Below are 72,089 nucleotides of genomic sequence, written 5' to 3' on the forward strand. Positions count from 1 at the left end.
TCTTCTTTCTTTACTTCTACTTATGACAGAGACAAAGGTTAAAGATGCAATTGGAACCTAAATGTAGGATTGGAGGATTGCATCAGTCTCCCTGGCATTTCAGCAGTTAAGGTGCTTCTACTGTGACCAGTTCCAGTGCTGCATCTACATATACAGGACACCTGCTACAGGTGTCCTGTATTTCTAAAAATGATGGAATTAAAAACATCACACCAGTACTAAAGGCATTTTAACATGAAATGACTGTCTTTGCTCTGCTCCTTGATGTATGACCAAGGAGCAGGAGGGGATTAGCAACTTCAGCTTTTGACTGCAGTGAAGTAAAAGTGAGAAACTGTGAAACAGATTGTGGCATGAAGCTAATGGAAAGTATGTTGAAAGGGTGAAAGCATAGATGAGGACTGGACTGCCAAAGTTCTACAGATGTGTTTGAAATATCAAAGTCATGAAGCATGGCACAAAAATAGGGTCCTAGAGAGCTGCTCTTCTGTATCAATGTGATGGCTTTTTGTCTCCAGCACATAAAGTCAGTGACAGCTCTAGACAGTTTTGATCAAAGCTCAGTGATGATGGGTGGCAATACAAATGGTTATTCTGTAATGACAGTGGGAAATAGAGGTGAAGACACAGACTCAGATCTAGTGACTTGAGAGCAGGGCCAAAGTGATGGGAAGACAGCCAGAGGCCCATGAATAAACATCCTTGACGTGCAAGGGAACAATAACAAGACAGTTACTGGTGATTATCTCTCGGTGTGTATTGAGGGTTCAGAGCTGCAAATCAGTTGTCATATACATGACTGTGAATGCAAATCCTAATAAATTATGCTGTGTGCTATCCCAAAATATGAATAGTGAAACTAAGCTCTTTTTTCAGTTTGATTGCACAAAGAAATGTTTACTGATTGATACACTAATTGCATCATGCCTAAGAAAAGAGGCCTCTACTGTTTTTAAAGAACATCCAACTCTTTATGTGCCAAGGATTCCAACCTATCATGCATAACTAGTGGGAAGGTAGAGTGTTTCAGACATATATCAGAGGATGTAATAGACTACTTCTTAACTAAACCACAACCACTGTCTCATTTATTGACACCCTACTCCTTGTATAAGAGGCAGCAGCAAGGTTTAACATCTGCAGCCAATAAGAATATTTGGGTTTGTAGTAGGCTTGTGTGGCCAGGTTTTGGTAACAAGGGGGATACAGGAATGGCTTCTGAGAGAAGCTGCCAGAAACTTCCCCATGTCTGGCAAAGCCACTGCCAGCCAGCTCCAAGACCCACCACTGACCATGGCCAAGCCAATTGGGAATCATAGTAATGCCTCTGTGATAACATATTTAAGAAGGAAAAAAAAATATTGTACAGCGGTAATTGTGCTCAGAGAAGAGAGGATTTACAACATGTGAGAGGAACAGCTCTGCAGAAACCAAGGTCGGTGGAGAGGGAGCAGGAGGAGGTGCTCCAGGCACCTAAGCTGAGATTCCCCTGCAGCCTGTGGTGCAGACCACAGTGAAGCAGCTGTGCCCCTGGTCAGTGGGGATAAAGAGATCCACCTGCAGTGGAGGAGATCCATGCTGGGCCAGTGGAAAGAAGGCTGTGGCCCTATGGGAAGCATGTGCTGAAGCAGGCTCCTGGCACAGACCTGCAGGCCTGTGGAGACAGGAGCCCAGACTGGACCAGGTTTCCTTGCAGCACTTGTAACCCCATGGGGGACCCCCTCTGGAGTAGCCTGTTTTTGAAGAACTGCACCCCATGGAAGGGGAGCCCCTCTGGAACAGTTTGTGAAGAACTGTAACCCATAGCAAGGATTCTGGAGGAGTTCATGGAGTGCTATCTCCTTTGGGAAGGACCTCATACTGGAGCAAGGGAAGGACTCCTCTCCCTGAGGAACAGTGTGTGATGAACTGACCATAACTCCCATCCCCATCTCCCTCTGCCTCCTACAAGGTACAGGAAGGAGGAAGGAGTGGGAGGGGTGGTATTTTAAAGATTTTATTTTACTTTTCATTATCTTGCTCTGATTTTGATTGGTTATAATTTCAATTGATTTCCACAGTCAAGTCTGTAATGCCCATGACAGTAATTGGTGAGGGATCTCTCCCTACCTTTATCTCAATTCATGAACCTTTTGTTATATTTTCTCTCCCCTGTCCCATTTTGGAGGAGAGTGACAGCGTAGAGTATCTCTGGCATCCAGCCAGGGTCAAACCACCACAGTCTTTTCCAGTGTAGGACTGGGGTGAGAAGGAAGAAGGGAAACTTCTTGGGAGTATAGACAGAGGCAGGGAACAGAATTACAGTAAAGTTCAATTATCTCAGGGAAGTTTAGAGTACAAGCTGTTTGAAAAATGGCAAGGATCCATCTGAAATACTTTGAAACAGAGGCCACAGGTACAAGAAATACTTTTGCATTGAGAGGGAAGAAAAGCAAGGCTTTTCTCTAAACCCAAGTTGAGCCTAATCACACAAGCTATCAGAGGAAGTGCAAATGGGAAATCAAAGGACAACACAACACTGTAGACCTTTAGGTTATATGGTGCAGAAGTTAAGGATCTATTCTCTCAAGGATGAAGCAAAAGTATCTATCCTCACATCTAGACACCCCCATAAAAAGCCCCAAAATTTCCTTGAATTAAGGTAAAATCCCAGAGAAGCAGCTAGTGAAAAACAAGAGCAGAGTGAGATGTAAAAATAGTAAATGGCAAAGGAATCCCATATCCTGAGGGTAAGACAGGTAGTGATGTTTTAACCCAGATATCTTTCTGGCAGGTAAATATGAATCCACTTCTAAGACATATTTGATGAAGTGTTAAATCTGCTAATTTTCCATGTCTACATCTGCACTTTTTAGTAAAGGAACCTTAGTGTATCCCTCTGACCAGAAGGGTGAAGGTAAGGCAGCAGGAAATTTAGCCTTTCAATACCTGGAGTTCAGAAAAATGCCAGCTGGTCTGTGGCTATAGTTGTTTTTCAGCACTCAGTTTCTTTGGCCCCATCAGGGGTGTATGAGGACACATTCAAATGACACTGTGATTTTTAGTGGACAATGGGAAGACCAACTACATGTGGTCAGGTTATTTTTTCTGATTTTAAAATTTGGTTAGGATGAAAGATTAATATCAATCCCTAAGTAGTGTGTGCAGATTATAAGGGAGTTTTGTCATTTGGGTTTCTAGGAAAATGGCATAGAAAGTACATGATGGAATAATGTCCAGAGGCAATGGAGACTTTATTTCAAGTGGAGAAAGATGAGAGGCATTCTTTTTTTTTTTCTTTTTTTCTTTTTTTCTTTTTTTCTTTTTTTCTTTTTTTCTTTTTTTCTTTTTTTCTTTTTTTCTTTTTTTCTTTTTTTCTTTTTTTCTTTTTTTCTTTTTTTCTTTTTTTCTTTTTTTCTTTTTTTCTTTTTTTCTTTTTTTCTTTTTTTCTTTTTTTCTTTTTTTCTTTTTTTCTTTTTTTCTTTTTTTTTTCTTTTTTTCTTTTTTTCTTTCTTTTTTCTTTTTTCTTTTTTTTTTTTGCTTGTCTAGCTATATTGGGTGGTTTGTATATAGGTTCTTGGAAGGGGTATCACCACTTCCAGAATAAAGAAAGAAAACATCATCACTGCTGATGGTGCCAGATTTTCAAAGCTATATATACTCTGGACAGATGTCTCCAGCAAGGTGAAGGGACTGCATTGTATTGATATAATGCTAAGTATACTTTTAAGTATAATATTAGCTTTAAGCACAAAGCTATCAGCATGGGAGAAAGCATTATTCAGCCATTGAAAGGGTGTCCTTGCCAGCTGGTTGGGAAATTACAAGCCTGACTCAGTATCTACTAAGCAGTTACTTGTCTTTGATGGATTCTTATGTACCCCATCATCCTGGGTAAAGGGTTGTAATTATAAATTAGTGCTGTTGTCCTTCACTTCACAGCTTTTTTTCCTTTTCATTGCAAGATGGCCTTGGGAAGGAATACAGATTTTTTTTACAGATTTGGTGAGGGTGGCATGAAGTATCACCTGATTTCCACAGAGGTGGCCCCAGAGATACAAGCCCAGGTGTTCTCAGAGCCTCCTTTAATGGGCAATCTACAGTGCTGATGTTTTGGAGGTGAAAGAGGGCAACAATCTCTCTGTCCACTCTGTTTACTCTAAAGCAGATGCCCAAATATTGTCACAGAGAATTTGCATGAGCCTGTGTGGGCCTGATTTTCAAACAAACTCATTCACCCACAGTTGTGATTAAAATAACAGGAAAGAGCAACTGAAAATTTGGCCTCAGTGTATATTATATTTACAAAGAGAAAAATAATCTCTGCCTTGAGCACAAGAACAACCAAGCATTTGTCATAGCCGATATTAGTGTCTGTGAGAAAGGTAAAAGTGTAAATGGAAAGAGAATGTCTAGTGCCTTGAGAAATGAAAATGGAACAAATTGGACATTAAGCAAACGTCACATTTTCCCTGAAACTTGGTGGATGGTGAGAAGAGGTCATAAAATTATGAGTAACATCAAAGGGCAATAACATGCTGCTACAAAGCAACACATCTAATATACCTTTAAAAATAATCTGCTGCCTTATCTCCTAGACTCTGTGCATGTTTGGGGCCTATTTATAGGTTAGAGTTTGCAGTGGATGCCCATGGTTCAATATTACCAGCCTTAATGTTAACAAAACTATATGGCACATCTCTGGAGTGCCCTGTCTCTGTAATGCTCCTGGGAGCAATAGGTACAGGTGTTGGTCACTGCAGAGTTAAAGCTGCTTTGGCATCTACCCATGATTTTTTGCTAATGAACCATCTGGCTCAGTACAAGAAGTTGCTCAGCCACAAATCAGCAGTTTTCTTGCAGATGTTTGCTATTCACTGCTTCTTAATTCCCTTACTCCCAGTTCTTCCTCCTGCCTTGCACTGCTCTCACTTTGCCATTTATCTCAATTCTTTCTTCAGAGGTAGCTTTGATTGCAAATATACTGGTGTCTGGGACTCGCATTATAATTATGTCTTTCTACATTCAAACCACTAAGTTTCAGGATTTTGAAAGTAAAGATTTTCCCTCTTAAAGGAAGGAATGACATTTTCTGCAGACTGTGCTGGGTTACATTTCTGTCCTGGATGTACCAAGTTGAAAAAGATTAATATCACAACCTACTTTCCTCCTCTTTGAATTTCACTTCAAGAGCTAAATATTTAAGGTCACGAACATGATGATTTTCATTGCAACAATCATGTCACCATTTTGCTGTAGAAGGAATAGAAAGTGTAGTATGTTCCACTACACTTTCTTAAATTGTGTATCAACCCATTCACAAATATGTACAAAGGAATCAAATATGCTCAGGAAATTGTACTTTCCTCTTGGTAACAGGTAAATTATGGGGACTGAAATCTGGACCTTGATGTTGGTGTAGAAGAGAAATTCTGCAAGGGAGAGATAAGTCTTGTGATCTCTACAGCATTTTTATGAACATCCTACTTCAATTCTGCCCTTTATTTTCTCTCGGTGATTCCATTCATCTGCATTTTCTTTTACTTACCTCTTCCTTAGCTCTGGGGGTGACATTCCATTTCCTGTGTAATTTATATGAAAATTAACCTTTCACATTGGTGCAAATCCATGTGGGTGGAAATAATATCATCTGTGAATTACCCAGTAACCAGAGGCTTTTGAACAGACCCTGGAAGGCATTCAGTAAAAACTAATTTACCATGCTTTCTGTAATAGCAGATCAGTTCCTAAAGCTGTTCTCCTGCAAGATATTGCTGTACTGACTCAGCATGGATTTTAAGATTTTACAAAACCCTGTTTTTCTAGAAAACTTTCATTTGAAACAAAAATAATAAGAATTTAAAAAAACCCAAAACTTTTAGAAAAGTAGGGAAATGTGGAAGAAAACCTAGGGCCTTAATCAGTATCTGGGTGGGAGACAACAATGTTTGCAGAAGGTAGCAGCTTCATGAGGGTTTGCTATTACCTATTTTCTTTCTTCTAGTGAGCAGTGAGTTTAATGGCTAGAGTCTCTCCAGGTGGGCAATCACAAAACTAACATTTTTATTCTCCTGACAGAAAATTGCATGTCTTTTTCCTAGCATAAAATGACATTTCCCCTAGAAAATTCTGATGCTTTTGCATAAGTGGTTATCCTTGTTAGAGTATTTCTCTGAAGAAGCATTTCTCACTGGTTTTAGCAGTCTAGGAAAATTCTTGAGCAAGTTCTTATTTTCACTTATTAATTTTTAGTTAGCATGCTGCTCTGACAGCATAGTATCTCCCTGGGAAGCTTGGGGAACAGGTGGAGATCATAGTTCTTTTGTCTTCAATGCTACCATGTTAACATGAGGATAAGAGAGATGATTTACAGATACTTTTGATCTGGTTTTGACTTTGAAAAATTTTCCAACAATTCATTAGGAATAATAAACCCTTTCTTTGCTCACAGTAATGGCTGAAGGTGCTGGAGGGGTCTGGCCCTCATTTCTACAGGTAGAACTACCTGTTCTGACTGGTATAAAAAGAAATGAACTGAACAATCAAGGTCATTGTGTTCTGTCTTTTCATGCCACAACAAGAAGAACTTTGAATCTCTTTTCATTAGACTTTGTGCTGTCCAGTAAGCAAAGTCCATCCATGTTCTCTAAAATGCTCTACCTATTGTTAACAACTTTCCTCCCTTAAAATGCGTGTATCAGCAGCATTTACCCAGTGCATTTTAAGACTTCAATTTGTTATATTGGACATTTCAGAGATGCCTGTTTCTGGATATTTCTTTACAAAGAGTTGTTAAAAGAAGGTTTTTCCCCCTCTTAAAGTGCTACAGCCTTGTTATTAACAACCATGTGCTGGCCACTGCTCCTCATCATTCTCATGGAGAGTAATTCATCCTCCTAGCAGAGGCTGACAGATGGCCATAATCTCTGTAACGAGAGGGAAGCTTTGAAAAACGACTGTGTTAGAACCTGAAAACTGCAGTGAAAGAAAGCATGAGTATTGGTTTATGCTACTGAAAATGATGAAAGCCATAAGTATAGCTAGAATCTTAAATTCTACTCTGTTCTCAGAGAGGTTCTTAGAATTTTTTGTTTTAAATTCCTGGTGATAAACCATAGCATAACTGAATGTGGATGTCAGAAAGGAACAGAACCAAGATCCTAAATCTGATATTATTTATTTTTCACATTTATATTTGTATCAGACTCTCAGTATTGCTTAAGTTGATACTTTAAAAGTGCTTGTAGTCTTATGCATGAGTTTTGTATTTATCAGACTTATACTCAAAGGACCTTGAACTCAATTAAAGAACATTACTCACATAAATTATTTCAGACAACCTCTTTTGCTACTTACTGTCTTTGAATCTTTAAATGTTATCCTTATGTCAAGACAATATGTTGTGAAGTCTGAATTCATTAATGAGGAAGAACCTAGCAACCATCTGTGAAATACTTGAAGGCAGGTATTTATTGTGGTTTAGGAAAGGTGTTCCCACTGAAACACTCCAAACCATGTGGTGCTTGCTCACTCCCCCTGCCCCCTTCCTCTCCCCATATGGAGAGCTGGAGAGCTGAATTGGAGGTACAAAAGGTAAAATCATGAGTTGAGAGAAGAAAAATTTACTGGAAACAACAATGAAATATGAAATTAACATAACAGAAACAATATTAATAAAAGGGTGTACAAGAAAGGCAAACAATTCACACGTGAAGGGCTCACCATAGGGAAACTGGCAATATACAAACTACCACCACACTACCCTGACATGGAAGGGACCTCTTCTCCTGCCTCCAGAAAATGAGGTGAGGTGGTACAGAATAACCTCTGTGTTTACAAACATTAACACATCCTGGCTGGAATCAGGGCAAATTTCACTGTCCTCTAGAAAATCTGAACTGTGTGATGCTTTGGGGTACACAAGTGTTCGAATGTCAAACAATCCCATCAGGTTGCAGCTGATAGGTGACCCCATTTGCTTTCACAAATTGAATTGCTCTTGGATTTCCCTGGGGTTTAGCAGGGAAAGCATCTCTGATAAGGGTTCCTGGGAAGAATAAAGCTTACATACTGGTATCAGCTCTTCTGCTAGAAGAGAGAAGGATAAAGGGGAATTTCCTGTATAGGTCCTGAACTTGGAGTTAGGCAGTGAAGACATGAGTGCTATTCTGTATGGCCCTGATTAAAGGGATGGATGGTACTACACAGAGCTTTATTTTCTGTACCCGGACTGAAATCCAACTCAGGCTTCCCTGACATCTTTCTTTCTATAAATTAGTCTTTCTTTGGGGACTAAACCCCATTTTTCTCTAGTTTCTCTAGGCATAGCACACCTACTCTGTCAGATGGGGGGGGGGGGGGCGGCCTGGGTGGCCTCTATTAAAAATACACAGGGCAGTGTCCCTTTGTAGATGGTGACAGGAAAGTTTAGAGAAGGGTTTCACAGGATTTGTGTGAAACCCTGAATTTTAACTGGAAACAGAGCTTTGAGCCAGTCAGGCTGTGCAGTGCTAGGAGTATTGTCATCAGGAATGCTGCTAGTGATTCAGTCAAATACTTGTGGCTGCTGTGAAACCAGAGGACACACTTGCATTGTCTAACTTTGGTTTCTGGGATATTAATTTTAGGAATACAGTCATCCCTTTTTAATCACAACAAGAGAAATGCACTTGCAAAGCCTGATTCTACACCGGTCTCTAATCATTGCCTGTGGCAGAAACTTAATGTTACCAAAATCCTAATTAAATTTCAAGTGAGCCTGGGATGAACCTGGACTGCACTTGAAAGCATGATAAGGAGTAAAGCTGACTTTCCAGACACTTCCAAACTAGCAAATACAAATACAAACCTAATATCTTCTAGTTTCCCAGAAAGCAAAACTTGCTACAATGAGAGCATCAGCTACTGGGAGCACTTCCACAGTTCTCCTGCAGCGCTTGATTTAGATCAATACACCATTACTGATTACCTGTGACAGCCATACAGGAGCTCTTAAATACCTTCTCTTGTCACAGATTTGAGTTTTCTCATAACTTACATTCCTCAGGAGTTACAAGATTTTTACTATAAGGTGATTTCAGTAGAAAGGGAGATTTACTACTTACTGGCTCAGGACTGTGGACACTAAGATGGATTAATTTGCTGGCACTCCAATGAAAGGAAGATAAAATTCACATTTGTGTTGGTTTTCATATAATTTCAACCCAATAAACAACATCTGAGAAAAAGGAGTAAGAGAGGGATTAAATCTCAGCTTGTTTCAGTTGACAAAGAGAAGGCAGGATCACAGATAAAAACTGTTATTCTCATACTCTACTGTCTAGTATGAAGTGGAGTTAAAGATTTTTAGATCTTTAGGAAATCACAAAGCGGTTTCTTCATATACGTTGAGCAAAGTATGTGTTTAACTGTTATGCTTAACATTGTTTTCACACATTTTGATTTTTTCTTTGACTACTCTAACTCATTTACTTCCCGCTATTGCAATCATTCTCCTACAAACTGAGGAAGCAAAAATTGCTGGTGACTGGAAGGCTGAACATGAGCAACACAGGTATGCTGTCTGTACAGATAGGCTAGTGAAGAAGGAGGTGTATTTGCTATTGCTGACATTTTGTCAAAGGCTAAAGGCAGCTGCAAATGTTATTTATAAGAATACAGAATTCTTCAAAGCTGTTCCTTTAAAATCTTCAGTTGCATTCCTGAGTATTTGAGACAGAGATAAGAGTTCTTCATCTTTGGTTTGAGTTTCTTCTCCCTGTTAAGGAAGTTCTTGCACAAGGATGTGCTGCAACCAAGATCTGTCATTTAGAAAAAATCTGATGTTTTTAGCTTGCTGAGTTTATCAGTTATCTTGTGTCATGTCAGACAAACTGTTTAAATGTTTTTCCTCTTGTATTGTTTGATCAGGCAGGTGGACTACTGCTTCAGCTGCGGCCGGTGAGGTTTAGGCAGCTCCCTGAGGTGATGGATGTGTCTGTTCAGGTTGCTCTAGGGCTGTCCATGCCCTAGTTCTGCTATTGAAAACAGACTCACCACTTCTACTCATTCAGATCTGCCTTCTTTCTGACTTTAGTAAGTCTTTACCTGCTCTCAGGACCTGGACATACTTCAGCTAAGATTATACCAAGGAGAAATGAAAAAATTCCAACTGAAAGACTCTACCTCACCCATTTATTTTGTGGTTGGTTTCTAGGACAGGTTTGCATGTGCTCACAGTGAATTGCACATCAAACTGAAAAAGTTTCCCTTTTATGCTACTGAAAGATACCCAGCTTGTCTGAAAAGCCACACAACTGCTCAGCCAAAAGGTTTGGGGCTTGCACATTTTTACACTTAACCCACACAGAGGAAACTAACTGGATAGCAATAGCTGGCATTTATCAAGGTTCTCAAAGTATGGTTCAGCCAATGCATGTAATGAATAAATAGAATCCTAGAGAGAAAAAATCAGATGTGGAGTAGATGAGAGAGGCATGGCTGGCCTCACACAGATGAATACCCATACTTACACATAATCCAATTTAAATTTTGAATTAATTTTCCCTAGATTATGAAGGGCATGAAATTTATTTTGGTTCTGCTGAATTCACATATTTTTGATTACTCCTTCTTTACATGATGCTCATCTTTTAATCCTATAAATCTTTATTTTATCCTTCCTAGTTTAGTAACTGGATTCTTAGAAGAGGTGGAAAATTGTTTCCTGCATTACTGGAATTTTTTTATTGCATAATTTCTTCTGACACTCTTTGAGGTTTTAGGAAAATAGGTATGCTTGAAAGAATCTGGATACCTCTGTCCTATAGATATGACTGCTTTTTAAAGAAACATTCTGCATTTTAAGATTGTCCCCACTAGCAATATTTGATTTTTAAAGACTGCAGAAAGTGGGATTGATGAAAGACCTGCTTAGAATGTGCTGGGAAGTCAGAGAGTCAAAACTATCAAACACTGGAAATTCTGAGAGATGTAAGAATTAGAGGCTTTTATTGTTAGAATAAGTGGCACTTATAGCAATCTGACCTTTTTTGTGGCAAATATTCTGGAAAACAATATACTGATGAGAAGTCTTCTGTGCTTCTGAGCACAGTGAACAATTACAATGATAGGGAGAACAGAGCTGCTGATTCTGTGAATAACTGGTTTGGAGTTTCATTTCAAGGCACAAGTGACAGTGCAGCCTGTTCTGAATCCCAGAAGATTTGCAGATGTTCAACTTCCTTATACCCCTTTGTCCTACTGAAGTCACCGCTGCACAGGGGAGAGTTAATCTTTTGGGTAATTTTACACGTTTTGTTACATCAGCCCAACAGCTCAGGCTTATGCAACCTTTCAGACTGGGGACAGGAATTCTTCTAATCCCATATTTAATGCCATCTGTCAACCCACTGGTGCATGCTTAAGATCAACTTTAGACATTCAAATAACCTCAAAACACACATTTCTTTTCACAGGTTTAAACAGATTAACGAGAGATTAGACAAAGTATATTCTCTGTTTTCCTCTTGGAAGTGTATTCCCACCACTTGTCCATGTTTCAATTGACTGCTTGTAATGACTGGTCCTGCTTTAAGGCTGAAGGTTTGCTGGAGAGCTTTTGGGGTTCTTTATTCTATGGTCTTTCTGTCTTTCTTGGCAGGCAACCCCATATTTTCTTTTACCAGCCTAAACTTTAACAAGGACATTTCCCTTCTTTTTACATTATATTCTCCCAATATCTTTTGGACTTTCTTCTTTAAGTGTACTTACATCTCTCTGATCCAAGCTGGTTGATTCTTAAAAAAATTATCTCATATTTCATGTTTACATCCATGGATATTTCTTCCAGTCCAACTGTCTTTACAATTCTGGTTTCTAAAACCATGTCAATAAAATCACTGACCTAGAATGCTTTCAGGGAATCCACACCAAAAGTCACCTTTAGTGAAGGACTAAGCACAAGGTTTAGTAAGATGCTATAGACCTGCTAATATTTTTTTGATTATTAACCAATAATATTAGTTCCTTTGAATGAACCAGACGTGACTGGTTATTAGTTATTCATAGTTATTTCAAATTATTTTTTTTTATTCTTATTGGGTGACAGTCTGATAATACCCCTAAAATAAATTAGTTTGCATACAGCTGATGAGTTTGGTTTCCAGATCTCCTTATTTAAATATACCTACATCACTAGACCTAGGAAAAGAGAAGTCAGAAAGGAAACAATTCCTCCCAGTGAAGTCTGTGGGACAGTGGGCAACAACCATTCCTTTTGGGTGACTCTACTTCTTTATCAAACAAGTAAGATATATAGGCAAGAAGAACACAGAAAATAGCAGTTGCAAGCTATGTGTGAAACCTATTGAGAAGCCATGTAGATCCATTTGAAAAGATTTAGGTCAGTTCAGGCCTTTACAATAAACATTTAAAGACCAAGACTAATGGCTGGAAGTGGTGTACCTCATACATTTTCATTAGCCTAAGTGCAAATATGGAAATATACACCAGAGTAGGTCTGACCCTCAGTGTTACCCAGAGCATACTCCTTATTCATAGAATGCCCTCCAAAGGACAAATGTAATGTGTAATCTTATTTGATAATGTATGTTCACATCTCAGAAGATGCTGGGGAATTATTAGCCTTTGACAGACTTCCTTTTGGCTTTACCAATTAACAGAAATGAAACTCTGCAAGATTAAATTTCTCCTTTGGACCATGTAAAGCTTTAAGGCTTTTTCTATAACCCTATAAAGTAACAAAAAAAGACAAGCACTGAATTTTCAAGTAATTGTGCAGTGATTTAGCCAACTCCTATTGAAGTTTGGACTTTGAAAATTACTTATGCAAAAATTATATTCTTGGCCTTCAGAACTCCTTTGAGATGTGTGTCCTCTTGGCATGTGACCATAGGGATTTGTTGAAGATGGAGCTGGGCAGCAGGGGTTTTTGGCAATGTTTAAACTATTGGGCACATATGTTTTAAATTAGATGGAACATATCCTCAACATGAAGGAAATAGGATTCCTTCAGTGTTGGGGAAGTGAAATTGCTGTATAAAGCAGTGCTGAGGCCCTTCAGAGTCATGGCAGGGGTCTGTGCCTTAATAACCAAACTTATTGATGCAGGAAAATGAAATGAAAGTCAGTAAATTGCTGATGAAATGGAGTTCAGTGGGTTGTTTAGTCCATTCCATGCTGAATTGGTCTCTACCATGCATTATTCTCTGCCTTGCCCAACTCAGGTGTAAATAATGGAACTGACACTTTTCTTGTTACATTTACAAAAGTAATGGCTTCCTCTTTCTTTTCACTTGACAGGCTAAAACATATGTAAGTGGATAAAAATGATGGTAGACCAGAATTGGTCTGAATTGCACATAGAGTTCATTAAAGCAGCAGCCTCTGGTGGAAGTTTACTCATGTGTGAAGGTACATGCAGGTTGGTCTGGATCCCTGCTGGAGGCTGAGCAGAAGTAGCTGCTCTGGGAGGAATTTGATGAAGCTGCAACCTGTCACAGTTACAGCACTGGATGTAGCAGGCATAGAAAATACTTGTCCTTACTCGTGGACTTGTTTCCATCACACAGGAGGGGGAAGATTGAGCTGAGAAGAAGATCTATGTTGGAAAAGGTTATCTAAAATCAACTGAGTCTAGGAAATCCTTATGGAAATATCATCCGACCAAAGTAATTTGTATACAGATATGCCCACTGTAAAAGTTTGTAGGTTGATTAAAGGACATCAGAGGTGAAATTTTCGATTCCATAAAAATATCTTGAGTAAGTAATCAAAATTCCTGTTGCTGTTGAATACCAACAGTTCTTTCAAAAATCTGTTTCTGTGGCTGGGCAAAGCTGTGGAACCTGGAGCTTGGCCCTGTTGCAGCACCACTGGGGCAGGGACTGATGTTTTGCCAGCTGCCAGTCACACTGGGTTGAATGGGGCATATGGGCTGTGCCTGCCCTAACCACCACAGCCCTGATCCAGCCTGAATCTGCCTCCATCTCAGCAGGAAGTGCAACAGCAGGGAGGTTGTAGAAGCCTGTGTTGAAACAGTGCAGCCCTATGGTTTCAATCTGGCCTGGTGAATTACTACATAATAGGGCCCAAACACACCTGATAGCTGCCTAATATTAGAAATAAAGCCCTGGGTGTTTTTAATTGTTTTGGTGAGCGCTGGCAATGTTTAGGATGTTCTTTTGTCCTAAGGAAGTCTAGCCACTCACTAATACATGGGGAGGCATTGGAAGCATGAGGTGACTCGTACTGTCTCAGATTAGCTATTAATTGCAAGGCAATCAGAAGGTATAATCTGACTATTACCTCTGACTATTTATTATTTCTATGAGTGGCTATCAAAGCCTAAGAAGCAGAGGTGACAGGTTTTTAAGCATGAAGTAGCAAGCTACCTAGAGAAAGGCACATTTCACTCTCCCAGGGAAGGTTTGGAGTATTTTTGTTTCAGTCCAGCTGGCAAAGCCTTTTACTGATACTCTAACATCTGGAGGACTGTCTAAAGTCTTAAATGCTCTGGGACAGGGCCAGAGGATAAAGAACCTTTTACAAGGAAAGGCTCTTGGGGTTTGCACAGTCTGGTCACCAATAAAGGCTGGACTTCATCCACAGAATGATGAAAGCTCAACAAAATCCAGCAGTTATCCCCTAGCTTTTGGAATGTACCCTAGGAGCAGAATCCCCCTTGCCAGACCCATTCCCAGCGCTGTGTTTTGCCAGCCTTTCCCCTGCCCTGAGAAAGGCTGTTTGAGTCAGTGTGTCAGAAGCCTGGTTAGTCATATAAAGCCATTCTTTCTTTTCTGTTTTCCTCTTTTCTGTCTGGGATTCCCAGTACTGGGACCTTGTCCTACCGGAGACAGAAGGGACAGAGTGTGTGAGCAAGCAGGCCTGCCTGTGGGACATGCCAAGGCGTGCTCATGCTGAAGACAAGCAATCTTAAGAGCTTTGGAAAATGCATCAGCTGCTGCCTCATCTCAGAAAGCCAGGGAGACCATGGTTACTTAGACATCAAAGCAAAGAAGACCAGGAAATTTGGGTTACCATTTTTCTAATTAATGTTTCTATCACTTTTTTTTTTTTTTATGTTCAGAGTAAATCTATTTAAGATTCCCCACTGGTTTTAAAGAGGGAAAGAAAAAGGTTTTTAATTAGAACTGTACAATTCATGTACCTAATGAATCAATAGTAATTGAATGTAATGGAAACTTCTTCAAAGCACACTTATGGAGTATAGCAAAACCTCCTTTAATAGATTTAGTTCCATGCCAGTGACCTTTTAAAAGGATTCTTCATCATATACTGGCTCTAGTGTATAGGTTTTTCCCATGTATCCTCTGGAGTTCATCCAGGTATTATATGCTTGGATATACAGTGGTTTATATTGTAGTCATGGGTATTAGGTACAGTCACAGACATACTTGTTAATTAATAGACTTCCTAAAATTGTTATCCTCTGTATGTGGTTTTCTGAAAGGCTACATGGATTGTATTATCCCTACAGACTATAAAAATAGCCAATATATTTTCATTTCAATTGTTTAACCACTACTTTAGTCTAAAAGTTAAGGCTACAAAATATCTTCAATCAATAGACTGGAAAAAGAAATATATGAGATGAGAAGCCTTTCTGAATTAGTGGTGTCTTAGCATTACATTAATCACATTTCCTTAGTGAAAAAGAGAGATTCATAATGAAACACACTTCTCCAGATGAAGAAATCATTGTATAAAACAAAGTTTCTGGAGAAGATCTTTCTCTAAGGAAATCCCCACAACTACTCCTTCAAAGAACAGCCTTCAGATATGGATGCAGACTTGAACCTTCAGAACTTTCTTACACATTTTTGAAGGACATAACCCTAGCAGGCTTAGGATAAAATAGTTGAATTGATATTGCCTTACTGATGAGGGTGACTTCTGAATCTCACACAAAGGTGCCCTTACAGTGTCTAGCCCATTTTGGTACGGTTGCAGATATAATCTGTGCTGGCTTAGCTCTCTGTATCCTGCTGTGACTTCATCTGCACTGGCAGCTTGCAGAGATGTACCTGCGGGGTTCACAGGGCAAAGCGCTTGAACAGATCTCGGCCGGTCCTGCTCAGCCCCCCTCCTACTGGAGCACAGGAAGGAGAGGACTGGGCAGGAAGAGCTCAGCAGGCAATGAGATATTGCTTTGATTTCCCCTGTAATTCACTTCCTTCAAGAATTTCACTGATGCCCAAAGGGTTTCTGCCTTGTGCAAGCCAAGGGATTGTTCAGTCTTGTTTTGTGTGGGGTCTTTTTATTACAGAGGAAGGTACAAGCCTTTCAACTGAAAAGCAAAGACACTTGACTGGGACAGAGGGAAGGAATCTCAAATACACACACACACTAAAAAAACCACAGTGCTTTAGACCTGCACACCTTAATGTTTGTCATCCACACTGCACTGGATCAGCTTTTATCACACAGGCTAAAAAGTCCTTATCCTGAGAAAAGCCAAGCATGAGGATATTTGCCTCAAAAGGCTGCTTTGCAAGACCTAAATCAGAGTTTTGGAACTTAAACTTTAATTTTCAAAAAGCTCTCCAGGTTTCATTTTTATGAAGAATATGCAACCTGAGGGAATGCCAACACTATAAAGCCAGAAGGCATCAATAAATGCATATATATGAAATATATTTAAATTATACAATATATATGTTTTATGTAATAGAATGTATTAAGTATATTTAATCTCGTGATTTTCAGATTAATACCCATCTTCTCAAAGGTCTCTGTTCTGATTCTGGAACATTCATGTCTCTCAGTCTTTCCTTAAGAGAGGAAAAAAAAAGCTACAATTCAGGTTTTTCGACCAAATAATTGAAAATCTGAAATTTAAATGTGAGATTTTTTTTTTTTAGTTAAGCTATTACCATAAAAAGTCTGATGTATTGGCTGACTAAGATGTCTGTTATGTCCTGCCAGAATTTAGATCTGAGCTGCAATGTCTCTTTTTATGTTTTCTTTTCTGTTTTCAAGAATTCTTACCAGAACCTATCATCTGGTGTTATGCATTAAAATTCTTAAAATTCAGCAGCTTTGTATTAAATTTAGAAACCTTTAATATCTCAGCGTGAAAAAGAGGGAGCTTAGCTGTGCTTATTTGAACTTGAGTTGCTATTACCAGAGAATGATGCTGTCTGGAGCACCTGAATGTCCTTCCTAAGGTTGCTCCTGGTAAGTGGTGAGGAACAACCAGGCAATTCAAAAGCATAATTAACTTTTAGATGCTCTTTTCTGACATGATAACCCAGGGTTATAATGTGTTATTTAGATGATACTATGGTCCCAAATTGCATAATAACTGGAGGATCTGTGCTGGAAGTAGCTCTACTAGAAGGATTTACCAGGATTCCTTTCTAGTTGTGGCAAGTTTTTAATCTACTGGAGGTAGGAGAAATTTAGGGGGAACTCATTGCTTTACTGATGAAAAGCTCCCCCCTTGTTTGAGTTTGCTTTTCCAAGTGGGTTTATCTCTTGAGAAATTGATATAACAGTATTTAAGTGGACATAATAATGCTTACATACCTCAAAATAACATTGTGGGACATAATGGGCTGATTAATTGACTTTTGTGCTATGCAAGATGTTTCTTTCAATTCCTAGATTTCACATGTGTGTCAAAAATGAGATACATGGGTAAATGTATAGCAATACATACAGGGAAAAGCAATTTTGACTTAACATGTAAAATGTTGTGTTTTGGGAGACTATTACCAATCAGAAATGAGACCTTGAGGACCATAATATTGTCAGCTTAGTGCTCAGCAGTAGCATGAAAAGAAAAAAAAATAGAAATATTAGGAAAGGAATAAAGGAGAAAACAGACGACATCATTATGAAAGCAAATATATTCATGATTTTCCCACACCTTGATGGCTGTGGGAACTTCTGGTCCTCCAATCTTCAAAAAGTATGTCTTTAAGGGGAAAAGGTTCAATGCATAGTGACAAGGACAATTCATAGTTATGGAGCAACTTCTGTGTGAGGAAAACCAATGTAAATCTGCCAGTTTTAGTTCAGATCAGGCATGTGTATTGAAATATATCTTCAAATCATCCTCACTTACTGCACTTTGGCTCAAACAGAGGACAGTCTCTGAGCACTTGAACTGAATTCCATTTGGAAACAAAACCAGCCTGGAACGTGCCTAGTGCAATTCTGGAACAAGCCCAGTGCAATCCAACTGCTAATGACTATACAATCTGCAGGACCATTTTTATACTAATTGGAAGAAAAAAGCCTGCTGAAGGTCCTGGAGACTCTACATCAATAATTTTGTTTTGCAAATGCACTCCTGTTATCTACTGTACAATGTGAATAGCTGAGGTGAATGCTTCAACCTGACACATAAATGATTTGGAAGTATAGGAGAGGTCCACACAATTCTGAGTGGCATCGTGAGGAATGCTAGAGATCAACTAAATGGTCATTGTATTTTTCAGATACAGATCCCATAGAATTAGGTCAATTGCATTAATTTGAATCAGTTTTAAAACAAAGGAAAAGATATGGTTCTTTGTTGTGGCATGCAGTGAACCTGTGGAGCTCCTTGTTAAAGGATGTTTCATATAGGTGAAGTTCAGGTGGGTGTGAAAGCAGACTGGACAAATGCTTGGGAGATATGTTGACATTTACTTACTGGGTTACCAGTTACCAGGATTCTGGGTTACCAGAATTGAAAAATTTCTGTGGCTGAAAGTGGGTAGATCCCGTATATTCTCTTTTTTTTCTCTTCCTTACATGTCCCCTCATGACCATGGCTGAAAGCATAACAGTTCAAAGTAAGCCCTTGCTCTGAGGCAGTGTTATGTTCTTTCTTGTATTATATTTTGTTTCTATATACTTAAAAAAAAAATAGATATAAGAAGTGCTGTGAAAATGATCTTTGAATAGATAGTTAGCTCTGAATTTTACCTTTGTGGCTGGTGCTGGTGATTTCCACACTAGAAATGCTTCTCAAAAACCTGTGCATGTTAAATTAAAATGTGCTTTTCTAAGGAAGTTTTGAATTAGTAATTTAGATGATTTTCAGCATTACAGACTACCTGAACTCCAAATGACTGCAGTAATAAAGGGTATTAATTTGAAGCAGCCACAATTTCCTATTGATATTTTATGTTCATTTTTATTTAAGCTTTATTGTTGCAACATTGCATAATTTCACAGCTGTAAAAAAAAGCTGGGTGTGTTAAATGTGCAGTTGGAAAAAAGGAAGAGAGATAGCTGAGGGACATCTGAAGTTTCTTAGTCTTGGTGTTTATGTGATTTTTTGGCATGAAAAACAGGGTTTTTTTTCTTATATATATGAAGGCTTTTGTAAAGTAGTGAAATAGATCTTGCTTTGGGTTGAACATGATGATTTTTAGCAATAAACAGCAACACTATATTTGACATTTATGACATGAGGAATGAAATGTCTGATCGCAATAGTAGGAGGTTTGAAACATTGTCCTTAGAGAAGTGGTATACTCAGGTGATGCTGTGCCAAAACCACAAGAGGATTGTCAAACTCTGAGTCAAATGAAGATCACTTGGTTTAAGAGCAATAAATTAAAGTTTGGTGCTTTGGGAGAAGTCATCTTCCTTGATCCAATAATAGACAGAAATGGCCAGAATGCTTTTTTAGTTTCCCTCAGCGTGTGATGCTTTCAGCTACACCTTTTCCCAACTGCTCCTTCTGGATGAGGTACTGGTCATGGAGTGGCAGCTGTTCCCAGTATTAGACAGCTGTCCTTGCCACACTGCTTTGGAGAAGGCAGGAGACAGCATTTGCTGGCTTACTGACATAACCTTGGGCATGGAGCATGGCTGGATCACAGCCTGGGGTGGCATGGCTGCAGGGAATACTTTTTATTACAGCTGAACGATTAAAGTAGTGAATAACAGTAAATATTTAATGTGAGTCAGACAAACCTTGTGAGTCAACACTTCTCACAGTACTATAAGATGTTGTTTCCTACCAGCTGAGTACCTTGAATTCCTGTAACTGCACTTTGCTGGCAACGACCTCAGGCTATGGGATGGCAAGGTGTGACCACTAGCTCTGTCATGCAGCAGGTCATCTGCATGCCCGGCAGTGCTCTGACTCCCAAGTGCTTGTGTGGTGTGACAGACAGAAAAGTTGCCAAAAAAGAACATACGTCCACTCTGGCTTCTGGCTTAGTACAGCGAAAAGACTTGTCATTTACGAGAAATGTAATCATTATGAGATACGTAATATGCTTTTTAAAGATAGATGATCTGTAGCTTATTTTTAGTGACATAATTTTACATATAGTGGGAAAAGCATTTATACAGATATTGGTTATCAGCACCATGCAGTCGTCAGTTTTAAAACTTGCAGAGGGGAGAAAGATTCATAGAACCTCCTGGGGGAGATTTAGAGACAGCTGAACCTCAAGAGATGGAGATATTTCTACTATTCAAGTTATCTTTTGATTGTGATAAGAATGACTTCAGCAGCAGCATTTTGCTGTAGCTGTAAATACTTGCTTTGCACTAGAAAAAAAGTATGCCAGAATTATTATCAGTGCACATGGTACTGTGCACCAGGTGCTTTCAGTATAAAAAAATGTCCTCGCAATAAGTCAGTAGGAATAAAATTTCAGAGGTTGTTTGGTTTGTTCTCACTCTACCTTAAGCATATACAAGAGGGAGTGCACATGCACTTTCATGTAGGCAGCTAGAAATGAGACAACTGCTAAAACACGAAAAATGTCATGGTACAGCACCTGAGGAAAGACAGGTCAGAGAAATCAAGATTAGGAAACACGTTTCCATTTCCCCCAGGGGTTTTTAGGTGAAAATGGAGAAATCTAACCTTTGACTCCACTTTCATTCAGAGGTTTGATTTTTGTTTGTCTTATCCTTCTAATAAGATTTTTATTTGATTGTGGGATATTTCCATCTCTGAAGGTAGAGGAAAGGGTTAAGGCTCTACCAACATGTCAGCAATTCCTCCTCTCAAAGGCTGTGGTAATGTATGGAAAGGTCTGTAAGCGTGGCATTTTTTTTATTTTAATCCTCTTCCATTAAGTTCTAATGACTGGTTGCTGAACGATGTCATGCATTTCCTGCTCCTTTTATGGGGAGCTGTTTTATAAAGCAGCAGCTTGGAAGCGTGCAGGAAGCAGTCATCTCTGGAATTGATTGCATTTCTGATAGACCACTTTTGTACTGTATCCCTGGAGAAATGCTGCAGGTCATAATGGCTTATGTTCTCCTTGTAGCTGCAGCATAATAATTTACAGAAGTAGAACAAAGGCAGAAACAAGCTCTACCATCTCTAAAACTGTGTCTCACTAGACACAGTTCACTCTATTTATTTATTATTTATTTGAAGAAAGCAGATCATTATTATTACTAGAAGGGAGTAAAGGGCTATGTACAAGACTAAGAAAACCTCTTGGTCTGAAACAGGTGATGTTTATAAATTGGTTGGGCGTATGATCCACAAGAAACATGTCCAATTTGATCAAGTGATGTGGAAAGGGCAGTTGAACAAAAGCAATGTTTGCATATATTGCGATGGCAGTAATGATCATGTCCCTTCTGTCTGTCACACTCATTCATTAAAAATGGGTGTCAGCCATTAAGCTTTGATTTTCAGCACAGATAAGTAATGAACAAGCACATAAAGGAAACAAGGGCTGGCCACACTGCAGAGCAGTCTGATGATCTGATTATGCTGAGAGACTGCCACTTTCTTGGTTGGGTGGTAACTATAAGGGGATGATTCCCATTGTTTCTCTTTCTGCAGCTCTGTCCTCATTGAAATATTAGTAAGAAATGCCAATGTGGGTTTTTCATGCATCTTCTCTGGAAAATTGTTTTCCTTGGTTCCTGATAGAAATCAACAAGACAGTCCCTCAAGTGAATTCTTCCTGGTGGGCCAGATTTAATGAGTGCCTTGGTGTGCAGAAAGCATGTAGAAAAGAAGCTTTTGAGGTTTATAAAACACATGACATTTGCTGTGGTTTCTTTTTTTCCCCCCATTTGTAAGTGTGCTGATCTGAAGAATGTATAGAAGTAGAGATGGTTTTTACTCTTTCTTTCTGCAAATGCCTAAAATTATACCATGGAACTAAAGGCCTCTGCCAAATAGTAACTGGCACTGAATATCAGTCTTTCTACTAGTACCAGGCTGTCATGAGCAATTTTTTGTGACTGGACTGGTGTTAGTCTGAACAGGCTTCCCATGATAGACTTAAACAGTATCTCAGGCCATTTTTTCTTTAGTACTCTGGTAATTTGGATGTTCATTGAACCATGAACAATCTGGGCACCAAATTTGCAGGTGGGGTAAAAAAATGTACTGCTCTTATCATAGAACAGCAAGGATGTTTAAAATATACCTCTGGCTTCTACTATAACTTTAGGAAGGTCACTTACCTTCTCCTTATTTCAACCTGTCTGTTTCTCAGTAATATAATGTCACTGACTGCAGTGGAATTTAGTGAATACATATTTGCAAGGCATTTGGGCATTTCACGTAAAAGGTTTTGCAGTAATTCTTGAGAAGACTGTGAATTCTTGCTGGTGAAATCCACAATAATCACCCTGAGATGAGACTGCTCTTGAAAACTATGAGAGAAACTGGAGGAGGGGGCCTGGGGCTATTAAGGGTGAAACAATGTGGAGGCAGCACCCTTGGTGACAAAGTTTAGGCCTATTTCCTTTTTTTTTTTTATTGTTTGGGTGCTGAGAAACACATACCATTGTGTGTAAACCCATTGGTTTCAAAGCTTTTCATGCTGGAGAATCTAGCATATTAATTTTCCTGGAATTATAGAAATAAGCATATAATAGGGATGGCAGAAGGGAATGTGCAGTAGAGGACTGATGGAAACTTGATATAATTATTATGATTTTCACTAATTATGTCACTGCCTCCTAATATATCACCATCTTTACATTAAGAAGAAAAATTAAAACCCAAAATACGATGATTTAAGCTGTGATTCACCCTTTGTTCTATGTGCTCTCCTAAGCCCTGGACCTGTGCAGCAGTAAAAAGGTACAAAATGATCAAGCAGAGAAGCACTTGAGATTTTTAGTTTTTACCTTTTAGCAAGCTGATTTGAATATTCATATATATATATATATATTGTGGTGGTTTGTTTCCTTCTGTGGCCACTGGGCTAAGAAGATGAGGGCTTGAAAAAAGCAAAGCTTGAAATTCATGTCAGAGGTGAGTGGTAAGAACCCCCTGGTGCTCCTTTTTTTATATTGTTTCAGGCATGTTGAATTTGATAACTTATTCTGCACAGCCAGGTAATCCAACAATAGTCCAGGAGTAAGTGGCAACACAAGGACCAGGCAGAAAAAGAGTGGGAAAATGGTAGAAACCTTGAAAGAATGGCTGAATGTAAAGGCTGAAAGCACAGTGTTAACTGTGGAAGGAATACAAATGATGATGGATTACTGATATACATTCTCTCTGCCTTTTCTCTATACTGAAAAAATAATTTTGTGTGAACTTGATATGATTGTCTGTTAATGTTTGTATTTGAGAAAGGAATGATATTGGATTGAAAGATACATGCATCATTAATTCTGGTCATAAAATGGTCTGAGGTTTTGGCAGCAAAACAATCAGAAAAGGGCTATCTGTTCTTTATTTTGGAACGTTATTTATAGAAATTTTTTTAATGTGGTGAACACATAGTCCTGAAGACACATATCCCTATTTGATACTCTTCCTACTTGGGTCTCTGGGCTATTAGAAAATCAAACTTTATCATAGTCCCTTACATTGGAATTAAGCCTGGTTCTTGCAGGGAAGATGAGTTGTTGCTATTAATATATTTAATTTCCAGAGGTCATTTAGATGTTTTTTTATCGTCTTTATAGTAGGAAATGACAATGTGACATTGTGAGGACTCTGAAATAGAGTAACAAGACTTTTCTTATGTGAAAACCCAAGAAAATCCTGGTCTATAGAACTAGGATTTTGTCCATGAAGCTCAGAGATCTCAGGATCTTTCCTTTCCTTGAGCCTCTAAGCAACCTGGCCTAGAGGAAGATGTCCCTACCCATAGTAGGGGGGTTGGAACTAAATGATCTTTAATGTCCTATCCAACCAAAAGCATTGGTCCTGGATGGGGAAAGGACTTTATTTGTATATTCAGGAGAGGTCACGAGAAGGAACAGCTGAGTTAGGAGTAGATTAATTCATTAATTCATGCTCTCTCATTTCCAAGTCTAGTCTTTGGTGAAATGATGATTATTTGCTTATCTTGCATCTATCAGTAACAGACCTTACCCTGTGGCCTCTCTTTCTTCCTCTAAAGAGCCCTAAATGCAAGTTCCAGTAGCAAAACCTGTCCAGGAATTTGAATGCAATCCTCTTGGCATTTTATACAATCTACTGCCTACCATTGCTGAAAAATCCAGGAGTACATTTCCAATTCTTCCCAAGCTCTGATCTGCTCCTGAATATGCATTTTGCATTAACATTTACTATTCGCAGTGGGATCCCTCTCTGGCATCCAAAATCATAGGTAACCTCCCCGTGGGAAATCAGAGCATTAAGATGGTGTCAGAGAGAGAGAGAGAGAGAGAGAGAGAGAGAGAGAGCGACTAAAGTGACATTATGTTTAATGAAATGCCTCTACTGCAGTCTCATCTCTTTGGATGGGGGACAAATTGTATAGCAACCTACCCTAAGTGCTATAGGGTGCAATCAGCATGGTGGGTGAGGACTCAAAATCCCTGTGAGCAGAGCAGTTCCTAGTTAGAATCACATATTCATTTCTCAGAAAAATTATTGATGCACTGGGCAAAGAAATTTAGGCACTCAGTTATTTTTTAAGCATGGTATCTCCTTTATCAGTGTTTTCTATCTGCTTTTCTATAAAAGTAATTTTGATTTACATGTAAGAAACAGGCAACTCAGTGATACTGAGCTACTTTCAGGATGAGGCATGTTTTCAACAGACTTTAACAATACAAGGGGTTACTACTATTAGATTACTAGTAGTTTCACTTATGTGCTAAACAAAGGAAAAAATTCTCTCAAATACCTGTTTCTGCTTACTTTCCTATTTATGACAGGATGAAGATATGGCTGGTCTAACTTTGTATTGGGAGTCTGAGATGCTCCTTATTTTTACTGCTTTCAGGAGTTCTTTAGGTAAGATTCCTAAATGCATGACCCTCCAGCTGGCTATATTTAAATGTAGTGTCAGAAGATATTTTCTTGTCTTCATTTTCTAAAAGATAAATTCTCATAGGGTCTGTCACTCTGTAAGCATGACTATAGCAAGGACTCTCTTCTGAATGTATTCTGATTTGGGTAATTTCATTCTCTCCACCAAAATTCTGCTGAAATTTTAGGTCCTCTACCCTTCCCAAATAGCATTTCTCTTCCCACTTATCATACAACTTTACCTCAGCAGCATCAACAAATAAAAAACTTTAGTTGTACAGCCTAAGACAACTCTGAATTCTCTGGACATTTCTGCAAATAAATATTGAAAATGAGTTACTTTTAAAATATTTTCCATATAATTTGTGTTTCAAAGCACATTATTCTTTTTTAACTTTTGCCTTTTAGTTCATAACATACTCCTTTTAGTTTAGTATAAATTTTGGATTTATGTTCACGTTGTAAATAATGTATCCATTAAGATGTATGTTTAACATTGCTCAGTTTCCTGTTAGTATTTACCCTGCAGTAATCTTCAGCAATAGAACAATGAAAGGTTCTGTTTATAATTTGGTGCTCACTTATTATTAATCTAAGATTTGACAGACTCCAAGAGTCTATTGTTGCTTTTTGTGGCACAGAAGTGAGCTAGAGGAACTGATAGATTTTTCATGTTTGATGGAAAGAATAATATGCATTTTTCCTAGAGTATTGATGTGTTTCCAAATATGCTACCTGTTAAAGGAGATAATTGTTCTGATCCTTTATGCTACTTTTGATTTAAAAATGTATTATACCAAGATCAATTGAAATTGTATTCCAAATTTAAAAAGGACAGGGAAATGCAATAAAAAGCACACAATAAAATTTTACTGGCATAAACTTACTTAACAAAATTGTTCTAAAATATACAAGAGAGCATTCAATCTATTTTTTCATAATCTCTAACTCTGAAGGCAGTAAGTCACATAAAAATGCAGTACTTTTGGTGCATTTATAAATTCCCATATTTTTCTTGCATCAGAATTAATATTAAGGAGATTATACTTGTTATACACTTACCCACAATCTTTCTTTCAAAAGTAAGTTGAGCTCCTAAATTTGAGTCCAGTTACTCTCAGGGAATTTAAAACAAATGAAAATGCCTACTAACAACTGATAATATTCAGCTGCTACTGGGAGTGGGTACTCCAGATCATGAGTGCTACCAGGTACAATTACTTTATCTACACTGGTTATTTCAGACTTCTGTTATCCTCCTGCTGCTGCATTCTGAATGTGTCTTATTCGTGCAAATAATACCATTTACCAATCATTCCTGAAAATGCTTAGATTCTTTCTGAGTTTAATCAAAGCTCCTTCACATCCCTTTTTTTAAAATGTACTTGTATTTAGATTTATTTGACTTTTAGAGGTAGCAATGTCAGCTCTGAAATACTTTTTTTTATATTTAGTGGCTGTTATCTGGCAATATACATGGAATGAAAGTCTATAATTTGACAGATGGCAAGGAAAATCAAAGAAGTAAATATAGATCAATTCATGGTGTACATTCTTGGAAGTGGTTTTAGCATTTAGTGGGCTTTAAATTGATGTAAAGCAACTACTGAAACAAAGCTAAAGGTTTTTCAAACTTCTTTTTATAGTTAAACATGGTAGCAGTACTCTGGAAGGTGTGTATCCACATGACATTTTGTTAATCAGTTTTATATTGAAACACCCATGGAATTGCTAGTTCTGAATTAAGTATATTGCAAATATCAAAAGATGCCTGAGAAACTGAATAGACAGAGACTCAGTAGAGACCCAGTAGACAACTGAGACTCTTGGAGACAACAGAAGTCTGACGATAATTACTATGCCAATAGGAATCCTGTAATTCAGATTTCTTCCCTGTGCATACCAGTTAAACTAAAACCTGACAAGCACAAAATGATCAAACAATTAATTTCTGTGGGAGAAAAATACACAGGATGGTTTGTATCTACCCTCTGTGACTAAGACAGGAAGAGTTCCCTGTTCATTCTCCCCTACTGGTGGAAACCTGCAAAAGCACAAACTCTTGCTCTTCAAGGACCAGCAAGCTCTGAAAGTTGTACTTTGCTAGCATAAGGTACAACCCAGTGGGAAGAAGTAGGGGAATTAGATCGCAGTTCAAAGAATCTTGCAGAAATCAGTAGAAAGGCCCAAGAATACAGAAGGTAAAACAGTTCTTTAGACCTTTCTTAATCTTTCTCATAGCCCAAAGGCAGGTGGGCAGGTAAACAGGCAGGAACATATAGGAATGTGTCTCCCCAGTCCCCTCATAGCTGTGCAGCTATGTGCATGCACACACAACTTTGATCCTGTTCTAAGTCCAGCCTGGAATTTGAAATGGGATGACCATCTTGCACTGTGGTAAGAGCCTTTCCATGTTGTTGCTGAAAATAGTGGCAGGAGAGAGGGGGAGAATGACACTGAAAAACAGCACAGTGCATCCCAATAATTTCATAATCCTAACAATATTAGCCTGTCTCTGTAACAAAATTTGATTATGGCGGGGTCCAAGTTTTCCCTGTGAATGATTACAGTCTTCTTAACCTGCAAATAAAACAGTGAAGAAAACAGAACATTAAAGATCTAATTGATTTCCCAGATAAGTTTTGAGTAGTGAACATATATGAAGAGCACATTACTCTGCTGTGACGAGGAATTGGTTTTCATGGCCCTTGTTATCACTTTGAACATTAAATTGAGTTCCTAGGTTAGAAGCACTTAAGCAAATGTTGTGTCCAGAGTAGAATGGTTTGGCACACTTCTAGATTCCTCAGGGAATCTCATCTGAGTCCCTTCATCAGCTGGGGAGGCAATAGGTCTACTGCAGAACAAACAAGGTCTTCCCTCTTCTTTTGGTTGTCCTGGATGCTGAATTTTAACTTGAAACTGAAGACATCCTGTCTTTACTGCCACTGTTTGACACTCATGTGGGCATCAGTAGTCAAATTATGATCTAATGTTTGAAAACAAATCCTGCCTTTATAATCAAGTGTGTCAGAAGAAATCCATGACCACTGAAACAGGATTTAATGGGATCCATCTGAGAACACTGGTAGGTAGGAAGATACCACCTGTATATGGTAAATTATGAATGACTTATCTAAGCCATATATGCTCTAACACTATGAGGTCAAATCATTCCAACAGATTCACATCATGTCTTGTAAGGAATTGGACACTTTATCCTCTGTAAATCACAGTGTTAGTAGTAAACAACTAAATAGTTACTGAGTCTTTCTTGTGATTGTCTACTCCTACTGTAGAACATGATGATTTGATAACATATTTTTTTTTCTTCTGGAACAGCAAGAGCGCAGTATGATGTGTGCTCTGATGTGTGTTGAGTTACAACTGTGGTATGTATCAGTTTTGCCTGGCTTGAACACAAGCTGCTTGACTTCCTATTGCATATATAGGTTGAGACTTCACATTAATTAAATCACTAAACTTATTAAATATAGGTTACTCATTTGAAATAAACCATGAGACTGAAAGGCATGTGTAGTATTGAAACAGTTCAGTAAATGCACATCTGTGCTCCTAATTCTTGCAGACTTTATAAATCCACCATCTGACACTTCCAGGAAATGCCTGTGTGTGGAGATCAATACCTTGTTGGTAGGAAATTACCTTTCTGTTAGTCTGGGAGATCGGTGTATTCAGAATACAGGGTGCAGGGCTCACTCTTTGTGTTTCATGTCCAAATTACCATATTTTTCTGGTATAGTCAGTTGTATCTGTTTTGCATTTGTTTTGGCATTAAACAGAACACCCAAAACTAGAAGTAATAATGGTTTGGGTTCCTGCCTGCATTGTTTTCTTCTCTGTCTGCTAAGAAACCAAAGGATAAAAATTGAACTTTGTAGATTTGCAGTGAATCTGGAAGTGCCTTATAGGAAAACAAATAGGAATCTCCTAAAAAATGGCAGTTATAGACATCTTTGATACATTTTAACACAATGAAACTGTGAAATATTGAGAGTATGTTTGTGCAGGGGAGACAACCAGCAGCAAGGGATAACAGCACTGGTGTTATTAATACATTGCTGGATTTAGCCAGGAGATTTAGGCTGCAGGGGTGTGCCCTTGTTTGATATGTAATACAGAGTAAGGCTTTATCCTTTCTGTGCTTCTGTTTGCCCATCTTTAAAACAAACAAAGCTGCTGACTTCCTTGGTCGGGAGAGAGAAAAAATGATTGAGAGAGAGGGAGGGATTTTTATTCCTCAGGGGTCCATACTTATACTCCTCACTCTGATGAATAAAAGGGTATTATAGATCTTTAAAGGGAGGGCAGAAAGTATTTTTTGACTATTTATGTCAAGATGAGAGCCAGCTTGTGAACCAAAAATTGTAGAGTAGGAATGCAAGGTGGGATGCTCTTTGCTTGACAAGTGGTCACAACAGACAGATTATCCAATGGAATATCAAGAAGGGACTTGATCAGAATGTCTAAATCTTCTCCTGGTTTCAAAAATATCCAACAATAAGAAGATGAAGAGGAAGAACCAGTAGCTAAAAGTCAAAACCTCAGAAACTGAAATGAAAAATAGCCTGCACATTCAAATTGAATGTGGATAGCTTTTGGGGAGATATGCTTTTGCTAAACTCAAATTATTGCACTCAGAATGGGTGTAATTGAATGAAAATCTTTGGTCTCTGGTAGAAAGATGCCCTAATGGTTTCTCTGGCTTTAACATGGGAAGCTATGGCAACAAATGACTCTAGCAGTAAGACTCTTTCCCTTCATTAAATGAAGCAGCTGTTATTGAAGGATCTGCCACTGTTGTCGTCCCCTGAAAATCTCTTACACAGAAATTTAGCTCCAGAAGCAAGGCAGGTTGCCAGGTGTTGAGCTGAATCAATGGCCTCTTACTTGCTGCAAGGGAAGTAGGCTGTAATCAGCTGACAGAAAAAAGACTTTCCACATGTCAGTAATCAAGGGCAGAGCTGAGGTTATTTGCACATCTTCTTTAAAAGGTCCAAGTTTTCAGTGTTTTAAAATGCTACTGATATGCTCTGATTTCTCAGCATTTTTAAACAAAACGAAAATGAGGCTGTGCTTTCTCTTCTGGGTATATTTTTTCATTTGTTTGGTTTTTTGTTTTTTTCTTTTTGTTTTTACAAAATTCACAATAATTCTTTAGTTTCAGATTTTTTAGTTAGTGTGCAGATAGCACAAGATATAGACAACATGCAGTGGATAAAAAGACTTTCAGTGCAGAAAGGTTACATACATATCAGTCATGTCACGTTTTCCAAGTTCTGGTTAATGAGATATATTGCATTAGCTACAATAACATTTCCTGCAAACATATAATAAAAAAGTCATACACTTAGATTTCTGTATGTATAATTGCATCTATTTGTAGGTGAAAGACATCCTACAACAAAGCCAAACACATCAAAAATTTGTGCCAAGGTCCCTAGATTCTACCTCACTGCTGGGAATGTGAGCAATTCTGCAGGAGCTTCAAATGCATTTAAATGGAGATTCAGATTCAAAACTGGGCACAGAATCTTCTGTTGCAAATGCTATATTATTTTGTGATGGTTCCACACTTTTTGCTGATCATTTCCTACTTTCAGAGCTTCGGAGTTTAGCAGCTCTTTGAGTTAAATTGTGTTGCCGAGGTCTGTGTTCTATTGTTTCAGAGTGCTTGCTAGTGCAGGAATCATGACTGTTGCAGTTGGCATTCCACTCACATTCTCAGGCTCTTCCTTGCACCACAAAGGCTTTGCTTGAGCCACCTTTGTGCAAAGCTGAGTACCTGGAACATATTTTGCAACCAGGGATAAACTGCAGAGTCACCAAATCACGTAGCATATAAAGGACCCTGCCTGTAGCAGCACAAGTGTCTCAGTCAGGGGTACTTCAGTATCCATGTGGATGTAATGAATGCAAATAAATTAACTGTGCATAATTGTATGCTTACTAACATAGAGGAAAGCAAGTTGAAATTTTATTTTTCATGCTGAATCGTATATATTTGCAATCCAAAGGCACAAGGCTTGGACTCTCTTGTTTCTCCTAGAAAGTAGATAATCAAAAAAAAATTAAAAATCATATCATCATTCACACTATCACGAGTCAGACAGATCTTATTTTCAGAATATTTTGACTCATTGTATTGGGTCTGGCTGGGATGGAATCAGTTTTCCCCACAGCAGCCCTCACAGTGCTGTGCTTTAGTGCTTTATATCTGGAGCTGGAGAGTTGCTGATAACACTCCAGCATGCTGGCTGAGCCCTGCTCCCACTGCACCGGTGCTATCTCTGCAACATTCCCTCTTTCACCAGTAGGCTGAGGGTGGGAAAGACACACCCAGTGTGTGAGGGGACATAGCCAGGCAGGACAGCTGACTCAAACTGACCTAAGGGATATTCCATATATGACATGCTCAGCAATAAAACTTAAGAGAAAGGAAGAGAGGGTGAGCATTCATTGTTTACAAAGTTTGTTCTCTGGAGCAACCACTACAAGCCCTGTTCCTGTGAGGTGGCTGGACATCACCTACTGATGGGAAGAGGAGATAAAATCTTTTGTTTTCTTTTGCTTTGGTGTGTGGTCTTTGCTTTTGCTTTATTGTACAGTCTTTATCTTGGTCCATGACCTTTTTCCAGTATATTTTCTTCCCCTCTCTCCTGCCATCCTGCTGAGGAGCAGGGTAGCAGTGCATCTTGGTGGGCAGCTGGTGTCCAGCCTACCACACTCACTGACAATTTACATTGTGAATAATGGATACCAAAGGAACCTGATGTCACAAATTACAGGGTCATCCACAGCTGGCAAGGAACTTTGTGTGAGTTGTTTGCGGTCACTACAGAAACAGAGAAACCAAACTCCACAGGAAAATGATAAATCAGTGTTCTGTTACAAACAGTGCTTTTCCTGAGTTGAACGCAGGGACTCTGAATCCCCGTGCCTGAGAGCACAATTGGAAGCATTAATTACAAGCATGGGGCAGAAGGTTTCATCTTCATTTGAATTTTACCTCAGGGTAACAGGGCAATATCAAACCCTTGTCCCTGGTTTCTGGGCATCTTTAATTACCTGCCTGGAAGTTTCTAACCACCCTGTCTCCCTCTCGGTCACCATGACAACATCCCTGCTGTCAGCATCCTGAACTTTCCGTCTATGTTGCAGTCACTTTGAAACCCATCCAAGTAGTTTAAATAATATGAAAATAATACAAACACGTAGAAGGATGAATGCAGGAAGGGAATTCATTTTCTCCCATCCTCTGGCAGCTGCTGGGAGGCAGGTGACTGTGGGGAATCCAGGAGTGTCTGTGGGGACTGTTGGTGTATGAAAAACTGAACACTTGGCTTGGTTGTCAGGAAGGAAGAAAAAAACCTTTTCTCTATGACTTGTTAAGTCCATCAGGTTTCTAGTCAAATGCTGCGTGGGGTAGGAATGAAAAAACCAGACAGTGGAAGGGAGGGAGGCAGTAAAGAGGAGCACAGTGGAGTGCATGTCTAGCAGCTGCTAGCTGAGACCTGCCTGGAGCACTGGGCCTGCCAGCTCCCTGCTGCTGCAGGTAGCTCTCTTTTCTGCCTCACACAGTGCTGGCCCTTTGCTGTTGTGCCATTCTGACTGCCTCAGCTGGCCACAACACACACTGGGCTTCTCAGTTCTCAGTGGGTTAATGACATGCCTCAAACCCAGCTTCTTGTGTGCATAATTGCAGTTACACTGCAGAATTTGCACTGTGGTTTTATGGACCCCTTAGGAACAGATGTGGTAAGAGTGAGACTCATCTGTTGCTGATCCTATTAAAAATCCCCTAAAGTAGAAGCTGTTCTCAAGTGTCACCTTGCACTGTCACCCGGAGTGTTTCTCCCATCTCTTTGCCAGCTAGGTATGACGCGTGTCTGTATTCGTAATGGACTTGGCACAGGATGTAATTTGTCTGCAGAGTATGCTAGAAAGTAAACCAACAGATTTATGGGTGTTCAGCTGACCATTAAAGAGCACACTAAATCTTACAGAAGATGACCTTAGGAAGAAGTGGGGAGTAAACAGACTATTGACCCATTGCCAGTCGTGCTTATTACTCTCTACAATAGGGATTCTCCCTGTCTTCCAGCTAGAGATGAAGGCCATCTGGGCTTCATCTTTCAAGCTTTCAAGCTTTCCTGCTTTCAAGCAGGAAAATCGAAAGAAAGTTTGCAGACTGATGCAAAGAAAGATTTAGGTAAATAGAAATCTATATGTAGAGCCCAATATTGACTTTTATTTTCTGGCATGTATTATATATTTTGAGGTGTAGGAAAATTTGTTTTGAAGAAGCTGTAAAGGAGTATTTAAGGAGTAATTTTATGTTAAGGTCTTTGACCTTCCAAAAATAATTTCTTTGATTAAGATAGAAGGAAGTTTAGGGGCAGAAACAAAGATTTTGTTCTGAAGGGACAATGCTGCATGGTTTTGCAAGGCTGAAAGCAGAGAGACAAGAAGTCTTTCATCAGACAGTTGTAGAAAAAGAGCAAATACTCACCCCTCAACAGCTGGAACTATAGTACTGAACTAAGTATTGAACCCTAAAAAAAAAATCATAAGGATCATCTCATGTGCAATGGATACATCATGAAAATATCAAGGTTCCCATCTGATTATGTTTCTAGGAGGTTTCTGTTTAGTGATTCCAGATCTGTCATTTGCAAAAGTTGTTCCCCTATTAATCTCTCTACTTCCTGGCAGCAAATTAGTACACAAATAGGCACAAATATACACAAAACCAAACAATAATCTCTTTTAGGCAAATCTAAGGAAAGCACTCAGAGAAAAATCTGCCACTTAATGTTTATTTTTATAGTTGTATACATTATACCATTATAAACAATTAAACCCATGTAATTAATAATTTCTGCATACTCATGCTTTTTTTAAATATGTAAGGTGGCACTCCCAATACCTGCTTGAGTTTCTTGTACCCAGTAATACACTTACTATTAATTCAGGGTTTTAGTAAGCTGTCTGAAGGTGAACCAAGAGCACCTGTGGAAGGGGCTGCTTTTACAGGATAACTAGAACAAAAGGCTGAGATTCCTCCTACAAATGGCTGGGGACTGAAGCCATGGCTCTGTACACCCCTGGACTTTGTGTCTGCTTACCAAGTTTGGATCCTGAACCAAGTTTTGCAAAGTTCTCTTGCAGGATCTGAAGGAATAACCTGCTTTGAACTCTAAACCTAAGTATAAAAAAAAAAAAAAAATAGCTACCCTTCTATATTTAGGTACTTGAACAAGTGACCTGATTTCTAAAGCACTGAAATTAAACTCTGAATTAAAGTTTTTGCTGACATCTGTGGGAGCTGTTACGTGTAAAAACTTCAGAAAATCAGGTCATTCATTTTGCAATTCTGATTTGGAGAGAAAATCTAATTCTGTGCTCCTAATTTTTGAAATTTGAGTGTGTTTGTAGTCTAAGCTCAGGTCTGACTTTTTTGGAGATTAGAACCAAGTTTAAAAAAAATAGCTTGTGGAAAGCTGAAAGAAACCCCAGCAACACTACCTTTGCTATCTTTTTAAAAGAAAGAGACCTTTAAATGTAATTTAAGTGTTGTGATGATAAGAATTTGGATTAAGTGTTGGCTAAGTTTAAGAAATGCAGGACACCTCACAGTCAGCCCCTTTCTCTGCCTATCCGAGGTAGAGGTCTTAGGATTTGACATTGCCTTTCTTTTGGGGTTTTCTCTTGTGTTTCCATCTCCAATGTTACTTTACACGAGGCAAAAGCAGAGAGGAGATCTTGTAGGCCAGTGAAGCCCTGTGAGAGGTTAACTTACTTCAGGCAACACAGACCCCAACCCAATACCAGTATCCTGATATTGGGATATCAATATCAGCCATGGTGTGCCACTGCCCCATCAGGGACAAACCCCACTGCCATGGCTTGCTGGTCCATTTGTCTCTGTCCTGCCATAGCTCAGGACTGTGGCTTCAGTCCCAAATCTGACTTGTGTCTCCTTCCTGCTGGTTTTACCTATTGCCCCACTTCACCTCAGACTTCCAGCAGAACAGCAGCACTCAGACTTTCTGCACTGCAGCCTCAGGCACTGAGCAGGAGGGCAGCGCATCCATGTCCTGGTCACACCACTGCTAGGTGTCATCTCTGATGGGAATGACCAGTGTGTCCTTGATTGGAAGGGATGGGAAATATAGACAGGTTAGGAAGGAAAAGAGAGAGTCAGGTTCCTATTAAAAAAATCGGTGATTTCTTTGTGTTTAATTTAGTACTTTTTACTAACTTATTTAAAAAAATGTGAAGAACGATTTGGAACAGAAAGAGTTACTGCAGTTTAGCAAGACAGGTCTATTTATGTGCAACTGTCAAAGGCAAATGTAATGGTGGTTTAAAACTAATGTATTTTACTTAACAAGTACCATGCTCAGGGTTCAATTACCAAGGTGCATCCCATGAACTTAGACAACAATTTAGTTCATTTTTCTTCTTAGTGCTCAATATCAGTACATTCTCTGCCTGCTCATCTGTTGCTGATACATGACAGGTTAAGGCAAGAAACTTCCCTAATTAATGATGTGTGTTACAAGAGCTTGTACTATCACAGAGTAGGAATTCAGATGTATCAACTCATCCTCTGTGGATTAACTCAGCCAGGGGACATTAACACACACCCACTGGAGGGCTGTGTGTGCATTCAGACACAGATTACTGATTTCCTGTCTTCATCAGTTAATATGAACTTGACAATATTGATGAAACTTATTAACTTTCTCACCTCTTTTATTGTCTTATTTATTTGGGTTGTAAGTGCTTTGGCCCATGGAAAGTCTCTTGTCTTCAATTAAGGCTATTTGCGCTGGCCTCAGCTGCATCTTTAGATAATGTTTCCACACAATGTTACAAAGCAATGATTACCAGTGACTGATGGGATAACTCCTAGTCCATGTAAGTAGCTGCATAAAATTGTATGTGCTGCCAGACAGAAAGTGGGTAAGGCCTTGCCAAGAGTGCACCTGGACTTCATTTGGGACTTATGATGGTCCTGCTTTAGGGATTTACGGGAATTTAATCAGGAGGTGAGAAATTTCATCCTAGAAATCTCATTTAATCCTTCTGCTTGGTCTCCACTGAGACCTCTCCAGTTACTGCAAGGGTGCATGGTGGTCTCCACTGGGAGAGAAGTTACCACTCTTCAGCTTCTATGAATGCTCAAAACAGCTGAAATGAGAAAATGACATATAAAAGTCTGCTTTGAAGTCTTCCTTGGTTATCAAAAAAGTAACTTCTCTACTGTGAGCACTGTAATTCTTCATAATTTGTGTGTGCTGCCGCATCTAATAAACATTGCAGAAGTGGCATTAGCCTTGTCTGTCGTCCTTATTTTCTTCATATTACACTGCTATCCCCCTTACTGATGGTACACTGGTCAAGTTCCAGTACAAATATATTGAACAGTGAAATCAAGATAATCAAAATGGACAGTATTAGCATCTCCAGTATTTTAAGTATGTGCTTGTTAAAATTGACAAAACCATATTGCAACATACAGTCTGATAACATTTGAAGAACTGAGGCTTGGAGAGCTGACTCTTTCCTTGTCCCTTGGGAGGCGACCAGCAGATGCAAACTCTTGGAGCCCTGGATCCAAATGCATTTATTCATGACAGGCTGTTCTGGTTGCCCATTCTTTCTAAAATGGGGATTATATCATTTGCTTTGCATACTGAAACACAGTGACCTAGTAAAAGGTGCATATAATTTAAGTATTGAATAGAATAGATGCTCTAGCTAGAATATTATGTAAGGTGGAATTACAGGAGATTGACATGTATGGAGTTGACCTCTATAAGCAGGAAAAAATGTAAGAAAAAGTTTTGTTTTATCAATAAACCGAACAGAGTATATTCTTTAGAATATTATACCTGCAAGTACCACAACAGAATTTCTATCCACATGACCAAAATTTCTGGAAATTGCTAGGAAAAAATCTATCTTGACTGTCACATCTCTGTCTACTTTTCGATATATTTTTTCCACTAATTGATAGACACCCTTTGCTGTTTGTTACTACTCTTTCCTGTGAGTATACTGTAGCTAAGTCCTTCTATGAATATGTGAAGGGATGTGGTAGTCTGTTATTTTCCAGTTTATTCTTCTGTAGTATGTTTTAATATTCTTGTTATAAGTTTGTAATGGTTCATTCTATGTACCCCATTTGGCTTCCCTAATGGTTCAGTCCTGAGTTGTTTACCATAGTTTTCCCCGCCAAAATGTATGTCAATCCACATGTCAATCCACCTGTAAACCTCCCTTGTTCCCTTGTCTCACCCCTGTCTGTCAAAGATAGCACACTTCTTTGGTTCTGGAGTGTTCCCTGTCTCTCATCCCTTCCTTGAAGCAGAATTGGATTGTAAGGTTTGCTCCCTCCCCATGTTGGCTTTTATAGGGGAGCCCTTACCCTGCACCCCTCCCCTAATGCCCTGCTATTGGTCAAAGACTGTGTCCTCCCCGTGTTCCCCCCATCCCTATAAAAGTAACCCTTTCAGGTTCAGATTTGTCACTTGCTCTGCCCCACTTTGGGATTAAGTTTGTGGAGATTGAGACAAGTTTCCCTCCCTTATTCCTCTGCCTCGGTTTCCTCGTGCCCTGTGCCTCTGCTGTGCTACCCACGCCGCAGCAATCACCACCACCCACAGCAGTCTCGGCAGAGACTCAGGAGCGGCCACACGCGTGTCGGCCCTGCGGCCACAAGCGAGACAGCGACCGGCCAACCTCCATCCCGTGGCCACCAAGAGCCGGGCACAAAGGGATTTTCTGTATACTTTTCTTACACAAAGAGCAGTCAAAAAGCCCCTCTTCTGGCATCAAGAAACCTAGATTTTCATAAACTCTAATAGTTATGTTTCTCTTAAGTAAACTTCTTCTTCCTTCCACCCATTTTTTAACTATTAAAAGCAATTATGTAAATAGCCCTGGAAAAAGGGCAGTACTGTCATTGTTATGTATTTATCAATTCTTTGAAATTGAATATGTCTTTGTACCTGGCTCAGGAGTAAGACCATGTACTGGTTTTGGAATTTCATTCCAGTGGCAATTGATAACTGAATTTTTTCATAATTATTTTGCCTTGTAAATGACTTTCAGTTTTATGACTGATGGACAAGCATGTTAAAAAATGGTGTATCAAAGGTGTGTTTAATGGATTAGTCTGCTTTCAACAAAGAAAACATTTCTGAGGGGAAATATTCTGAGGTTTCCAAAATAATTTTAGATCACAATTTGAAAACAACAACAAACTCCGTTTATATTTCCAGTACTAGAAGTGCTGTTATTCTTTCTCGTAGGCAATGTGAAATCAATTGTTTGACAGCTACAATGTCATTCCCAAGTTGACTTGTCCCTTACTCCATTTCAGTGGTATCTTTTTTCTCAGTAACAAATTATAGAATTTCAATAAGAGGAAAAATAACTGCATTGAAGAGATGTTTTTCAGTAGTGGAATCAGTCTTAGAAATAAAAATTGGAAGATTTAGTTTAATACTTTTAATAGTCACGAGATTCTGTGGCAACCTCCCTGCATGATCTTTTCAGTTTTCAGTGAGGGATTTAAATGTTTTTTTTAAGGATTGAATTATTTTGGTTTGATATTTGGAAAGTTGTTGAGTTCTGTGGAACATTGAACATGTTCTACTGCTCTGGAATTACTGCTTGGAGTCAACATAATTCCCAGATCTTAGTGGAAGAACAGGAAATCAAAGTTGTTTCAATTTCTGGTTTTAGTATCTGTTTTCAGTCTGAAAGAAGTGTGTATGTCTTATTTCATACCTAAAATTGTTTTTCACCAATACATATAGTGCAGAAATACATACTTATGTAAATACACCAACACATTTGTAAAATATGCTACCTCTAGGTCATCCATGTTCCTAGAGACAGGAGGATGAGAGCTTAAAGATTTTAAAAATTGTTATTCACAGAAAAGGCCCCATCAAATGCCTCAGTCATTCACAAATTAATAATGAATTCAGATACTAGTGTCCACATAAGAAAGAAGATAGGGGAAAAAAAAAACCCAAAACTTTAGATTGTAAAATACTTCGGTTTAAAATAAAGATATACTTTTTAAAGACCAGACAGATTTAAATACAAGTGCAATTAAATGTTTAATTTCTATTCCAGTAAATATTCCAGTCTGCCTAACCTTAAACTTAAAAAAAATATTCTTCAGTAAAGGGAAGGTTTTCTTTCCTAGAAACTCAAATACTTTTTTTGCTTGGACTGTCAGTGAGACAGAATCAGAGTAGTTTTAAAATATTAACTATAGAGCTAGAATGATAGAAATGGAATTTATTAATGTAGATGAATGTGTAGTTACTAATTAATGTAGATGAATGTACAGCTAATGTTTATGATAATTTATTAAAATATTATTTAAAACATTCCATTAGTGGAATAAAAAATATTTTCTTTTTTGCAAAACATATTTGTCAAGAAATGTAAGTGAACTTTATTTTGATCACTGAAGGCTGAAGGATGTTTCTAACCTTTTCTAACCTTTGCATCTTATGCTGTTTGTGCTCCTGGGCTGGAGCAGAGGAGGACCCAGGCTGGACCGTGGCTCTGTCTCCAGGTGCAGCACTCCCACTGCCTCGCTCCTCCTGCAGGCTGCTGGGGCACACAGCTGGGGCTTTTCTGCAGCTGCTCTTTGTTCGGCTTCCTTCCCTTTTAGTGGCTGATTTCATTTTTACTCCTAGAGAAATCTGTCTGCAGGCGGGGCTAGAGCATTTTTGTGGAAAAGATAATCTTTCTTTTATGGTACATTCTTTTTGATCTTTTCTTAGGCACATAGCTCAGTGGACATTAAATCACATTCTTTTGATGTGGCAAGAATGGAGCTGTTTGGTCTCAGTCACATTCCTACCTGACCACTCTTGAATTTCTCTCACCTGGAAACAGAAAAGAATGTTTCCAATGACCTGAGTTAAACTTTCCACACCTGATTATAGACTTGTTAATAATTTGTTATTTCTTGATCACCTTTTTTGGGGCTAATGTTGCTCTTTGATGTTTTAATCTTGCAATGGAAACAACCACACTGAAATCTCATAAACCAGATCCCAGAACAGCTAGTATGACATTTTCTCTTCTTAGATAAGGACAGCACAAATGTGGTGGAAGATTGCATGGTAGCTATGTTGTGTGTTGCTTAATCAAACTAGATCCAAAGACTGAAAAAACATCTTCAAGAACTGGAAAGGACTCCAACTTTTAGGTTTAGAACAGCTCCTGTTTTCATTCTGGGCTAAATAATTCAATAAATGTTGAATAGTTCTGTGACATAGTTCAAGTCAGTTTCAAGTAAAATGTTTTAACTATTTCTTAGAGCTCAGATTTAGAAAAATAGTGGTAACAAAAAATGTTGTGTCTTGGGATAGAAGTATAGGTTGCCAAATTGCCCAATAAAATTTAATTTGGACAATTAATTCTCATTCATTCTTGATCTAAATATCTGTCTTTCCTCCACTTTCAGCAGTGCATTTCCAAAAGATAAATTCTTCTTTTTTTTTTGAAAGCCTTGTTATTTTCTCTTCATTTTCTTGAGTTTCACTGGGACTTCTAAATCACAGAATCAAGAATTAAAACTGGTTGTGAAGCCTCCCTTGTAGGAATGTGAATTTTTCTAGAATGTAACCAGAAATTTATCTCAAAGGTCTATCACTGGGATAAAAGTGAGAATTAAAAACAGAGGAGACATTGAAGTCCACAGAAAAGGGAGTGAGACAATAAGAAACAGGAAAACTGAAAGGATCCTTAAACATGCACCTGGAAATTGCAGAGGAGATAGTTTCTGTGCTGTGATACATTTCAGCTACATCCACAACTATTTTAGCAGTCAAGATGGAGTTGTGTTGTCTGCTCCATTCCCTATTCAGAACTTCTCAAAATACTTATTTTTGTGGGGTTTTTTTTAATAATATTTTCAGCACTTGATTAATATGAAAATGTTTTCTTCTAACTCTGAGTTCTTACCAGGACACTGTTTACTTTTTAAGAGCTGTGCATGTGTTTCTTCCCACTTGGTTTTGACGAGTTAGGAGCATGCACGGGTGAAATGAGGTCAAAGAGGCATGAACTTGGCAAGAAAGCAAAACTATGGGGTTGGGAAAGGAAATGTTTTGTTTCAACAGTTATTTTACTACTTTAAAAATATCATTGAACTTAGCACATGTAAATAATGCAGAGGTTTTGCACACATATATGCAATTATTTAAAAATTTATTGGCATATCAGGGAAAGCCTTCCTACAGCTGGAAATGCTTCAGTGTGCTGAGTAACTGCTGAGTGCTGGGGAGTGTTTCCAGAAATACGGTGTCCCAGAGGTGCTGGGACAACAGAGCAGAGTGAGTGTTCTTTCAGGAAGGTCTGGAATATAGTACACTTAAGGACAGCTGTAGAAGGCTAAATCATCACCTTTTCGTTACACAGGAGGCATCTGAAAAAGAAGAATGCCTTCTTTTTCCATCTGGTGGGGAGTCAGTGAGCCTTTTTTCACCATTTCTATTTTAACCAAGGCAAATGCATTTATCCCTGTTGAATGCAGGACTCTGGCAGTAGAGTAGCAGCTCTGCACTACAAGGAGCTCTGTTCACAGGAGGAAGAAGCCTCCTTACAGAGCTCTGTGCTGTGTGCACCTTTAGCTACTCGAAGGTCAGAAGCCTCATCTAAGCAGATGCAAAAAGAGAGCTGGATGGATCAATAGCCAGAAATAGTCACTTCACTGACTAAAGGAGTAGTTAATATCAATGGCTAAGATGCAATGCCTTTCAGATGGCTAAAATTAAGGGAGGTGAATCCCAGTCAAATCCTACTGTTCATGTACAAATATGCAGAGATACTGGGGTATTCTCCTGTGCAGCTGCGCCACGCCTTTTTTGGTTGTTCTTTGTTTCATTGGTTGTTGGATATCTTGAAGTGTGTGCATTCCAAGCAAAGCTGAGTGGAAGGAAATGGCAGGAAGTAATGTTGTGTAAAGAACCCGGTAGGAAATAATGCTGAGAAGATGTGTGATGCATACTGGGTTATTAATGAATGAGGTAGGAGAATGTTGCTCACCAGATCTCTTTGCTTACTGGTCACGTTTGGTCATTGCTGGAGGCTAAGAAGCAAAGTTTGGGATTCCCTTTAAAACAGTCAGTGCATGAGGTTGTTAACAAGAGCTGGAGAATATAGTGAAAGGAGCAAATTACAGCAAAACTGTGTATGGATATGGAATGTTACAATAGGGTAATGATGAGTATGTGCCCCATGTGGGGATTCAGACGTGTCAAGGGATGTGGCAGATTAAATTTCCAGTGATCTATTCAGAAGGTCAGTGTCTAGAGAGTATGACATTACCAGAATATGACATAGAGAGATGAAAAGGTGAAAGAAGATGAAAGCAAATGCTTTTATGAGATGAAAAATCTCCCTCACAATTAAACAAAATACTTATATTTGTTAATATAAGTTATTTTTTCCACTTATTGATACCTGATTGCTATGTTAAAAGTTAAGTAGTTTTTACAACTTGTAATTTTGATTCTTTTATGAAACACACATATTAATGGAGTAATATGCCCCTTTATAGTGTGAATTCTTAGGAAATTAAGGACATGAATAAAAATCTGAAGATAAGGCAATGATTGATTACTTTCTTTTGATTATCTGGTGATTAATTTATCAATATATAATTTTAAATAAATTTGAATTTTTAAATTATATTTTCATCTTTAAATTATATTTTCAGGCATTTTTAATCATACTACTTATCCTGGGTTCAGTCTCCATCACATACATGCCCTGAATTTGAGAACAAAAAAATCAAACTTGCCAAGTGTTATTGGAAGTGCCTCATGTACTCATGTAGTGAGGAGGATCAGCTGGGAGATTGTAGTCATAGGAGGGAATGATCTGGGCAGGGATGGAGCCTTTTCCTGACCTTCATCATGCTGCTGCAAAATAATTCCACTGGGTTGTCACTTTGCTCCCTCTCATCACCCCAGTGCTGGCTTTTCTTTTTATATCACATTAAAGGTGAAACACTTGACTTCACCTTCAAGGTGCTTCAAAGCTGCACTTTCCCTACAGATAACCTATAATTCACAGAAAGTGTCATCTCTTAGCCCTGATAGGTCACTGATGCCAGCCAGCTTCAGCTTGCACTTGTTAGCATTTCAAAGAAGCAGTTTTGTGTCTTCTCTCACTGCCTCTGAGGAGCTCTGTGCACACCTCAGTGAGCTGCCTCATTATACCCTCCATCACACACCATGGAAAGCTCTCCAAGGACAGAGTGCTTGTGACAGTCTCCAAACAGGAGAGTCCTTCTTAGCTGTGCTGCCCACCCTCAGCCCCATCACTCCCATCTCCTCCCTGCTGGTTGTCTCTTGTGTTGCCAGGCTTTTGTCCTTTTTATCCCCCTGACCCTGCACAGAACTAAACAAATTAAAGCCCTTGTTGAAGAGTCCTGGGCACTCTTGTTATAGTAGCTTGTAAGAATAGAAATGTGACTGAATTTAGTTAAGACTTGGTGATAGAAAGTCTTGATTCATTACAGAATCTGTTAGACATGTGCTTTGTTCAATAAGATGTATTTCTGTCTCAGTTACTTCAAATGGAGAGAGTGTATATTTATTTTTAAATCTGTGTTAAAGTATCTGGATGAATCATGCTGTTAAATAAGCTGTAATTTTGGTGTCATCAGGCCCTACTTATGCAGGTCCTCATTGTCACTCTGGCTGTGAGCTGCTTGCAGACACTTCGTGGGGAATGCCATGGCCCCAGTGGCAATTAACCGCACAACAGGAAAGGTGGAGAAGGCTCTGTTCTAGGGCTGGTGCTTGGCAAGAAGATTACGTCTTCAGTTCAGGGTTAATTACAAATAACCTCTGTTGTTGCGTAGCTGCATCCATGCATGTGGGAGTAGAATTGAAAGGAATTGGAAAGTGATATATGGAGATCAAAGGGAGGCTGGAGGCCTGGAAAATGAAAATTATCTAGCACCTCTTAATATGCTTAGGCAACCTGTCACGTTACAGAACAAGAACATAAACTTGTCTTCTGACAGACTGGTGTGTCCTTTGTGATTTACTTCAGGTACCCAATGCAGAATAGGAGAAAACGTGTTCTGTATAGCAGGGCAAGGCAAAGGAGAGCGTTATTAATTGCTTTGAATGTGTGGGATAATAAACTTTGTGATATATATAAAATACAGCAGCTGAATGTGTTCTGCAGAGATGTAAATAGACAATAATTGTACTCTATAAATTTCTGTCTTATTTATGGAAGGCTGATTTTATTTTGGATTTTGTTGCTGTTCAGGATGCTAACTATGCACTCTGCTCATGTGAGGTTCCTATTTTGGATCCTATAAAGTATGTGCTTTAATAAAGCAGCAAACCAAAATCTAAAGAAATCAAAATGAACAGTATGGGATGAATGCATTCTTCAGAAATGCTTAAATGTAGGCTGGAATGAAATCGTCTGTACCTCCTGGCACCGTTGTAGAAAGTCAGGGTATGATCTGAGCTTGTATGATTAATTAGTCTGAAGCTGCTAGGGACTCTTTGCACATCTATCAGTTTTGCCCTTTAGGCCATGTGACACATAATTCCACCTGGAGAACAGGCCCCTGCTGTTCCCTCCTGCCTTGCTGACTGCTCTGCCCCTCTCCAGGCAATATTCAGCTCCAGAGGAGCAGCTGGTCACCTCCATTGTGCTCACTGCCATGAGACAGAGTGCTGTGACAATGCTGCAGAGCTCCCATCTCTTTCAGGTATTGTTTTTAACCCACAGTTTTTAACAAACGCACAGCCTTTCCAGCCTTGTCAGAAAGCCCTTAAGGATATTAAAAAAAAAAATCTTTCTTTTATAAAATAGTTCATGAAACAAGAACTTTAATTTCTATGTGTTTCTAGAATAACTGCTTTAGAACACTATTTGTTTATCTAAGCTTTTTAAAATACAGTTTAGAAGGAGTTTTGAGGAGCATAGGTTTGTTTGTACCATAATACATGAAACATTTTTTAAGACCACATTGGAGAAATACTGCATTTCTCACTTAAAGTGAGAAATGAACAGGGGTTACCTTTAGATAAAGGAGAAACGAGACTATTTGTGATTCCCCGGTTATTTCAGAGTTATCTTCCTAGATAAAAGGTACCTCAATTTTAAAGTGATATATAGTGATAAAAATGTACAAGAGTGAAAAATAAAAGGACAGATTAAAAGTGATGTCTTAGTTACTGACTGTGACAAATTTTCTAGTATATTTGGGAAATCAAAGGTTTTAAGCTGCCTGAGTGAATTTTTGTCCAATAGAAGAGCTGGTGGGTTCAAATCCTCACCCAGGAAACCAGCATGTTTGCATTTTTGCAATTCACCTGCAGTGATTCTTAGCAGAATTTTCTGTGTCAGAATGGCTGGGAAAGATTGCCTTTGGAGGTCATTCCACATGTGGAAGAGTGGCATTAGTAGAAGCAAATGAAATTGTGAGTTTGTAGCTGTGTACATATAAAGCCAATCCTCACAGACCAACATATGGCCAAGGAAGATCCATCATTAGTTAGTCTGTAGGGTCAGAAGATGTCCAGACTCTGAGGGGACTACCAGGCTCAACTGGCTCTGTCCGGCTTCTCGTCAGCCTTGCCCGTATGCCCAGGAGTCCTGTTTCCGCTTGGGAAACCTTCTTTCTGTGCAAGTCATACCCTGGTATGCATGCTTGTGTGCTCCTGGAGGATAAACATAAATTTCATGCTCTGACCCTAAAATCTGTATTTTACTGAGCTGTTGAAAAGCCAAAGTTTCTTCCTGCAATATGAGGTATGCTGGATAACATTGCAATGGGAAGGCTGTTTCTAAATTTTAGGGGCATTGTCCCCAGCACAGGATAGAGCTGCCTTTTCTTCCTAAGCTAAGTAGTCAAGGGAGAGGGAGAGAAGAAGACAGATGGCTAAAATAGATTTCTTCTCTTTAACGCTTTCTGAAATATTTTTCCTCTTGCCAGTGTTTACAGGACCTCAGGAGAGATGGTGGCTTAACTAAAGATTTCCTTTATGCAGGCTGCTCCCTGTGTGAAGGAAACACACCATATAAGACCTCAGGTTGAATGTTTCAGTCCCATGTTTTGAATACCAGTATAGTAATGGCAGAGCTGTCAGTTCTTTCAAACTGGAGTTTGTGTCTGCAACTAGAATCACACAGAACCACAATATCATTGAGGTTTAAAGGAACCTCTGGAGGTCAACTGATACAACCCATCTTCTCAAGCAGGCTGCCCGGAACCATGTCCAAATGGCTTTTGAATATCTCCAAGGATGGAAACTCCACAACCTTTCTGGGCAATCTGTACCAGTGCTTGGTTACCCTTACTGTAAAAAAGTGTTTCCCAATGTTGAGAGGGAATGTCCCATGTTTCAGTGTGTGCTCATTGCCTCTGGTCCTGGCACTGGGTACCACTGAGAAGAGCCTAGGTCTGTCCTCTTTGCCTTCTCTATTCAGGTATTTATAGGCAATAATGAATTCACTTCTACTTTCCAAAGAGTCCCAGGTCTCTCAACTTCTCCTCACAGAAGAGATGCTCCAGTTACTTAATGAGGTTTGTGTACCTTTGCTGGACTCTCTCCAGTATGTCCATGCCTCTCATGTACTGAGCAATGCAGAAGCAGTAGCTACAATCTCTGCAGCACAAAAAGTGTTCCTAAGGAGACTTTGGCTATAGCACAAGGCAAGATGGAATGGCTGATTCCAAGAAAATGCTCTTTGAAATCTGAAATTATTACAGCATTTCCAGAGTCTTGACCACCTTCAGTATATACAGGAGCTAAAACCCCTTGGTTTTCATACCTTATTGTCTCTTGATGGGTTAAGATATTAAAGTAAATAGTCATGGTTGACATGGTCAAAAGAACTTTGGAGTATTTCCAGAACTTTAGGATCATTTGAAAATATTCACTGTTTGAGATTCAGAATGGATCTTTACTAGACTGTCACGAGAGATTTCAGTCACACCAGCAGCTTCCATGGAGAAAATTTCTTGGTGTGTCAATGCGAGTTCACTTTCACATACGCTAAACTAAACAGCCAAAATTTACTTGTAAGCACACATAGGTAACCATATACTTTCACACAGTAATGTGGTTATGTTTGCAGTGAAAATTTTATGCAGACAATTCCGTGATGACATTTATGATAGCTAAAATTAGATTTTAGTTTTAAATTTAGGATATCTATTTAGGAAAAGCAGGGAAAAAAAGAAGATAAGCAAGAATATTCAGAACAAAATGCACAGAATAGAGAAGTATTCAGCAATACATTTCATTCAGTCATTTTGTGAATAGAAAGTCGAAGGTACAAGAAAGACTACAAGAACACCACAGACTTAAAGGAAAACAAAACCAAATGAAGACAAATAAAGGTGGAAAATATGATTGCATTGTGGCCTCTGGACTTCAATTTCATCTTCTGGTAAGATTTCATATTGATGAAAACACAGATATTTGTCCACTGAAAATGAGCTAATGGCTCATTCAGACTGCATCTGCAGAGCTGCTGGGAGTCACAGCAGCTGGCTACTCTGCTGACCACCAAGCCACATTAAGGCGTTGCAGAGAGCTGCAGCACTGAGTGTTTCTTATTGGCTATCGTTAATATGTCTCACTAAAGTCATGGTGCAATACATTGAATCACACTGTATCTTATATAAATAAATTCAGTAATTTAATTTTGCATGACAATTAATTTTTATGTTAGTTTCCTTTGTGAGCCATCAAAATTTTGTTTTGACAAAGCTAACAGCCTTAGATAGCCAAAGCATCATTGCTCATGAGAAGTGGATGGTGTCTGTCCATCTTTCATCTCTTGTTGTCAAGAGATAAAGCAATATGAAAGGCGATATAGGAGTTAAGAACTTAAAAAAATAGGGATATCTAGCTGATGGAGTTTTTGTGATGAATAGAAACAAAGCAAGTTACCAGTTTGGCTTAACCTTTGTAATCTCAGTTACTAGTACATTGAAGAAAAAATCTTTTGAATGTGTGCAGTAAGCAGTGAGTACAAAGGACTACTTCAAATGCTGGATATGGTGAACTCTGCATATATTTCTAGAAAGCAGAGAGATTTCATGGCAATTATAGAATGTATTCTTTACATATTTTCTGTAATCAGAAAAATACTGAAATATATATATATATTTACCATACATACTGTACATATTAGCATAATGAAACTTTAGAAAAGTCAAATGGAATGGAATTATCTTTTAGTCACAAAAGGTGAAGGTTATGTTGACACGGTCCAACTTTTCTTTCTTTCATGGTTTAATTTCAAAATGCAATTCTGATAAAACCCCTGTTACAGAAAGACCTGAATCAGTGGGATGTGATTGTCTTTTCCTCTTACCATGTGGAGACCTATTCAAATGTGTTATGCTTGGAGGAGTTGCATTCCTTATTGTACTGCAGTACTGGCCTATTGGGCCATTAATGTATATTCACAGAATCCCAGAATTGTTAAGGTTAGAAAAGACCTTTAAGATCATCTTTACACCTCAGATTTTGTCCCTGACACCAATATAATTTAGACTAAACTATAATTTTTGTAACAACTGCCTTTTAAGAGGAATTGATTCATGCTTCCTTTTGCCCTCAAGTTGACTTCCAGTGCAGCCACTCTGAAATGCCATAATGTATCGAAACTGCCCATGTGGCCCATTGATGAGTCTGAACCAAACAGTTTGCTAATGCCACTCAGCTTTGTTGGCTGTTTTTAATGATTATCTCAAATATTGTGTGGTAGTCTCCCCACACTGATCACAATGTTGTCTCCTTTGTGTCTCTGGCAGCAGCTGTGTTTGTCCTCTCTGGGATTCTTCATTCCAGTGCATGCTATTGATGGATAATGATCATCTTTTCTGGAGTAGGCATGTAGAATAAATGAGCTCTACTGTTCACTTTTTCAGCCATAATCTTATTATGTAGATCTACATTAATGAGCTACATTCCCTACTTCATAAGAGAGGCTGCAAAAACTTTTACATAAAAGAATAGGCACTTCAAGTCAGCCTTTGAAATGAGAATTCCTGCTTATGAGACTAGGCATGGCTGAATGAGATTCTGTGCAGTTCTGGGGATATGGGTAGAGAAAGATGTTTTTATTGGTCTAGTGAGGAGATAACCTCTGGAAGTTGTCTGTGTCAATATTTTGTTCTTTGACATCATTTGGACCCATCAGTGAAAAAACTTTGTAACACCTTCTGGATTAAAGATGTCGGAAGAAAAATTCTCACCCTAGTACAGCCCTCAGATTATCATTCTCTATTGATTTTTCAGGTAATCAGCAGTAAAGTTGCAACAAGAATTCCAAGGGTAATCAAGAGAGACTTCATGGACTTGGAATGATGGGCTAAGTGATCAGGAGCACAAGCAGTGGCTCCTTCTGTCTTTCCACTTTTACTCCAAGAAGGGCATTGAGGTTCTGGAGCATGTCCAGAGAAGAGCAGTGGAGCTGGTGAAGAGTCTGAAGTACAAGTCTGATGGGGAGAAGCTGAGAGAGCAGGGATTGTTTAGTCTGGAGAAAAAGAGACCTTTTCACTCTCCTCAGCTGCCTGGAAGGACATTGCAGCCAGGTGGGGGTTACTTCTCCCAGGTAACAAGTGGCAGAACAAGAGGAAATGGCCTCAAATTGTGCCAGGGGAGGTTTAGATTGGATACTAGGGAACATTTCTACACTGAAAGGGTGACTGAATTGATAGAGGCTGCCCCAGGAAGAGGTGGAGTTACCATTCCTGGAGGTTTTTAAATGACATATAGATATAAATATGCATCTGGGGGACCTGGTTTAGTAGTCAACTTGTCAGTGCATTGGGCTCGATGCTCTAAGGGTCTTTTCCAACATAAATAATTCTCAATAATTCTATGAATCATCTTGTAACAGTAATTCTCATCTTCCTTGAAAACCATCATCTGTATGATATGCTAATGATATCCAGAAACACTGTATTTTGAAGCATGTAAAGGCAGGTCATTAAATTTACTGCTGTTCTAAGAAATGTTTTATTCAGAGTACACCCACATAATTCATTATGCTGCTTTTACCTCTTCAGCCAAATCTATCTCTCACTATTCAATTCACCAATGAGATACTTTTCGAGTTAGTGGGGAAAGTGCCTGGAAAGTGCCTGGAAAAAAAGTCAACCCCCCCACCTCTCCAAACATCATAAAAGAGAAGTATGTAAAGATAGTGATAATTATTTATGTTTTGTGCCATATTGGGCTTTCAGCAGCCAAAAAAAAAAAAAAAAAAAAAATCTCCAAGAGAACTTTGCATGAACAACCCTAATAGGACATGTTCCAGAAAGGAAAAATTGTTTGCAAATAGAACAGACATCAATATTCACATGATTCTTAAAAATAATACTGTGTTTCATTCCAAATAATTCCATTCAAGGAATTCAAGGTCATATACTGATGACAAGTAAACAAAAATTATTTTGGTATTAGGCAATGATATAACTACGTTGTTGTTTAAGAATGAAATACAGAAACCAAGTTTAATTTAATTCCCCAAGTTCATTGGGGAGTTCTGAATTGCATTTTTGGAAATTGAACAGAACTATTCTCAGCTTCATGATGACTGTGAGTACACGCTGCAGTTTCATAATTTACTGTTAGAGAAAGTCAGCTGAACATCTCTAAAAAATTCTACAGAAAGGAAACTTTAGTTTTGTTAATAAGAAAATTTAAACTCAGTTTGAGTTTAACTTCTTCTTTAACTTAACTTCTGTTTGAATTTCTAAACTTCTTGAAGACCCTAAAGATTTCTGATAGAAATAACAGTTAATATTTTACAATGGGCAGAAGACAGAGCTGTGAAATGACAGGTCTACAAGAAGGAATTCACTTCACCAAAAACACTTTTTGAAACAAATACCTGAATGCTGAGAAAAACTGAAGAGAACATGTAGTCCATGTCTGAGCAACAAAAAAAAAAACATAAAGGAAAAGAACATGAAATTGAAAAGAAGTTTTTTTTTTTTTTTTACCTCTGTATGTGCATATATATACATATATATATATGTACAGCACCAGGTAAGACTTCATGTGTTTGGATGCGTACATACAGCCAGATACACAGAAGCATGGATTTGCCTCCTCCTTTTGAGAAGAGAACCACCTGAAATATTGAGTCACAAGGCAGTAATACCTGCTTTAAAGAACCTGGAACTGTAGTAAGAAAAACTATGATATGTTGCAATGATGTGTTGTTCCATGGGGCAAAACAGAAGATGCTCTTCAGAAGACATTGGAACTTGAAATACTCTCCTTTTACTCGGCCATTTATTCTGACAAACTTTTAGGGACTTAATAGTCTTGGAGGCTTCTGTCCTTGTTTAATTTTTCATTAAAAATGCCAATTAGATAGGAATGTCTATAGTAAGAACTACCTCTTTGGAACACCAGGCTAAAATATGGACATAAGATGTGTAATTTTTGCACTTAAATGGAATAAAAATTTTTTTACGAAGAGAAATTAACAATGTTGAGAAGAATGTCTTAAACCTTGGAAGTGGAAGCTGATGGACCCTGACCAATCAAATTTTTCTAAATTATTTTAAGTGGCTTGTCTTTGAAATTTACAGAGAATAATGAAAATTGTGGCAGCAAGAACTTCAGATCAGTGATTAGAACCCCACCATAGCTCTACAGGTGAAATATAACCCAGTGACCCATCTCCAGTGATGTCTTTGTATATGGTTCTGCTTTTCAAATAGTGAAGATTGAAAAGTCTAATAACTTAAGAGAGTTGCTCTGTATTTCTAAGTAGTCAGGATGTGAGATAATATTTTTGTTTCATTGTTACTTAAAGTAATTCAAGAAGAACTCTGTAGCAATTTACCTTTTTAGACATTTTAAAGGTTTGAATAATGTGCGTAATGTTTTCTTTGGGAATTTACAAAAGAAACAGTTAATTAGTAGAAGCATATAATTATCTTTTATTCCTAGAGAAATGTCCATGCATTCTGCTGTTTTTAGAACAATAAATTAATATCCAAATAGTCAGTATCTACATAACTCAGTATACTGCCTTGTTAATGCAGTAAAAAAATGTTAAAAAGTTATGACTGGGCAGTAGTGAAGACTCAGATTTGTCTACATTAGAAACAGATGTGAATAAATAAATAATGTACCATCTAGAAAAGCAAACAAGAAATTGAGCAGCATGATTAAAACATTTTATTATGGTCTCCAGACATTTGTTTTAATATTAGTTATTTACTTGCTGTCTCAATTGTTCAAATAGAGCAAATTTCAAACTCTACCTAGTGAGAATAATAACCAAAAGGATGCCTTAGTGCACACAAATTGTGAGACAAACAAGACACAAATGCTAACAAATGAATATATATTTTTATGATCTCAAGTCTATGTGTCCACCCAAATTGGCTTTGATGTTGACCCTTGAAACAACTTGGTTTGCATAGAGTATTAGTGATTTGCCTGTACTTTGTTTCTAAACATCCCAAGACTGCCAATTGGTGACTATCAACTGATCCAAATTCAATTTTCATGCTTTGGATCGGGCAAGTTAGCACTCAGTCCATGGTCTGCTGCAGACTGCTCTAGGACTGGGTGAAAGAACAAGAAATAATATAGGTTCTGATTTTTTTTTTGGTGTTTTTTGTTTTAACGTTTTGCTGTGCCCCACCAGCACAGAGAAAGAATATCTGTGTGGGGAAAGAAACAGACATACCTCACCTTGTTTAATCTGCCTGGAAAAGCTGTAAGATTGGAGAGCTTTGCAGTGGGTTGTCAGAAGGAAATATGAAGGAAATGGGTGGATGATGGGAAAACAGAAACACAAAAGTATCCCTGAACTATCAACACTGTTTCTAGCACAAATCCAAAACACAGCCTTATATTAGCTACTGTGAAGAAATTTAACTCTGTCATCTCAGCCAAAACCAGCAAATGACATTCAAAGGAATTTCAAATACCTACCATGTCTTTTTTATATTGTAAAGTGCAGTGCATTGAAAGCACCCTATTTCAGCTAAACTTCTATTGAAAATGCTTCTCAGGTCCAGGATGGAGCTTTATATCTCAGTAAGATCAACCCTGTCAACCCATCTTCATGTAGAGTCTGGTCACTGTGGTTCACTCATGCCAAACATTAGGACTCAAGTTTCCTTTTAAAGAGTCTACCACATCCTAGAGTGTGATACTGTTCCCAAATTCCTTTGTGGTTTCTCTTACCCACATTCAAACCAAAATAAAAGTTTTAAAAAACCCAACCAACCAACAAACTAAACCTGCAAATGTCAAATTATTTTAGTCATGGGTCAAAAACCAGCAGGCTGAGGTTCTTAAGGCCATGTTTATGCCAGTATTTCAAAATGGCACTGAACTGCTCACACCCATACCTTCAAATACTGCGAAACTGAGTGGCTACCTCCACAACTGTAACTGGAATTGGGCCCAAACCCATACCAGTTCCTGAGTTGTGGATGGGAGAGTGCTATGTGGCCCCTGCTAGGGTTTGGTTTAGCTTTTTTAAATATTAAGAGGATCTTGTTTTCTTGCTTGAGGATGTTGCTTATAACTGCAAAATTCCCAAGAAGTACAGGCTAAAAATGCCTCTGTACAATAAAAGTTGCTTAGCTCCCAAATTTATCAAGCAGACACTCAGAAAAATGGTGCACTTTGGTAAAAAGGTTCCATGCATCTTTTCAAACTGTGGTTCAATATATTTCTTTCACTTTTGAGCTGAGATATGAAATACATCTAAACTGGGAAAATTGTCTGAATATTTTAAATATTTTTCCAATATTTACTGAGAAAGTAATATAATTTCTTTCACTGACCTTTTTGTGTGTACTTTCCATTAAAAACTGAGGATCAAGTGGCAGTGATTATCTAATGTGAATGGTCACAGAAAATATAAACAACATAGTGGAAAAGTGGTTTAATTCATACTACTAGTAGTGCTCATGTATAAACCAATCAGAAAATAGAAAATAAATATTGTCATTTTTTATCACTTAGGAAAAAGCCCCGCCAGTATTCAGACCATAAAAAAGACCTTTGTGTATAGTCCATCCCCTTTCTCACAGAGCAGTTATGGAAAACTGTGCTCAGAAGAGCTAGTAAGGAATTTCTTATTGTGATCTTGTCACATGTTAATGGGAGAAAGTGGTGCATTTTTGTTTGCATATTTTCACAGAATTGCAGAATTGTTATGGTTGGAAGAGACTTCTGCAGATTATTGAGTCCAACCCCAAGGCAGAGTTGCAAAGAGCAGGTGACCCAGGAATGTGTCCAGGTGGCTTTCTGGGTTTTGAATGTCTCCAGAGAAGGAGACTCCACAACCTCCCTGGACAGCCTGTTTCAGTGATCTGCTACCCAGAATGTAAATAAGTTCTTCCTACTCTGAGGTGCAAATTCTTGTGTTTTAGTTTATGGCCACTGCTCCCTATCCTGTTGCTGGGCACCACTGAAAACACTCTGGCATCATCCTCCTGGCACCTGTCTTTGAGGTATTTATATGTATTGATGAGATCCCCTCTCATTCTTGTTGTCTCCAGAATAAACGGGCCCAGCTCCCCCAGTCTCTTCTCACAAGAGATGCTCCAGACCCCAAAATTATTGTCCCTGCAAAAACCCTTGCAGAGGGACTTCAGAGCTGCTACTTGAGATGTTTCCAGTTTGGACTGTATGTTATAATCTGCTTCTTAAAGCAGGATCATTGATTTTTTTCCTCTCTGTTTAGCAAAACTGGCTATACTGGCAGCAGAACTTTCCCTGGGCTGCTGCCTACTGGCATTCATTGTGAACCATGGAGCATGTCTGAGTTCAAAGTCCTCCATTGACTTGGGCTGGCTTCTGGTCAGGCTTAGAGACGCAAAATAGAACAACAGTAGGGAAAAGGAACCTTTCACAACCTGCTTGTCTCTACTTCACAAGAGAAAGGAGACAATAAATTATTCATTGTGAATCACTCAGCCTGCCTTGGTAGGCAGCCTTTCATAGTGTAACAACTTTAAATGAACTGCTCCCCTTCCCTCCCCCCAAAAGTGCCACCGTTTCTTAATGCATAGTGACACTCAATTAACATGATAGGCACATGACCTAAATGCTAGATATGGCCCACTGAAGAGACCGCTTTTTTTAAATACTTGTGAATATTTTATAGATATTCTTTCTTTTCCAAAATCAAAAAGGAAAAAATAAATGTTCCAAAGTATTTTATGTACATTAAAAAAAAAAAAAAAAACAACCAACCAAAAAAAACCAAAAAACCAAAACAAACCAAAACAAACCCCCCAAGCCAAAACCAAAACCAAAACCAAAACCAAAACCAAAACAAAAACAAAAACAACCAGAGAGATAACATGCTCACTGTAAAGCAGTTTAGTACTGAGAGTATTCTCTTAGAAAATAGCACTACCTATCTGCAGGCAGATAGAGTGCAGAGATCACTAGGCTATTAGCTGTTCCACAGTGAAGTTGTCCTTTTTCTGTCTTTCCAATAAAAACAATAGTCTAAAATTGCTGGAATTATGAAAGTAATGGAAAAAATTTCCTTAAGCGTTTTCAATTTCAGTCATTTGTCATTTTCACATAACAAGCTATTTCATGGGAAAATGTTAGAAGAGCTTTCAGTTTGAGGCTTTGAAGTTGATACTGTTCCCCTACCTAAAGTACAGTTTTGTATACTGAATTTTGGTTCCTTTGCAATCTGTCCTTTTCCTTCCTCTTTCTCCCCCCTCTCTGGCCTTTTATCTCATATGTCTTCTGTCCTCTTTATTGCCACACTGTAAATGTGAATGATCATGTTCTTGCATGCCAGGACTTAATAATTTGCCATTATATCATGCAAACACTGCTTTCACATAACTCACAGCATACTTAACTCCCCTCTGTCTCCATTTCTTATAGACAAAACCAAGGGAAACTTTCTACTGACCTTAACAGTATATGAAAACAGACTTGGATTTTTTAGGTTTGAACAGGTTAGTGCAGGGCTATTACTCTAGCTGAATGTAAATACCATCAATCATCTTTACAGTTTTCATCCACTGTAAGTGATTAATCAGGCATTAATTCTTTCTTTCTTTGCTGACACATTTTTTATCCTCTGAACTTCTCCTGGGTAAGCTCACCTTGGCCTGTGGGATGAGAACTTTTGTCTTTGAGGAATGTCTTTACTTTTTCTTTTGCAGGCCTTTTTTTCTCCTTCCTTTTTGCAAATGTCTAATGGGTATTTTCTAAGGTGTGGTAGAATTGTACAAAAGCAAGTAGCTAATAAGTGGCTATGGGGAAGGTATCCTGAACAGCATACTGAATGGACTCCTGGCAGAAGAGGTCCTGCCTGCTGCCAAAGACGTCCCACATAGCCCCAGGCAAGCAATTCGATTGCTCTGTTCATCAGGGAAAAGGAAGATGAGATTCTGCTTCAATTTCTAGCTTGTCTAGACTATGAGGACTCTGGAGTGGCCACTACATTTACATACATTTCCCAATATGCGTGTGTTCCCCACAGCTTGGTCTGCATCCCAGTGTTAGTTACAATGGAGAAGATCAGGCAGAAAAGAGGGAGTTTGAAAATAATTTCTCTTGATGCTTCATCTCCACAATCTCAGACCACAGTTCCAAGCAATCTCTGTTCTAACACTTCTGTGTTCTCAAATAATCTTTTAATTTATGACTGAAATCACTATCACAATGCCGCAGCTCATGATGATTTTCATTCTGAATTGTTTCTTCAGGGAAGTAACATGGGTTTGCTTGACTTAAAATCTTCCACACTGGCAATCTACAAGAAACTGATGGAAAACTGCAAGTGTCCCTCCCTGAGGCAGCCAACCAGGAGACAGTGACATTTGGTACATTAGCACAGCAGTGCACAAAATAGATTTCAAGTTTCTCCCCATTGATTTCCCATCTGAAGCCACTAATCCATTCCAGCTATAGTTCCAATGCCACCACAACAATGTGCAGTTATAGACTCTCAAGCAGAACTGTTTTCCTCAGCACGGATCTTGTTCACTCAGAGCTGACACCCCTGAATCAGATGTCACTTTTCTTCGTAGTCCTGTTTGACAGACTGCATTGCTTTAACAACTAGTGTCCAAAAGTTTTATCAAATGACACTGATTAATTTATTGAGGATAGTCTTCCTTTATAACTGCCAGCTTTCAGTGTGTTAAAACACCAGTCTGACCATTTTGGAGCCACTGGGGTTGACCCTGGGCTCCCTTACACTCTTTCAGAATAATATGAACTCTGAATTGTCTTTTTTCAGAACTTTTACAACTCCAAGGCAACCCTATTTATGTACATAGACATTTGTGTGACAGTTGTTTTTCTTCTTATTTTTGGCCTGGAGAAAATAGTTCTTTCCCTGTTGAAATATGTTTTCTTCCTTCTGTTGTGCAGAACATCATCTCTTATAGATGATCTGTGGAGTGCTGTTAAAAGATGCTGTGCTGAACAAAACACGCTAAAACTCAGTTTTAGTTAATCATCCATCTGGAAGGGCAGAAGTATAGCTACACCAGTGTTAGCAAAATCATATAATTTTGAAGATAATCACTAAGAAGGTTGGATAATTCAGTACCACAGCCTTTTATAAATGAGTTATAATATTTGCTCTTCTTATTGTTTATTACTTGCATTGCTGAAATTAAAGTAGGGGGTGTATTTTTCCTTTCATTTAGCATGTGATGAGAATTTTGGTGGAGCTCCCTGCTTGCTACACATGAGGCAGGAGGCACTACTTTTTTAAGGCTGGGGTACTGTGAGACAAGATCTAGTGACATTTCTGTCTTTGGCTGTTTTTGGTGCCCCCTATAAGGTTCTAGCAACACTTTGCATCTCTTTGGACAACTGGCATTTCTCATTCCAACCAAAAGCTCTCCAAGAGCTGGCTTTTCCTGTAGAAAACAAAGGAAAGAAAAGAAAAGGAGCAGTAGGAAAATCAAATTGTGAGTCTTTATATTTCTTAACTCTGGTTTCTGGGTTTGTGGAGGACAAGAGTTTGTATCACATGCCAGCCATGAAAAAGCTGTCAGGCTGAGCAACCAGATCCATGTTAGAGGGTGCATCACACTGCCTTTACCTTCCCTGTGTAGCACTGGCTTTCCCTGACTCACCAATGAATGCAGTGGCTGCTCTTTCTGCCTTACTATGCTCCTCTGCAAGCAGCAACAGTTGGGTGAAGTCTGCTCCTTGAGTATCTGCACATCCCAGCCCAACATCACTGCTTCTGCTTCACCACCAGATGCATCTGGGAAACCTTCCCCAGCTCTGCAGTCACCAGCCAGGACAAGTTCCTCTTGAGGTGGCTGCTGAGCTTCTTAGGAAATCAGGTTGGCTCCTGAAGTCAGGAAGCAGATGAAAAGTCATGGAAACATCTCCTTTACTTTGTACCTCCCACCTATATCAATTCTGCTTGGAGTTTCCCCAGACCCACTACAGCTCTCTGAGTCTCTTGTGCTAGTACTTTGTTTACAACTTCTCATTAAACCTTTCTGAATACTTCTCAGGGATCATATCAGGGGCCTGCTTATGTCAGTACTGCAGAGTTTCTTTTTTTTTGGTATTACAGGTAAAAAGTATTTTGTTCTTGAGACAGCAGTTGATGGTTTTGCCTCTGAGAAGCTCTGAGTGAGGTCTGTGCCATCATATAACCTGGATGCTAAAACTTGGAAACATCCCTAAGGATCCCTATGGAAACATGCCTGTGCGTGTCCAGGGGTGGACCCTGACTCACAGAGCTCTACTTTGAGTGCATGTGAGTCCTTGAGGGTATGGGGACACACAGAGCAATTTACAGACCTTATAAAAGCAATTATTCCTTAGGTATTGTAAGAAAAACACATAAATAAATTAACTACAGAACATCTCTGCACAAACATTATTCACTTTGTAAAGATTTTTTTATTGCACTTGAGCAATTTTGAGCTTGTGACCGACTCTCAAAGAAACTGTTGTCCTCTTCTATCTCTTCTCCATGCATGTTTTATTTTCTGAAACATGAATCCTCTTTTCAGCAGCAGATCTTATAGCTGGTATTCTAAAATTATTCATATTGCTTGAATAACTCTTATGATAAATGGAGATTTCTGAGGGAAGCTCTAATGACCATTTTCATTTCAGAGACTATGGTATCCTGGAGGATTGGCATGAACGATAACCGTTACTACAGGATTGGATAACCTTTCATTTTATAAATGTGTTAGGATTGAAGGAATGAATTCTCAATGTGAAATATAACAGATTTAAAACTGTTCAATTTAAACCTTTTTTTTATGGGAGTGTATTTCCATGGATGTGTTTAGTCTGATCAAGTTTAGTTTTGTTTTTTTTGTGGTCACTTCTTCTTCAGTCTTTTTATTTTGCCATTCTGTTCTTAAAAAATTCTAATATTTGTTAACAAATATATTTATCCATTATGCAACCTTTGCAGATCTTATTTTCTATCTCTGTGAGGGAGAAGAGTAATAGAAATTGAGTGTGAAGGAAGCCAGGGAGCATGTGAGAGCTGTCTTATTCTTGCAAAGACAACTAAGATTAGTATCATTGCCAGGTTAATGATTAAAGGCTCAGGGAACTGAAATGCATTCTCATCATGTTTGCTGGGCTACTATATTTTGATAAACAAACTACCCGATGATAGAACTTAAAATTTTATCATTAAACCTTTAGATGACTTATTTCACCCTGTGGTGACTACTGCCACTTTAGGAATAGGATCAATAAGGACTCTCCATATAAAATGTAGTATCTCTGTGTGAATTATCCTGCAACTCAAGGCATGTTAACTCCCAAACAAAGCCGTCTTTAGCAAACTGTTCAGTGGAGCAGCATCAAGTGATCTGCATTAAGATCCAGTCAGATGCAGGTTTTGGTTTGAGTGGAAGAATATCCAACAAATAAGACCACTTCAATCATGTTTAAAAACAGTACATTTGTACATAGTTAAAAAGCTTTGTATCAGTTCCTGTGCATTTAGGAGTTCTGGGGTTTTTTAGTTCACAGTTATTGGTTCAAGATTTACCCTAAGGCTTTGCACTTACAGAATATGCTTAATAAGTAGGAGATATCCACGAGAAGACTATAAAGTTAACACGCACTGTGTACTCCTATAGGACAAACATGGAGAATGGGACAACCTCCAGTACAATATCCAGACACAGGCCCACATGACAAAGATGTTAGATGACAGCAGGTGCCATCTGCATTTAGCTCTCCTGAAAATAATTTTTAAAATTCTTTTCTTATCATTGTTTGCCCTCCATGGGCTATAGAGTCAATTCAGCAAAATAATCCAGCCCATGCTGGGATAGGATTGTACAGGTCTCTGTTGAGACTGTGAGAATTATGCCATGTTGGAAGAGGTGCAGGAGCATTGCAAAGTCTGCAGCATGTTGCTAAGCATCACTGAATATTTGACAAGGATTATTTGGCTAATCCTCCCTTTCCTGAAAACACCTTGGTAGTGGGCCAAGAACAAACTTTATGCCAACTTTATCCTTTGAGCCTAAGATAGCCCACAGATTGTTCCTAGAACTGAAGTTTTGACTCCAAATGATCCCGAAAGGAGATTCAGCAGCCCAAAATAATCAATGTGTACCTTACAAGTGGAGCTGTTTTATTTAGTTCCTATTAAATATTTTCTTTGTGTATTCAGGATTCTTCTATAATTTATTTTAAAATACATACAACTGCACTGGAGTTGCAAAGAGATGAGCAAAGACAGTCCTCTCCTTTAGGGGTGATTTTTAAGAGAAACAGTCTCTTTCTTTTCCCCTCAGCAATGTGGGAAACCAGTTCTGAATCAGGGATATTGCCTTCTGCTTTGGGAATAATGCTTCCATTTGTTCTTTAGTGTTCTATAGGCTCTGTGATTTTACCACAAGATTTTTGCAAGTAGTCCCAATATGAATTTCTGAAATACACATAGTAATGTGGATTTGATAGGAAAAATCAGGTCTATTCTCCTCAGTGTGTGGAGTGGAGAGATAATAGGAAGAATGATGTGGCAAACATAATTATCAGAGCAAACATTACTGAGATTAGAGTAATTCTTGCATCAGTGCCAACATCAAGCTGTTTTCTATCTATTAAATAGTGATTTGTATGAGAAATTTGATATGAGAGATGCCCCACGGACAATAGAATTTTTTTTCCATAGAGTGAACAAAAAATGTTCATTCAAACAGTTATTTTCTCAAAAGTTTTTCTAGAAAGTAAATTGGAAATAGAACAATTTAATTCCTTAATTCTTTCCACAGGAGAAATTTTTTACTGCTATGCCTGGATTCACGGTCAGTTTTCCAGCCAAGGATAAATAGATAAGGTAGTTTCCAGATTACTGCAGTGTTGGTAACAAACAGTTGGTCATTTCTCAGATTTCAGTTGATGATGCCTTTCTATCTATCCAAGGTCCCTCTGTGGGGTATTTAAGTGTTTTAAACCAGAAATGGGAGAAAGCTTGGAAGGCAGGGCCACAGCTAGCTCTCAGTCACATGGTTAGCTCTCACTTCTGCTTCACAGAATGACCAGACTTCACATGTGCAATGTACTGAGAAGATAATGGGAACCAATACAATCACAGTAAAGCCCAACTTCTGCACTACTGATTCTGGCTTTATTTTTGGCTCAATTTCGAGTGAAAACCATTCTCCAGGTATGAAGCCAAATGGCAGAAATAGGCACAAAACAGGAGAGGAAACCAGTATTTCTGCATCCCACAAGTGCACTCTAAAGAGGCACTTGATAAGCCAGTATTTCCTTTAGTACTATATTTCAAAAATACCTATGGATTAGGACAAAAGGGACAACTAGGTGGGAAAAAATGTCTGCTTTGAGGATCTACAGGAATTTAGTAGGTATCACACTACCATGAATGCAGTCAAGGTACCCTTCTTCACCCCTCTGAAGCTTAACTCACAAAATAATTGCTGCAGGCAGATAGGTGTTATGTCACCAGGGGAGCAAATGATATGGAGCTGGAGTATACAAAACCTACAAAACCTTGTAAACCAGTGTCAAAATGGAAATTTAACATCATTATATGATCACCATAGCCTGCAGTGTTCCAGTCTTTGTAGGTTCTTTTCAATGTCCATTCTAGATATAAACCCAATAGATCCATGCTCCCTATGATGCAGGGAAATAGCCTGTTTGGCTGGGAGCCATCTAGGGTAGACTTCTAGGCAGGCAATTTCTCTGCTTGGCTTGTCACCAGTATTTTGTCCTTTCTGTGGTTTGAGACTTTAGCAGGCTCTTTCTACTGCAGGTCCTAAGTCTAATACCCTCTTTCAAAGGTACTACCACATAACTTCCTTTTAAAGACTGTTGTCATGGTTCTGCTGTTCTCTTCCTTCCCTACATTTCCCTGTCCCTTAGCCTGAGTGGATTCGGATCACACCCTCCACCTTTCTGGAGAGTGCTCTGTGCTTTAGACTGGAGATTATGTCTGCCCAACTGTAAATGGAATGAGGCAGAAAGAGGGGAAGAGAAATTTTTCAATTTTAAGGAAGACAGACTGAAGAAGAGATGCAAATGAATGAGATGCTTTTGACTTTGATACTGGACTCTTTCAAGGTGAAAAGTGGAAGCAATGTTTTTTTCATCACTATGGCAATGAACAAGTTCTTTCCTCAAATCCATTATGCTTATAGCACTTGAAAATTCCTGAGTGTTTATTCCTTTCTATGAAGAACTTCAAGGAATAGCTTCACAGAGTATCACATCAAGTTATGAAATTATCTGCAAAGAATGGTGCTAGATGTTCTAAAGATGAGTCATCTAAAGGTGATGAATCTCTGAAAGGTGTACCATGAATACTAAATGAATTTGAGGAGACTTTGTCTATGTGGTTTTCTTCAGAATCTTTGTTATGAAAAACAGAGGAACATTTTTTTGTTTGTTAGCTTTCCATAGTTGTGTCATAATTTACAAAGCTACATATGTATTGTAATTACCTATCTTAGATGCTGAGGTAATTTTGGAAGTCTTTTTTGTTTTGGGTGGAATTTTCTGTTTCAGCAGACAAGAACATGATTTTGTTCTGATACAGTAACCATAATTCTAACATTAAAGGCTTTTACTTATGTAGCAGCTGCAGAATGCTAATGTAGCTGTTAGATATCTCTCTTCTATTAATTCTGTCCTGTTTGAATCAACGCTTAATATTGTAACCAAATGTGACAAAAATTAAGAGGACTGGTGTGAACAACATCTATTTAGTAAATACCATTTTTTACTTTCAATTAAAAAGTACCTACTACTTGTAAGGGGCATCTGAAAAAAAAATCTAATTTTCAGAACACTGCTATAAGAAGCTAGAGATTATGACTAACTTACTCCTTAAAACATGTCATTTAGAGGAGGGACTTTTTGAATGTCTCTGTGAAAGATGCAATCCAGATCATTTGCTAGCAAGTAAAACCCAGAAGAATAAATGTTTGTGCTTCGGTCAGGGAAAAAAACAAAGGCAATTCAAACAAAATCTCAGTTTCAACTGAGATATCCCACAGATCATAACATCTGTTTTCAAATACAGGCAGTGGCAGCAGTATTGGGTAGATCTGTGTGCTGTTTGATGGATTTGGATACAAAACAGAAGACGATCTGTATCTAGGCATAACTGAATCATCAACATGCCTGGGAAGATCTCTCCCATAAACAAAGCAGAGACAGGGAGGGAGCTTAATCCAAAAAGTTCTGGGATCCTTAGTGCAAAGAAAGACTGATTTGAAAAATGTGGTCAATAGGTTTGAGTTATATAAAAATACAGCCTTTCCAGGAAGAAAAGAAAAGAAAAGAAAAGAAAAGAAAAGAAAAGAAAAGAAAAGAAAAGAAAAGAAAAGAAAAGAAAAGAAAAGAAAAGAAAAGAAAAGAAAAGAAAAGAAAAGAAAAGAAAAGAAGAAAAGAAAAGAAAAGAAAAGAAAAGAAAAGAAAAGAAAAGAAAAGAAAAGAAAAGAGAAAAGGAAAAGAAAAGAAAAATCTTTAGCAACTGGGTAACTGGAGCAAAGGGTATGATTGCACTAAAACCAGTGTTTACTAGTATCAGTCTCTGGCTTCTGAGGAGAGAAAGTGCATTCAAAGATATAGTTGTATGGATAAAAGAGGCCTGCAAAAAGTTACAATACACTGATTAAGTAGAATTTTAATTACTGTACACTGCTAGAAATCAGAACTTCAGAACTGATCTGAGACCTAGGGAAAGAAACAAGTCTGGGAAAGAGAGGAGCTTACCCTGGAGTGCTTAAGAACATGTGATTACATTCAAGTGAGAAACAAGATGGGCCTGCTCAACAGGGAATAGAATAAAAAAATATATATATAAAGTACACTTCAAGGGAAAGGAGCTCAAACAAAACCACTAATATCTATGATCGTTTCAGAAATCTGTAAGTGACAAGTGATAATTAAGGGATTTATAGTAAAAATCTGTGTTTGTTTAGAGTCTAGTCTACATCAATATTTCTTTTCCTCCTTTTTGGATTTAAATTTTGAGAAGGTTCCTGGAGTCTGTTTTTAATTCCATTTTTTCCTCTGCTTAGGGAAGACTGACTTTTATTGCTTTAAACTCTGGCCACTGATGTTCTGAGCCATTTTTGATTTTTTGTGTTATTAAAAGAAAACCTTTAATCCCAACTTAAACCAAATGAAATTATTATTTCAAAATAATTTAAAAAACTAAGCACAGATGAATGACCATGTTTCTTACCTTGTTTCAAACATTTCAGACATGAACCCTTCTTGGTGCAGCCTAACTCCATCCTCCTCCCAGGCTGCACACAGCCTGCAGCAGCTGGAGCAGGGTGAAAGCCACATGGGGAATGTCAGCAGATCCAGATCTCCACTCAGATATACAAGAGCAGGAAGCTGCAGGGTTCTGACCCTGAAGTTCCCTGCACAGGGGCCAGTAAAGCCTGTGCTTGTCCACAAAATTTTCACCTCCATAGATTCAGTTTTACCTTGAGTAGTTGTCAGAAGCAGGTAAAAGATCTTTTGTAGTCAGAGCCACACTAATTCCACAGATTTAGCACTTGAGTCTGTTCAAGAAAGGCTCTTGAGAGAAAGTGTATCCATGAGTCCCAGCATCTGTCAATAAAGGAAAGACTTTTAAGGGAAAAACCCCAAACTCATAGTAACAGAGGTCCAGGATACTATCTCAGTATAACTAATCTCCTGTTAACAAAGATGACCTAGTGTCACAGTTAGATCTCTAAAGTTCTGCAGATTCAGTTCTCCACAGATTGAACCATGAGATCACATCCTGAGCAGATAGGTAGTGTACCAGACAAGAGAACATTAATTTTAGGTCACTCTAATATCTGATAGGTCCATAAGCCATTTTCCAGTGCTCTCTGTATCCCTCCCTTCATGATTTCCCTTTAATCAATTAAAACTTAGGACAAACCCCTCTCCCATAAAAGTCAGTTAGGTTTTGTCAGGAGAGCTAATATCACCTTCAGGCTTTCATTTGATTTCTGTCTTTCTTTTTGTCTCATTTATGTTTTTTCTCAAAGCATACAGTGGCAGCACATCAGTCCATCCATTAAGAAGTATCCTTTATATGTTCTGGTGCTATAGTTTTTAGGATTTAGAAACTGTGAACATAAAACTGAAGCAACTGTAAGAGTAAGCCAGGCTCAGAAAATATCTGTTGTGGGAAAATGTTTTCAAGAGTAGTTGCATCTTTATTTCTATTCCATCTCTACTCAGAGAACCTTGAGAACACTCGAGGTCCTCTGACTTGAGGAGTCATGACTCCTCAAGGGGAGTCATGACTATTGCTCTCTGATGCATAGCAAATGTAGTTTCATAGTCTGATTCTACAAGGTGTTGCTAAGACTTGAAATTGAACAGAAGAAAAAAATGTGTGGAAAATATTCTTCATAGTTGCAGCAAGAGCTTGAAAAGATACAAAAAAGATGAAGGTGAAATAACACAGACCTAAAGGCCTGTGAGACTCAGGGAGTCTGTAGAACTTTAGTATGATCAATTGAGAAGTCAATATACCAAAATTTTGGGTATGATAGTTAGACTTAGATGAGGAATAAAATAAGGTGTGAATCTGACTATTCTACTCTACCAACTTGAATAAACCTCTGAATCCTGAGAACGTTGATCACAAGGGTATATTTTAACATCTTTATTAATGATACTCACTATTCTTTACGCTTTGAGTTTCTTTGTGCCACCAAAAGATAGTATAAATATATATCACTCACAGAATAGAATCTAAGCATGGAAAGAATTTAAAAATAGAAGTATGTCTCTCTTCCCTTTGCAAAGATTTTTTTGGCAAGTTGAGGATTTCTGCAGAAATTTTCTCTGGAAAATAAGCTCTTTGCAATTTATGATTAATTTTTGTCTGCACAACTGCAAGGTTCCTGTCTCAAAATCCTTTACTTTTATTCTTATTTTTTCTTGTAAATTTTCTACATTTTTTCCATGGTAGCAAAATAGTCCTTTATCTCTACACTACAAGCCCTCAGTGATATTTCAATGAATGACATGAAGCAACATGGTTGCACTAAGCTCTTTGATTCTCTGATTCTATTTATTCATAAAAGAGTAGCACCAAAAAAGCAACTCTCCATATGGATTTTTTTTTTGTGACTAAATGGCAGATTCAGGATTCACTTATTTTATTTGTTATACAGGGCAAAGTTTTCTTCTTTCTGAAGAATATTGGAGGAGATTAAAAATAATAACATAAAATTGTGAAGTCTTGCACTCATTCACACAGTGACCAGGATCATTCTTAAGGTATACCACAGATTTGCTAGATTTTTAAAATGTGATTTGTTTGTTTGTTTGTTTGTTTTTGTTTCTTTGGAGCTTGTTTTCTTTTGTTACAATACAAAGAATTAAAGGACATGATTTCTGAAAAAGTGCTTTTAATAGATCAAGGAAGAATAACAGTAACTTGAGCAATATAGCAGAACTGTATGAATATATTTGAGTAGTAGTAACACCAAAATTAAAAAAAAAAGTTAAAAAAGAAAGCTGGTATTAAAATATTTTCTCCATTATTATATTAAAAGAAATTTGGCAATGGACAATAAAGATGGGAATTTTAATTCCATTCCTTTTCAGTGAAAAGTTGAAGGGATCATGAATGTGCTGTGCACCAGAGAGCATAAGGAAGAAGTTAACTGATTTCCCTTGATTGTGAACTACCCATTTACAGATTCCTTGAGCCCTGGAGGAACTTTCTACAGCCTTCAGTCAGGTTTCCAAGCTGTGTTTGCAGGGCAAAATGGACTTGTAAATGTTATCCACAAAGAGTGCTGGGCTGGGGAGCCAGTTGCCTAAACTGTTCAGTAGGAAAGACTAAGGACAAAGGAAAGTCTTAAATCTTTGCATTCAGTGGTATTCCAGGCATCTGGCACAGCACTACTGAAACTTGGAAATTTGGATCTGTGGTAAGGGTAACCAAGCAAAATACATCCTTAAATAACTGTAATGCAATATTTTTTGTAGATCTAGTCCATAGACAGAAAATTGAAACAAATTTGGAAGTTGTTGACTCAGCAAGATCATGACTCAAAGAATTATTGTCACCACTATTTACTGGTCAGATCTGACCCGAACTCTGTACCTTGCCTCCACATCATCACAAGATGGTACAGACACTCATTTTAATCAGATTTGGTGAAATATGAAAAGTCAGTGCATCTTGAAAAACTAAGCAAAGTTTTGATTCTACATATACCAAATATGTAGAGAGATAACACATTTATTTGGACCAGGACTTCTACAAATGCAAATGATATGAATTTGCATAGATAGTAACTCAATTTTATAGAGCTGTAAGCTGTGAAAAAATGTAACAGAAAAGTTAATGGAAGCATTTAATAAAGGACAGTGAGCAGGCACCATAAATCTAAGCAGAAATAGACATCAGAGAAATGTAGGCAACAGCTCTTCTATACAAGAAGGATTCCTTAACTGCAGGATGTTTAATAATGCTATTATGTATCAAATGGCTCATACACATCCTAAAAAAATCACCAGCAAGTTTATACTAACATGAATTTCAAGACAGTTTTGAAAACTCTGATAGGATTTGCAAGGATTCTGACAGCCTAAAGTTAATGGTTTAGATTCACATCTATTAGGATGGCAGGTGTCTAAATGCCCTTTTTGAGGTAAACTCCAGCAATGGGAAAAGCTCCTCTATGGTCTCCAGCTATCCATGAAGTGCTCCTTTGCATTTCATTCACATGCGACGAGGGCTTCATTGCACTTTTTGCCTCCTTTGTGCAGAGATGTATTCTGCCTTCCTTGGAGGGGGGTTGGCAGAGAAATCTAACCTCAGTCAAGCAGAAATTGAGCCCATGGGGTTTGCTAGAAGATGCTTCACTGACAGCTTTGAAAACTGATGATGGAAAAATAACCCTCTTGTGACAAGTATTTACAGTTTCAAGTTATCTGTGGTTTGAGAATGGAGAGCTTGGATGCCAAAAAAGTAAGACCAAACAGGATGCCTGTCCTTTTGCCCACAGAATTCCATAAAAAAAAACCAAAAACAACCTTTTAAGTCCAGAATTTAATTGCAAGCTGAGGCAGTTTCCTGTGTTTCCTCTCAGGTCAGAAGCCTTTTTTTTTTTTGCCCAAAAAAGGGTTTGTACATTGGACCATTCACCTGGCAAAATCTTTGCTTGCAGCTGAGGTTCTGTCTGCTGCTTCATAAAGTTTTGGAGGAGACCATTATAGGATCTTTATAATAGAACGTCCCTGCGGTAAGATATTTTATTACCTGAGGGCCTAATTTTTTTTTTCCATCCTTGAAATGAATAACACTCCCTTTGGCATAAGCTGGGCTCCTACCTGACCAGAAATTGAATTTGAACTTTTGAGTGTGATCTGCAAATAATATTGAACACATTGAGAAGGAAGGAAATGTTTGTTGCAAAAATACACAGCTTCTGCAGTTTCATCTCTCCCTGGGTCTTTATAAGTGTGCACACATTCTAGGACACATGAACACACAAACTCAGCGTGGAGAAACTTTTTATGTAACTTTTTCTCAATATTTATAAAAAGTTTCACTTTCTATCATACATATACTTTTTCTTTCCTTACTGCATAAAAACTCCCCAAAACTCTTTTTTTTCTTCTTTTTGAAGCTCTTTTTATATCTTCTCCCAATTTTACTGCCCAAAAGCAAACAAACACAGTAATTTTAATCTTTCAAATGACATCCCAATTTAGTTTGGGAAATGTTGAGCATGTCCTTCTCTATTGTCTTTGGATTTCCTTCAAATGACCCACTGGGGAGGGCTTGGGCTTTTTGAGGTGGACTCTCGTTGTCTCCACATGGCTCATGAACATTGGATGAACATTGACTCCAGGCCTTCTCCACAAAGGTCCTAATTTCCACAGAAGTGGGGGTTTATGAGTATTCATCATCCTTTATGATAGATAATCTATGCATGTCAGATCGTTCAGTGAACCCCCTGAGGGGTGGTGGGAGGAAGGAAATCAGGTTGAATTATTATGAAGGCTTTGTTTAAGCAGACATACAAAGGACATTTTGGAGGCATAGTAAGTGCATGTGCTGGTGAGAAGATTTAAATCTGAATTATTAATAAAAAAAAATAATCCTCCATTTTATTTTTTCACAACACTCTAAAGTTTTACAGCTAGAAGAAGGTATTTGTTATAATATGCATCAAAGGTTCTTGCTATGATGAAAGGTATGAAATAAGTTATTCTATGATCACATTCAACATTTTTGCTTTATTCATGTTATCATTAGAGATTTCTTCTCAGACAGCTAGATATTGATGATAGTTGTGAATATTTGATGTACTTTAGTAATTTGAGTTAATGTGAATAAGAAATTAATTGAAAAGTAGCATTATTCAAATTGAAAAGTGTTTATTTAATATGCAAGAATCATCCTGTGATTACAATGTCAATATACAGTTTAGCATTGTTAGGTGATTTCATTTGCTAGTGGTTGCCATGTCCTTAAAGGCAAAATAGGGTATCTGACACTGTGGGCAGTGTCTCAGCACAGTACAGTCATTGAGACAATGATTCTTATCTCTGGAGGATGATTATCCCAAGGTACAACAAGAATCTGAATGAGGGTCAAATTTTTTATTTTTCCTTATGTTTATCATTGGAACAAGAAATTAAAGAGGTTGATCAATATATTGTAGAGGTGGATTTTTTTTTTTCTTGATATTATGTCTAATGTTAATTTTGTAATGGAGGAGATGGATTTTCTACTGGTCAAAAATGATAAATCACCATCAAATCTTACTCGACCACAAGGAATTAATTCCTGTGTTTTCAAGCTGGGCACGTTCTAAAATTGCTATCTTTTGATTCTGAATATTCCAACTTGTGGATATTCTCAGTTCAGTCAGAGAGAAAAGGAAAGATTTCTACCGGGCTGGGCCTGGGAAAGAGTTGGAAAGGAATGTAAATAATTCTCTATCTCTCTTGTTGTTCACATTGTTTATAGAAATGTTCTGCCACCGTGCGTCCTTCAGAACTCACCAATAGTGTGAGATGTTTGTACTTCAAGACCAAGGAAATTGGTCTGCACGATGTTCCCTATAAAATGAGCGATGTATTTTAAATAAATCAGTTCAATTCTCTTCTCGTCTTCTGACTTGGAGTCTCTTTCGTTCCCATCCTACCTCAACAGCGACACCAACTAAGGTAAGGTAGTCAGTTCTAAAGTCTTTCCATTGAAAAAGCTTATTTTTGTTGCTCAAGACACACTCAGATCCTGTCATCACTCTTGGTTCAACACAGCAGTTTCAAGGAAAGTACAGGTCTATATTATTCAGCTCTCTTCTTAGAGAGGTAAGAAAAAGGAGCTTTTTTTTTTAAGAGAAAATTTCCAATGCACTTTTGTTGTGGTCAAAAATGACATGGCAGTGTTTTTTCTCTTTCCTCTCTATTATAAAGATTGACATGCTCATTTTCTTGAAAAAAAAGGCAGTAGTTTCAGTAAATTAATCTGTTTTTAAAAATTGCACACTCATCACCATTCTGCTCTAGATGCAGTGTGAACATTAAACTTTCATTACTTCTATTAGCAGAACACATATAATGCACTTGAGAAATGCAATTAGCCACCAAGTCTGGCTGACAGTTATGCAGGTGATTGTAACCATTTTGAGTGTAAGAAGTGAATGTAGCTCTTGGTAATGGCTATCTTTGACAATGGAGGAATTTCTGCAGTGAAGGAGGAAAATTGTATGCAAGCTAAATAATTTCTGTTTTTACATAAGTCACCAGCCATATTCGCAAGTGTATGTTACTTAGTAATCCAAACTAAGCACAGCAGAATGAGCCAGAATTTTTAATGAGACAATCTTTTAATAAGAATGTCAAAAATGCAAAGCAGCTTTTCATAGGTCTTCAGATTAACATATAATCATTGGGGGAAAAAAAATTATTCTGTGGATCTATTCTGAATAGAGACATTTCCCTTGTAACTAGGTTGTCCTGGTAAATGTGGACTGAAGCCAGTTTGCAAATAAACACAAGTTGGGTGACAGATTGGAAGGAGCAAAATGGGTTATGACGTTCAGTTGCTGGTTATTTGAGGTGACAATATTATATGCCTTTCTACAATGCCCCTCCCCATAAATATTTCATAGACCTCTATATTAAAATCATTGTTTGTTGCCAACAAACACTGATGTTTCTGTGTGGAATACATTTTAGTACCTCCCTTCTATGAGGCATAGAAATCCTTCTCTATCTGCTGGTCTAAATGCATTGCACACGTTATTGATTTCCCAGAAATGACTCCATCAGGACAAGCTGGTTTTGGCTCCTAAATGATCCTGGCTGTGTTGTGTGTGTCTGGCTGGGCTGGCAGTAGTGACATAACATCATGG

At 38.3% G+C, this 72,089-nt stretch overlaps 1 long non-coding RNA gene across 1 annotated transcript; it reads left to right on the plus strand.

Moving 5' to 3' along the window:
* The first annotated feature begins 9,206 nt into the window (after positions 1-9,206).
* On the plus strand, positions 9,207-13,620 carry LOC137476916 (uncharacterized). Its single transcript, XR_011000725.1, has 3 exons — positions 9,207-9,380; positions 9,486-9,532; positions 13,282-13,620. It is a non-coding gene; the product is annotated as an uncharacterized lncRNA (long non-coding RNA).
* The last annotated feature ends 58,469 nt before the right edge of the window (positions 13,621-72,089 follow it).

This window comes from Anomalospiza imberbis, chromosome 1, assembly GCF_031753505.1.
Source record: "Anomalospiza imberbis isolate Cuckoo-Finch-1a 21T00152 chromosome 1, ASM3175350v1, whole genome shotgun sequence".
NCBI lineage: Eukaryota > Metazoa > Chordata > Aves > Passeriformes > Viduidae > Anomalospiza > Anomalospiza imberbis.